Source organism: Macaca mulatta, chromosome 3, assembly GCF_049350105.2.
Source record: "Macaca mulatta isolate MMU2019108-1 chromosome 3, T2T-MMU8v2.0, whole genome shotgun sequence".
Classification (NCBI taxonomy): domain Eukaryota; kingdom Metazoa; phylum Chordata; class Mammalia; order Primates; family Cercopithecidae; genus Macaca; species Macaca mulatta.
Window position 1 is genome coordinate 177,912,134 of NC_133408.1, and position 72,089 is coordinate 177,984,222.

The window sequence follows — 72,089 nt, forward strand, 5'->3', positions numbered from 1 at the left end:
GAGAAGTGAGAAATTGGTCCTGGCCATATTATTGTTCCTCTAGTCCAGTTTAACTGGTGATAAGCTTAACTTGTGATAAAGATCCTAGATCCCTTTCCAGTCCTGCTGCATCCAAATCTCCCAGGAAGTCCTAGAAAACGTCTAGTCTCCCCTGAAGCTAGCCCTACTGCCAGAATTTGAGGAAAATGAACCAATAAATTTCCATTATAGTTTAAGAGAATTTAAGATAGATCTGTGTATTAGTTTGTTCTCACACTGCTGATAAAGACAACTGAGACTGGGTAATTTATAAAGAAAAAGAGATTTAATGGACTCACAGTTCCACATGACTGGGGAGGCCTCACAATCATGGCAAAAGGTGAAGGAGGAGCAAAGGCACGTCTTACATGGCAGGAGGCAAGAGAGCATGTGCAGGGGAACTGTTCTTCATAAATCCATCCGATCTTGTGAGACTTATTCACTATCACAAGAACAGCATGGGAAACACATGCCCCTATGATTCAGTTACCTCCCACCAAGTCCCTCCCATGATGTTGGGGATTATTGGAGCTACAATTCAAGATGAGATCTGGTTGGGGATGCAGCCAAACTATATCAGTCTCTTATTTGCCAACAAAACATCCTAACTGATAGAAGCCAGATAGATTTGCTTCTTTTTGTTTTTTTCAATATTTTGTTGTGAAGAAGTAAGCATAAGCTCTCAATAGGTTATGTTTTACAAGCCTCTGATGAAGTTCAAAGGACAACCATGCTTAGGATTTCCAGGACAACCTTGAAAAAAAAAACAGGTTGAGAAATAGGTGTGTTAATCTCCCTTCCCTCTGCTCCTCCCTCTGGCCTTCCTTTCTTTGATTGAATAGGCTCTAGGACACCTTTTTAAAAAGACTCTCTGTGGTGTTCAGAATCACTCCTACAATCGGATTCTCTCTCCACAATGGATCTCAGTGCTGCAAGTCACCGCATACCTCTAAGTGATGGAAACAGCATTCCCATCATCGGACTTGGTACCTACTCAGAGCCTAAATCAGTAAGCTTATCTTTTCTCTCTTTGTTTGCTTGTTTGTTTCTTTTAACATTTGCCTATAGCATGATCTGCAATTTATTTTAAGCAGATCTCATTGACTTACTTTTTGTAGTAATGGAAGCAACCTCAATTTGTAATAATGAAAGGACTACTATTTACTGAATAGGTATTGAGCCAAAGGTTAAATTAAATCAATTCATGATTAAAAATTAGTTTGGATTAGAGAAGGAGAACTTTCTGCTTCCTTTACTGAAATTTAGCTAAATGCTGATTACTAGAGTGAACTGAGTCACATGAAATTTGTGTGTTTATGACTTGTGTTTTTTTTAATATTAGATAATTTTTAGTTCAGTCTAACAAACACCTAGTGAATACTTGCCATGCACTAAGCATTAGGTGATAGAAGTGTCATATTGAGAAAAACAATGTCTGTGTTATTCAGGGATTAAAAATCAAATAGATGGGGCAGATTCTTTACAACTAATTGTAGAATGACAAAGATAAGGATCAATGCTATTCTAGAACTCTTTGTAAACAGTCTCTGAAAGCGTATGTATTAGTCAATTCTCATGCTGCTATTAAAGACATACCCTAGAGACTGGGTAATTTATAAAGGAAAGAGGTTTAATTGACTCAGAGTTCAGCATGGCTGGGGATACCTCAAGAAACTTACAATCTTGGCAGAAGGGGAAGAAAACATGTCCTTCTTCATAAGATGGAAGCAAGGAGAAGTGCTGAACCAAAGGGGAAAAGCCCCTTGTAAAACCATCAAATGTCATGAGAACTTACTATCCTGAGAACAGCATGGAAGTAACCTCCTCCATGATTCAATTACCTCTCACTGGGTCCCTCCCATAACATGTGGGGATAATGGGAACTATAATTCAAGATGAGATTTGGGTGGGGACACAGCCAAACCATATCAGCATAGAAATGGAAATAATTAAATTTGACCATGAAGATTGAAACAGGCTTCCTTTAAAACAGTAAAGTTTCAGCTTGTGAGAATATCTTTTCCTTGTTGCAGTTCAACATTTAATGCTGATTACGAGAATAAACAGTGACATGTGTAGAAATGCTACCGAAATTTGAGTGGTCATGTATGAATGAACTATTTGAAGTTGAGCATGAATGTACCAGACAGAGAAGCACACCTAAAGCAGGACATTTTTGGCAATAAGAAGTATAGAGATATTTTATTTAGACAGAGAAGGATATATGATATATCCAGGGAATGCCAAGCCCATAGTGCCTGGCACAGGGAATTAATGGTGATGGTAACTGAATCTGAAAATGCAGATTAAGACAGGGATTACCAAGGACCTTGAACACCATGCCAAGGAGTTGAAACTCTGTTGGATTACCAAGGACCTTGAACACCATGCTAAGGAGTTGGAATTTTGTTGGATTACCAAGGACCTTGAACACCATGGTAAGGAGTTGGAACTTTGTTTGTTCGTTTGTTTGTCTGAGGCAGGGTCTTACTCTGTCACCGAGGCTGGAGTGCAATGATGCAATCTTGGCTCACTGCAACCTCTGCCTCCCAGACTCAAGCAATCATCCTGACTCAACCTCCTAAGTAGCCGGGACCACAGGCAGGCGCCACCATGCCCAGCTAATTTTTGTATTTTTTGTAGAGAAGGGGTTTCATCATATTGCCCAGGCTGGTGTTGAACTCCTGGGTTCCAGCAATCCACCCGCCTCAGCTTCCCAAAGTGCTAGAATTACAGGCATGAGCCACTATGCTCAGCTAGGAGTTGAAACTTCATTCTATAGTAATGACACATCATCTAAAGTTTAGAAGCAAAGAGAGAGCATCACTAGATCTGTGTTTTTGAAAGATAAAACTCAGGTTGTAGCATAGAGAATGGAAGGCAGACGAGGAGAAATAAACTACCCATAGCAAGAGTAGTTAAAACTTGGATCACAATCCCACATTCCACTTCAACTGCCCACCTCCCTTGTTTTTGGTAATGCAATTGAAAATTACTCTTGGAACAACTATATGAGTTTGATCCTTGGCCCCTTTCTCTTCTTTCTTTGTACAATGTCTCTTTATGATCTCATTCATAATCTTGGCTCCAACCACATATATGCAGAGATTCTCAAAACTATATTCTCTATCATTTGTTATATCTCCCCCATGTAAGTCCCTTACAGGAGATAACTATTGTTCAAAGATGAAAGAAATGATGAGCAAGTCTAATTATGGGGTACAAGCTACAGAGAAGGCATGGCCCAGAAAGTTAGATGGGGGAATATTCCTTCCTGAGTGGCTCTGGTTGAGACTGCTGTAGTTGCAGCAAGTTTTCAGAATCTGAACGAGCCATGGGGCGAAGGAGAAGTGCAGTCCAAGCTCTTGGTGAGTACCCAGGAGAAGCCTAAAACACCCACTATATTTTTGCCCCTGAGTGGAGGGAGGTGGGGGTGCAGGGCTCAGAACCCATTTCTCAGGAATGTGCCATCCTTTAAACATTCCTTTTATTTTATTTATTTTATTTTTATTAGAGGCAAGTTTTTGCCATGTTGCCCAGGCTGGTCTCGAACTCCTGGGCTTAAGTGATCTGCCTGCCTCAGCCTCCCAAAGTGGTGGGATTATAGGCATGAGCTATGACACCCAGCCCTAAACATTCCTTACTTTCTCCCCAATGCCCATCTAATTCCCCTCTTCTGATCCCCCAGGGAGCTTTGTTTCACCTGAGGAAAGAAAAGCCTTACTCTTACACCAAGTAATTTTTTCTGATCTGGTTTTAAGCTGAAGACAGGGTGAAGGTCTCATAAGCTCTACCTAAGGGGACCAGGGGCCAGGCAGAAAGCATAAATGAATGGTTTCAGAGAGTTAAGCCTATTTATCCATTTTGTCCTACTTCCCTGTTTTGATACTAGACATGAGTGCAAGCAATGCTTTATTTTCCTCTTTATTTCTACAAGAAAAAAGAAAAAACACAAGCAACTAACACTCGGGGGACTATTATTGAGGACACAGCAGAGATCACACTACAAGAGGGTGGCAACTTGTCCTCCAGTACAGACAATCATCATGAATAATAATCCAGTTGTTGGCCAGTCTTGTAACACTTTTTGGAGAACACTGTAAAGTAATTATTAATTTGTAAGCAACAGCAACTCATTCAGATTTTGGATGACATATGGATGGCATGCTGTCTTGTCCAACTTGTGTCTAATCACAAATGTGCCAATTATATCTTACAATGGATTGCCATTGACCCACCCAAACTTATGTTGTAGTGGATTTTATATAACCCAGCTCATAATGGGCAGCTCTGGCCACACAGTCACATCACGGCCCATGGCCAGATATACTATCTCTACAGGGCTCAGCAGCAATGTCATCAATGTAGATGGCATGACTTGCTCCAGAACCCTACAGGCTTACCTTGTAATTCTCCAACTGAGGCTTGCCATAAATTCCATGCCACATGTAAACAATAGGGCCTGCTGGGTCATATGGCCCAAGTGGCAGGGATGCTTGTGGTAAAGTCTAGACTTCTGCTGAGCCCTTCCCCATTCTGGGCCTACTGAAACCTGGTGTATTCATGTCACTCAATAAATGGGTAGGGATAGTGCTGCAAGTATGGAATATGCCGTCTGTGGAGCCTGAGGGCGCCTTCTGGGTAGTGTGCTTCCTTCTTAATGCTTTTCCTAGTATACAGCCATACCTATGACTTTATCTTGAAAGAACTTCCATCAGCCTTCCAGTAATCCATTTTTTTGTTTAATTCTTAATAGAAACGAGATATTTCTATGTTGCCCAGGATGGTCTGAAACTCCTGGACTCAAGCGACTCTCCCACCTTGGCCTTCAAAATTGCTGGGATTATAGGCATGAGCCACCATGCCCAGCCCAATAATCCATGCAGACTGCTTTGGTTTCTGTAAATTATGCAATACACTTGTTGGCTGCCTATCTAACTTGCCTTTAGGGTAGGGTTGCCAGGTTTAGCAAGTAAAAATATAAGATGTCCAGGTAAATTTGAACTTCAGATGAACAATGAGTCATTTTAAAATATAAGTATGTTCCATCCCATTTAATATTTGGAATGTGCATATACAAAAAAGTCTTGCCCATTTGAATTTCAAATTTAACTGAGCATCCTGTGTGTTGCCTGAAAACTCTAGGGATTTCATGTCTAATTAACCATCTCTGCAAAGCATCTCTGCAGGTCATTTGATAACAGTGCCCACTTCACTTCTGAAGTTAGTACTACCATGTAGCCTCTATTATTTTAAAATTCCATCATTCCTAGCTTTAAAAACAAGGACAGGATCTCACTATGTTGCCCAGGCTGGTCTTGAACTCCTGGGCTCAAGCAATCCTCCTGTCTTGGTCTCCTGAAGTGCTGAAGTTAGAGGTCTGGGCCACCACACCCGGGCCCTAATTTTTTTTATTAAACCTAGTTTTTCAGCATCTCACACAGTCTACCTTGTCTACAGAGGACAGCTGTAATTGAGCTCAACAACTCTGGTATTTTTGTCGCTAAAGCATTGCTATCTCTCTGGTAAAAGGAGTGTTATCTGGACCCTGCTGCAAAACATAGGTCATCCGTGGGTTTCCGGCCTTACGTAGTATACCCACTATAGTGGGCTCCCTTCTCTGAGCTTCCTGAGCCCTCTCTTGACCATCTGCCATGGTATTTCTGGAATGTCTACTTCATGTATGTGGATCTCACTTTTTCCAAGATTTCAAGAGTTACGCTGGCAGTGTGTTACCACTGTTTCCTGAGGTGTTAAGTGAGGTATCAGAGGATAGTGTTTCCATATCAATAAACCCTCCTTTATCCAACTTGAAATTCCACCTTCCTCTTGATGCTGCACCCCCAGATCCACTCTCACACCTGCTCTCCACCTGCATTGCACGTGGTGTCTCGGTGTGTAGTTCCCTCAGTGTATCACCCTCTGCCTTTATTCAGCCAGGAGATCTCATAAGGGATAATATCCAAAATATAAAAGGAACTCCTACCTTTTTTTTTTTTAGACAGACTTTTGCTCTTGTTGCCTAGGCTGGAGTGCAATGGTGCGATCGATCTCGGCTCACCAAAACCTCCACTTCCCGGGTTCAAGCCATTCTCCTGCCTCAGCCTCCTGAGTAGCTGGGACTACAGGTGTGCACCACCACACCCAGCTAATTTTTATATTTTTAGTAGAAACGGGGTTTCTCCCTGTTGATCAGGCTGGTCTCTAACTCCCAACCTCAGGTGATTCACCCCCCTCAGCCTCCCAAAGTGCTGGGATTACAGGCATGAGCCACCATGCCCGGCAAGAACTCCTACCTTTTATATTTAGAAGGATATATTCTAACGTGACTCCATGGCTGTGAAATTAGTCTCCCTACCAAGTGATATTCACTGGAAACCCCCTCTTGGAACAACTAATTATTGGTCTGGTGACTAGGAGGCAATATGCAGGTAGATCCTGCCTGGAGCACATGTTCCAAGGCAGCAGCTTCTGTGTCATTTTCAAAAGACATGGGGAATGCTGGACATTAACATGGAGAAGCAGTGCTGGATCATTTCTGCTGATTTACCTTCTTCCTTCTACCTAATTTCTTCTTGCCATGTCCAATATGCTACTGATGCATCCATTTAATTTTAGATGTCTTACCAGATTTTTGTTTGTTTGTTTTGTTTATAGAATTGCTGTGTTTGGTTCTTTCCTAAATCTTCTAGGGTACTTTTCATAGTTTCCTGTCCTCTACAGAGATTTTCACATTTATTTCTTTGTTTTTAAATTTAATTATTTTTTTAATAGAGATGAGGGTCTTCTGTCACCCAGGCTGGACCGCAGTGGTGCAGTCGTAGCTCACTGAATATCTCAACTCCTGGGCTCAAGCAATCCTCCTGCCTCTGCCTCTCGAGTAGCTAGGAGTACAGACAGGTGTACGTCACCATGCCTGGATAATTTTTTAATTTTTGCTTTTATTTGATTTTATTATTTTATTGTAAGACAGGGTTTTACTATGTTGCCCAGGCCAGTCTCAAACCCCTAGCATCAAGCAACCCTCCTGCATCAGCCTCCCAAAGTGCTGAGATTATAGGCATGAGCCACCATGCCCAGCCTCAAGTTTATTTCTTTAATCAAAACAATCATAGTTATTTTAACTTTTGACTAATAATTCCGATTTTTTTTGTGGTATTACTCTGTGACTGAATTATTTCACTTAGTATAACGTCCCCCAGGTTCATCCATGTTGTTGCGTATTGCAGAATTTCCTTCTTTTTTGAGGCTGAATAATATTACACTGTTTATGTACCACATTTTCTTTACCTGCTCATCTGTCAGTGACCATTTTGGTTGTTTCCATATCTTACCTATTGTGAACAATGCTACAGTGAACATGGAAGTGCAAATATTTCCTCAAGATAGTGATTTTATTTCCTTTGGATATATACCCTGAAGTAGGATTGCTGGATCATATAGTAGTTCTATTTTTAATTTTTTTTCTTGACCAACATGGTCTAATATATCTTTAATTTTTTTAGGAAACTCCATACTGTTTTCCATAGTAGCGGCACCATTTTAAATTTCCACCAATAGTGAACAAGAGTTGTAATTTCTTTACATCCTCACCAATAATTGTTATCTTTCAGTTTTTTGATAATAGTCATCCTAATGGGTGTGAGGTGTTATTTAATTGTAGTTTTGATTTGCATTTCCCAGATGGATAGCGATGTTGAGTATCTTCTCATATACCTATTAGCCATTTGTATGTCTTCTCTGGAGCAATGTCTACTCAACTCCTTTGCCAACTTTTTAATCAGGTTAGTTTTTTCTTTGGGATGTTTTTGTTTGTTTTTTGTTTTTGTTTTTTTGCTATTGAGTTGTAGAAGTTCCTTTTAATTATATCTGGGATATTAACACCTTGTGAAGTATATGGTCTGCAAATATTTTCTCGTATTCCATAGGTTGCTTTTTAACTCTGTTGAGTGTTTCCTTTTCTGTGCAGAGGCTTTTTAGCTTGATGTAGTCCCAACAACCTATTTTTGCTTTTGTTTCTTGTGCTTTTGGTGTCATATCCAAGAAATCATCACCTACTCCAACGTCATGATGCTTTTTCCCTTATGTTTTCTTCTAGGAATTTTACAGTTTCTGGTCTTAAAAATCTTTAATCCATTTTGAGTTGACTTTTTGTGTATGGTGTAAGATACAGGTGCAATTTCATTCTAATGATAGTTCCAATATTAGGATCTATGGTTCTGTTTAGGCTCTCAGTTGTTTCTGCCAGTCTTCCTTTATGGAACTTTATTTTCTGGGGTACCTGAATTCTTCAACTGTGTGCAGGTTAATACTACTTTAAAAAAAGTATTTGTGAGCGTGCATCAAGGGTGAAAAACAAGTATTTTCTTTCAGACAGCATTTGTGTGTGTTTGCTCCAGGTGCCCTGGAGGCACTGCTACCCAGTGACCACATTAAACTGGTCAGCAGACTCTGGTTACATAGGTTATGAAATCTCCCAGGGACTGGAGGTGGCCATAGCCTTTCATGGAGTTTTTTACTTAACTTTTTCATCTCCTGCACTTCTCATTTCTGCATTCAGACTTTCCCATAAAATTTAGTTTGAATTAATAAATGCCTACTGTCTTTTCAGCACTTTTAAAAAGTTTTAATCTAGTTTTGTTTCTTTGGTTTTTTTTTTTTTTCTTTTTTTGAGACAGGGTCTTGCTCTGTCACCCAGGCTGAAGCGCATTTGCATGATTATGGCTCCCTGCAAATTCTGCCTCTCAGGCTCAAGCGAGTCACCAGACCCGGCTAATTTCTGTAGTTTTTATAGAGATGGGGTTTTGCCATGTTGCCCAGGCTGTTCTCAAACTCCTGGGCCCAAGCGATCCTCCCACCTCAGCCTCCCGAAGTGCTGGGATTACAGGCGTATGCCACCACGCCGGCCTAATCTAGCATTTTTAATTTTCTTAAGTAGAAGGAGATGCTGTCAGTCATTTTAGGAAACCGGATTTTTTTTGTTTTACTGTTCAGTGGGATTGTCCTTCATTGTGGAATCAAATTTTTATATTTTAGATTCTCCTATCATATCATTTATGTGGTATCCTATTTGATCTTTCTGATTTTTTTTCAAAACTGGTTTTCCTAAAAAATGTGTCAGAATTTATGTAGAATTTCTTTGTGCCACATTTAAGAATTACAAAGTGTGGGCCAGGTGCAGTGGCTCATGCCTGTAATTCCAGCACTTTGGGAGGCCGAGGCTGGCAGATCACAAGGTCAAGAGATTGAGACCATCCTGGTCAACATGGTGAAACCCCGTCTCTACTAAAAGTACAAAAATTAGCTGGGCGTGGTGGCGCGTGCCTGGAGTCCCAGCTACTCAGGAGGTTGAGGCAGGAGAATCGCTTGAACCCGGGAGGTGGAGGTTGCAGTGAGTCGAGATCACACCACTGCACTGCAGCCTGGCGACAGAGCGAGACTCCGTCTAACAACAACAACAACAACAACAAAGAATTAGAAAGTGTGGTCCTCATGTCCACAGTCCCAACTAGTTCCTCCATATTGATTAGAATTAAGTATAAAATAGTAATACATCTCACTGCTGCTTCTGCCTTCTGAGGGACAATATTTTTCAGCAAGTATATAAATATAAACATATAAAGAAATAAGTCAATAGTAAATATCCAGCTTTTAGAAGAGACTCCGCTGTGATAGCTGAATAATTGCAAGATTTTCACTACTATAACTTGTTTCTGTGCCATAACCCTTGTTAAATGAGTCATCATCCAAATATGCAGCACCATGGTGGACTACACTCCTGCCTTAACCTTGCCTTTACCTCTTTCTTTCCTTCTTTCTTTCCTTCCTTCCTTCCCTCCCTCCCTCCCTCCCTCCTTCTCTCCTTCCCTCCTTCTCTCCTTCCCTCCTTCCCTCCTTCCTTCCTTCCTTCCTTCCTTCCTTTCTTCCTACCTTCCTTCTTTCTTTTTGAGACAGAGTCTCGCTCTGTCACCCAGGGTGGAGTGTAGTGGCATGATCTCGGCTCACTGCAACCTGTGTCTCCCAGGTTCAAGAGATGCTCCTGCCTCAGCCTCCCAAGTAGCTGGGATTACAGGCGCCCACTACCACGCCTGGCTAATTTTTGTACTTTTTAGTAGAAGCGGGGTTTCACCATGTTCGCCAGGCTGGTCTTGAACTCCTGACCTCAGTTGATCTGCCCGCCTTGACCTCTCAAAGTGCTGGGATTACAGGTGTGAGCCACAATCCCTGGCCATACTTTCTTTATCCTAAATGCTCTCCTCTGTACTTCATTTTTTGGGTTAATCTTTGAAAATACAAGCGCCTACTTTAATATGTATTTGTCTGGGGCACCCTTCATTGTGTACTTTAGCTCTTCATTTAAATGATCAGTTCCAGCCCACAAAATCTCAGTGATGTTTCTGAGATTCTATTTACCATCTAGTATTAAGCTTCATGTATTAATAATATATATGTAGAGGGAGGCCAAGGCAGGAGGATCGCTTGAGCCCAAGAGTTTGAGACCAGCATGGGCAACATGGCAAAACCCCATCTCTACAAAAATGTTAGCCAGGCATGGTGGCACATGCCTGTAGTCCCACTTACTCGGGAGGCTGAGGTGGAAGAATCACTTGAGCCCAGGAGGCTGAGGCTGCAGTGAGCCATAATTGTGCCACTGTACTCCAGCCTGGGTGACAGAGACCCTGTCTCTAATAATAATAATAATAATAATAATGTAGATACTTGAGAATGAAAGTAGATGTTTATTTTCTTCCCTGTAAATTTCTGGACACCATGCCTCACTTCCCCTTCCCACTGTACTTTGGTTGTCACACTTGTCATTCATAACATCTCATTTTACAGGCTTTTTCTGGCCTTTTGACTCAATTACTCTCCAAGTCCTATTAATCATGTTGTTAATTAACCAAATATTTCTAATATTCCTGGAATGTGTGTCTCCTCCTCCCAGCTATTTGATATTTGTGACTATGAATCTTATAATATCATCTATGTAGCCAGTTTGTTAATTTTTCGTATCCTCTTATCTTCTCTATAGTGACGACTTTCAGCTGAAGCGGTGGGGGGCAAAAATACAATATATGCTCCCAAAGCCTTCTGTTTCCTGCCCAGGACTATAAAGTCACTAGAAATACATTTCAGATTTATTCTCTTGCTCAGCCTACAACAAATCAATAGCTGTGGACCAGAGTTCACATGCCTGATGTGATTTGTCCAGCATTTGGTTAGAACACTAAAGAAAGCACAAGTAGTTGACCAACATTTATTGAGCAAGATCAGAACAATCAACCTTCAATACCAAGTCAGCGCAAATCAGAAAATAGAACTAACCCTCTCACACAACACACTCTCTAAAAGATGCTTTGAAAATTATATTTGATGAGACTAGATGTTTGTCTTCAGGGAAATCTCATTGCTGTTTCTCATTAAAAAAATGTAACAAAAATGAAACACACTCGTATTTAAATGCCATCAAAACCGAGGCATAGGGATTTCTGTGGAATCTGAAAAATGGTGTCTTGCTCTATTTTGTGTGCTGTAACAGAATGCTTGAGACTGGGTAACTGATAAAGAACAGAAGTTTATTCTCTTACAGTTCTGGAGGCTGGAAAGTCCAAGATCAAGATGCCAGCAGGTTAGGGCCCAGTCTGTCTGCCTCCAAGGGTGCACCTTGAATGCTGCATTCTCTGGAGGGGAGAGACACCATTACTCACATGACAGAAGAGTGAGAACCCACTCCCACAAGCCCTTTTTAGGGTGGCATTAATCCCAAACTCCTCCCATTAGGCCCCACCTCTCAACGCCGTTTTTTACATTGAAGATTCAGTTTCAACATGAGTTTTGGAGGGGACAAAAATAATCAAACCATAGCAAATGAAAAACCAGTGTTCAGGGGACAGGATATGCTCATTCTTAACTTTAATGTGAGTTAATAAAATGAACAAAGATGTAGCAACCAAATTTTATTAAAATATATCCTAAAACATAAAATGTTCCTCAACAATATTTTTCCTCAGTTTTATTGAGACATAACTGACATATAATAAACTGTCCATATTTAAAGTATACAATTTGATGAGTCTGACGTATATTCATCTGCGAGGCCATCACCACAATCAAAATAATGAACATAGCTATCAACTCTATAAGCTTCCTCATGCCACTTTGTGATCCCTCCTCCCACCCACACTTCCCCGACTCCCGACCCCAGACAATCACTGATCTATGTCTGTCGCCACAGACTGTGATTCCATTTATATAAAATGCTAGAAGAGAAAAACTGAAGTATTTATTCTTTTTGGGCTGGCTTCTTTCACTCAGTATAATTATTTTGAGATTCATCCATACTATGTGTTGTCATCAATGCTACATTTCTTTTTTTTTTTTTTTTGAGACAGGGTCTCTGTTGCCCAGGCTGGAGTGCAGTGGCATGATCATGGCTCACCACAGCCTTGAACTCTCAGGCTCAAGCAATCCCCCTACCTTACCCTCCCAAGTAACTGGGACCAAAGGCGCATGCCACCACACCCAGCTAATTACTTTAATTTTTGTATAGATGGAGTCTCCCTATGTTGCCCAGGCTGGTCTCAAACTCCTGGCCTCAAGCAATCCTCCTGTCTCAGCCTCCCAAAGTCCTGGGATTACAGGTGTGAACCACCACACCAGGCCTACTTCATTCCTTTTTATTACTGAGGAGTATTCCATTCTGTGGATACATCTCAATTTGTTTACCCAACCTTTGATTTATAATTTAGCCTTCTTCAATCAGCTCGTGCCCTCCGATAAAAAAAGCTTCCATGAATTCTCATGTCACAAGAAATATTGATCAAATCACATTTTGTTTGTTTGTTTGTTTGAGATGGAGTCTTGCTCTGTCGCCCAGGCTGGAGTGCAGTGGCACAATCTTGGCTCACTGCAAGCTCCACCTCCCAGGCTCATGTAATTCTCCTGCCTCAGCCTCCTGAGTAGCTGGGACTACAGGCACCAGCCACCACGCCTGGCTAATTTTTTGTATTTTTAGTAGAGACAGGGCTTCAACGTGTTAGCCAAGATGGTCTCAATCTCCTGACCTCGTGATCCTCCCGCCTCAGCCTCCCAAAGTGCTGGGATTAAAGGTGTGAGCCACCGCACCTGGCCCAAATCACATTTTTGATGCCACAAAGCTGAGGGCAGACCTGGGACAGATAGTGTCTCCCACTGAGGAAGGGGAGGCCCCTGGGAGGTCAGTTTCTCCTGCTGCTGAACACCATCTTCCAATCACAACAGCAAGGAATTGGGAATGTGTCATTCTAGCTGTAAAGGAACGTACATGCAAAGTGTCCTGATTAATGATGATTAAAGGAAAGACCATTTCTCTTTTCCCCAAACCCAACCTCTTTGTCACTTCAGACCCCTAAGGGAGCCTGTGCAACATCGGTGAAGGTTGCTATTGACACAGGGTACCGACATATTGATGGCGCCTACATCTACCAAAATGAACACGAAGTTGGGGAGGCCATCAGGGAGAAGATAGCAGAAGGAAAGGTGCGGAGGGAAGATATTTTCTACTGTGGAAAGGTGAGATCTTGCCTTCAGCCTCCAATGGGGACGGTGAGAAGGTTTCAAGTGTTCATTTTATTATTCATCTTCTGTGTGTGTGTGTGTGTGTGTGTGTGTGTGTGTGTGTAATTGCATTCATGAGTACGCAGTACTTAATAACAGTTTGGGTTGTTTCTTTGTTTAAAAGATAAGTGTTAAAATGAACCAAAATCATGTAAAATAGGATTTTCGACATTCTTGTATCATATTAATGAATTATTTATTAATTTGGGAGAAGTAAGCAGAGTAGCATTTGGGGGAGAGAAAGAGGGTTTTAAAAAAGTATTTGGCTGGGTGCAGTGTCTCACACCTCTAATCCTCACTTTGGGAGGCTGAGGCAGGTGTTTTGCTTGAGCTCAGGAGTTCAAGACCAACCTGGGTAATATGGCAAAACCCTGTCTCAACAAAAAAAAAAAAATACAAAAATTAGCCAGGCATGGTAGCTTGCACCTGTAGTCCCAGCTTTTTGGGAGGTTGAAGCAGGAGGATGGCTTGAGCCACGGAGGTCAAGGCCGCAATGAGTCATGTTCATATCACTGCACTCCAACCTGAGTGACAGAGCAAGACCCTATCTCAGAAAAAAAAAAAAGAATTTGAGCAAATGTAATTAACTCAGAAATGGCATTTAGATTTTTTTTTTTTTTTTTTTTTTTTGAGACGGAGTCTCGCTCTGCCGCCCAGGCTGGAGTGCGGTGGTGCGATCTCGGCTCACTGCAAGCTCCGCCTCCCAGGTTCACGCCATTCTCCTGCCTCAGCCTCCCGAGTAGCTGGGACTACAGGTGCCCGCCACCGCGCCCGGCTAATTTTTTTGTATTTTTAGTAGAGACGGGGTTTCACCGTGTTCGCCAGGATGGTCTCGATTCCTGACCTCGTGATCCGCCTGCCTCGGCCTCCCAAAGTGCTGGGATTACAGGCGTGAGCCAAAACAAAAACAAGCTCATAAGGTCACCAATCCAAAAGCCAGCTATATGGGCTTCCTGGGCAGGCACATTATACAAGCCTTTCGCTTAATGACTCATATTGTAAGAGTCATTTCTCACTATGATGGGGCTAAAGTTAGCATACAAGGAAAAGGTGGTCAAAACATGCTTTAAATTGTCCTTTAACTTTAATCCTTTAAATTGTCCAAAAAGTACAGTTGTGAATGGAAAGCAATATTCGTACATATACAATGTCAATATGGGCTGTATGTAATAAAGCATACGTGGGCGAAATATTGGTGTTTACTTAAGTAAACAGAAATAGCATGTGCAGCTGAGTTCATGTAATTGCCTCATCAGGATTGTCTTCGCTGCAGTTCAGCAGCACCTGAGAGGCAATGTGGGGGTGATTGAGTGCCCAGACTGGTACAAGATTGCCCAGGTCAGAGGCCCAGATCTGTCACTATTGGCTGAGTTGCCTAGCATTTCTGGACCTGAGTTTTTTTTCCTCTGTAAAATGGGGATAATAATGCCAACTATTTCATAAAGTTGTTATGAGTTCACATTTACAAAGCAGTCACACCGAACCTGGTACAAAGCTAATACTATGTATGTTTGTTGAATAAAAGTAAATTAAAATATCATCAGCCTACGCCCAGGAATGAAAAAAGTAAATTAAAATATCAAACAGAATTTCCACTTAGAAGGGATTACAATAGTAACACCAAAGGGACCCAGAGTAGCCATCAAAACACACGTGACACATTTTTCCACTACTCTCTTCATGTTACATTTTCTCTGTGTTTTTAAGGCGAGAAAAAAAATCATTGTCCAACAGAGGAAAAAAATTAGATTTTACCAATTTTGCTTGCCCTTTCTGGTGACCAAAAAAAGTATGATTCAGGCCAGGTGCAGTGGCTCATGCCTATAATCCCAGCACTTTGGAAGGCAGAGGAGGAAGCATCACTTGAGGTCAGAAGTTTGAGACCAGACTGGCCAACATGGGGAAACCCCATCTACTAAAAATACAAAAATTAGCCAGGTGTGGTGGCAGGTGCCTGTAATCCCAGCTACTTGGGAGGCTGAGGCAGGAGAATCGCTTGAACCCGGGAGGCAGAGGTTGCAGTGAGCCAAGATCAAGCCACTGCGCTCCAGCCTCAGTGACACAGCAAGACGCCGTCTCAAAAAAACAAAAGAAACAAAAAAGAAAAGTATGATTCTAAACTTATATGCCCCCAAAAACTCTGTGAGCAAAACTGATAATCCAAAAGATGTACTAATTTGTCCTGTGGGTATGAGCAACCTTGGCACCGTATGTCTCAGACACCTAAGGGTACACATGCTCCAGTAGGATCAACCAAACCTTGATCCTTCATTATGTAATAATGCCTTAGTGAAAGAGTAACTTAATTGCTCTGGGGTCTAACTAGGGCCCAACAAGAACAAAAGATCAGTGAAAGCAAATGTAAATCTGTGCAGTAATTTAAACTTTCACCAGGCTTTCACACCACCTGTCACAATGCGAAGGACCCGGTGAAGCCACACACATAACCATATTCCTTGCTCATTTTATCAGAGTGGCATGACAATAAAGTATCAGGCTAGGTCAGGACATCTAGAACATTGCGTAACCCTAGTTATACAATGAGGAAAAATGCAAGCACTAAGGATCAGTTAGGAAATTCGCCCGGAAATGGGAAAGACTGCCATCAAATTAGGTACTCTGTGGTCAGGAGGATCTGTAAGTCTCTTGTAGTAGAATTGCATAAAATTATGTCTGGAGATGTGAGGGCGATCTGGCTGCAACATCTGTCACCCCATTGGTCACCAGGGCTAATTCAGCCGGTCTGGCTGTCTGGGCAATTGTACCTCTTGAAGCTGCACTCTTAGCGGAAGAGGACGGCTTTCCCTGATGAAGGAGGAGGATTTCTAGGTCAAGGGTATGTGAGTAGCTGCACTCCCCTGCTAGAACCTCCAAACAAGCTCTCAAGCTAGGCTCTGAGTGTCAAGAGTTTTATCAGCTCATCCTATACTCAGATGACACTGCATCACAAACATGTTTTTGTGAAATGAAATGTGTGAATAAAATGTGTACAAGGGGCCAGGCACGGTGGTTGATACCTATAATCCTGGCAATTTGGGAGGCTGAAGTGGGCAGATGGCTTGAGCCCAGGAGATAAAGATCGGCCTGGGCAACATAGTGAGACCCCTATCTCAAAAAAAAAAAATGTGTACGAGTGCTTTACAAAGAAAAAGGGGCTGCATTATTGTAAAAATCGTGTGAACATTAGTTAATGATCCCTCTTTGATTCTTTCAGCTATGGGCTACAAATCACGTCCCAGAGATGGTCCGCCCAACCCTGGAGAGGACACTCAGGGTCCTCCAGCTAGACTACGTGGATCTTTACATCATTGAAGTACCCATGGCCTTTAAGGTGAGTTCAGATGCCTAAGTCAGGTCTCTGCACCCTGGCGACCATCAGCCAATAGCTATGTGCATGAAGCTAGCTTATTACTTAGCACCACTGAATATTGTGGTGTTTTGTTACCATAGATCAGAGAGTACTGACCTAGCCTGACAAATACCCAAGAAGATTATGTTAGCAGACTCAGGCTTGGTTTCCAAGTTTCTTGATTTTTTAATTCAATGCAATTTCTATTATACCATGTTTTTACAACTATAGTTTAAGCTCTCTGCATCAAACCAACATGTAGTCCCCTCACCGTAGCCCAGCCTTGAGACGCACATCCTTCTTCCCACTCACACAGTCATAATCTCAGCCCTCATCCTCACTTTGTTCATGTTGATTCTTGTTCAAATGTCAGATTTCTAACCTAAGTCTTAAAAATTTGGAAAGACCCAGTGTACATGTATGTGTTGCTTAGCGATGGGATACATTCTGAGAAATGTGTCATGAGGCAACTTTGTTGTTCTGCAAACATCACATAGAGTGTACTTATACAAACCTAGGTGGTAAAGTTTTACTTACCATGGTAGATGGCATTACTTTTGTAATAACATGAATAAAGCGCAAACACGTTGTGCCTAGATGGTATAGCCTATGGCAGACTTAGGCTAGATAGCCCAGCTGATTGCTCCTAGGTTACAAACCTGCACGGCATGTTACTATTCTGATTCTGAATACTGTAGACAATGTTAAAACAATGGCAAATATTTGTGTATATAAATATAACATAGAAAAGGTACAGTAAAAATATGGCATAAAAGATAAGATACACCTATACCTGGCACTTACCAGGAATGGAGCTTGCAGGATAAAAATTGGGTGAGTGAGTAAGTAGTGAGTAAATGTGAAGGCCTAGGTCATTACTGTACATGACTGGAGACTATATAAACACCGCACACTTAGGGTACACAATTAATCAAATAATAGTTTTTCTTCAACAATAAATTAACATTAGCTTATTGTAACTGTTTTTACCTTATAAATGTTCTAATTTTTTCAACTTTTTGATTCTTTGTAATAATACTTAATAATAACACTAATACTGATTACTTTTTTTTTTTTGAGACGGAGTCTCGCTCCGTTGCCAGGCTGGAGTGCAGTGGCGCGATCTCGGCTCACTGCAACCTCCGCCTCCCGGGTTCAAGTGATTCTCCTGCCTCAGCCCCCGGAGTAGCTGGGACTACAAGCAAGCGCCATCATGCCAGGCTAATTTTTGTATTTTTAGTAGAGACGGGGTTTCACCATGTTGGCCAGGATGGTCTCGATCTCCTGACCTCGTGATCCACCCACCTCAGCCTCCCAAAGTGCTGCGATTAATTACTTTTTTAATAACATGAATAAAACACAAACATGTTGTACAGCTGTATAAAAATATTCTTTCTTTGTATTCTTATTGTATAAGCTCTTGTCTATTAAAAATTTTTTTTAACTTTTTTGTTAAAAACTAAGACACAAGCACACACATTAGTCTAGGCCTACACAGAGTCAGCATCATCAATATCACTGTCTTTCACCTCCACATCTTGTCCCACTGGAGGTTCTTCCAGAGCAGTAACACACATGGAGCTGCCACCTCCTGTGACAACAGTATCTTCTTCTGGAATCCCTCCTGAAAGACCTGCCTGGGGCATTTTTACAGTTAACATTTTTTAAAAGGAGAAGGAGAACATGCTAAAATTATCATAAAGTGTAGTAGAACAAATATATAAGTTGTACCCATAGTAAAAACAGAAATTGTTTATTATCATTATCAAGTATGATATACTGTACATGATGATGTGTGCTCTACTTTTATATACCTGGCAGCACAGTTGGTTTGTTTACTCCAGCAACACCACAAACGTGATGTCACTAGGTGATAGGAGTTTTAAATTCTATTATAATCTTATGGGCCACCAACATACATGCAGTCCGTCATTGACCAAAATGTCATTATGCAGCACATGACTCTATCTAAAAGTGAGAAAATAAAATTTACTTCTCCGTGACTAACTAATGACATTTAAATCTTTTTGGAGACAATAGATAATTTTTATTCTTACTTTTGATGGGTTCAAGGGCACAGAGGTAAAATTTTAACAGTGAGAAATGACACAATATAGTGACATTACCTCCCAACTGAACCTATAATTGGGAAATTGATATTTGAAGCTAAAATAGGACATGTTTTTTGGTGTTTATTTGTTTGTTTGCTTAAGGTAGGGTCAGCTGAGCATGGTGGCTCACACCTGTAGTCCCAGTACTTTGGGAGGCTAAGGCTGACAGATCACTTGAGTCCAGGAGTTTGAGACAAACCTGGGCAACATGGCAAAACCCCATCTCTACAAAAAATACAAAAATCAGCCAAGCTTGGTGGCACGTGCCTGTGGTCTCAGCTACTTGGGAGACTAAGGTGGGAGGATCGCTTGAGCTGGGGAGGTGGAGGGTGCAGTGAGCCGAGATGGCACCACTACACTCCAGCCTGGGTGACAGAGCAAGACCCTGTTTCGGACGGACGGACGGAAGGAAGGAAGGAAGGAAGGAAGGAAAGGAAGAAAGAGAGAGAGAAAGAGAAAGAAAGAGAGAAAGAGAAAGAAAGAAAGAAAAAGAAAGAAAGAAAGAAAGAGAAAGAAAGAAAGAAAAAGAAAGAAAGAAAGAAAGAAAGAAAGAAAGAAAGAAAGAAAGAAAGAAAGAAGGAAGGAAAGAGAAAGAAAGAAAGAAAGAAAGAAAGAAAGAAAGAAAGAAAGAAAGAAAGAAAGAAGGAAAGAAAGAAAGAAAGAAAGAAAGAAGGAAGGAAGGAAAGAGAGAGAAAGAAAGAAAGAAAGAAAGAAAGAAAGAAAGAAAGAAAGAGAGAGAGAGAGAAAGAGAGAGAGATATAAGGTCTTGCTCTGTCACCCAGGCTGGACTACAGTGGTGTGTTGCTCACTGTAGCCTTGAGCTCCTAGGCTCAAGCAATCCTCCTGCCTCAGCCTCCCAAGTAGCTGAGATGATAGGTGTATGTCACCACACTCACCTAATTTTTCAATTTTTCTTTTTTAGAGACAGGGTCTCGCTATGGTGACCATGCTGGTCTGGAACTCCTGGCCTCAAGCCATCCTCCCACCTCAGCCTCCTAAAGTGCTGGGATTACAGGCATGAGCCACCATATTTGACTTCACATGCTTTTTTGAATCTTAAGCTTTTTAAAACAGAAAACCTTTCCTGCTAAAATATTTTTAGCACTTTATTATTTTTTAAGTGTCAAGCAGACAGAATTTTAGCCAACAAAATGTTTAAAATTATGACATGTTTAAAAGATAAATGAACAAGAATGAGACTCAATAGCATAGATTTTTAGAGGGTTGGGTTATTCTTCTAATAATACCTGACTGTGAGGAAGAGGAATGAAGGAAACAGACAAAGAGGCTTATCAGGATGAAACGATGAGTAAAATAGGCACAATGGAAGGTCAAGGGAAACACCTAAAGATATCTAACGTGGGTTCAGGTTTGATAACCACTTGACTAGAATCTGGGAAAGTAAAAATCATGTAACAGAATTCATGATGGAGGCATAAGGCCATTCAGAAGGTAAGTAAAATTACGAAACACAAGGCAAGAAATATGGAGCAGAAATGGGGGTTATAAGTGTTGAGAAAGTCAAAGTGATTAGAAATCAGAGACAGAATGGACAATTAACATGAGTAATAATGTGGCATCAAGGAGAAAAGGGACTGTTCCCTGCTCTCAGGGAGACGGGGGGAAGTTGAGAAGACATTGTCTTTCCCTAAAGCAGACAATGGGGAAAATGTTTTCACTAAAGGAAAGTTGAGTTTCACAAAGGTGACGTGCTAGAAGAAAAAATTTAAGAAAAAAAAATTTTTTTGAGATGGAGTCTTGCTCTTGTTGCCCAGACTAGAGTGCAGTGGCATGATCTCGGCTTACTGCCACCTCTGCCTCCTGGGTTCAAGCGATTCTCTTGCCTCAGCCTGCTGAGTAGCTGGGATTCCAGGCACCCACCACCAAGCCCAGCTAATTTTTGTATTTTTAGTAGAGAAAGGGTTTTGCCGTGTTGGCCAGGCTGGTCTTGAACTCCTGACCTCAGTTGATCAGCCTGTCTCAGCCTCCCAAAGTGCTGGGATTACAGGTGTAAGCCACTGTGCCTGGCCAAATTAGGGACAAATTTAAGAGCATAATTATTTTGTCAATTCCTTGATTCCCTTCTCAGTCTGTTTTGTGCTGCTATAAAAGCATGCCTGAGGCCAGGTGCAGTGGCTCACACCTGTATTCCCAGCACTTTGGGAGGCTGAGGCAGGTTGGATCACTTGAGCCTAGGAGTTCGAGACCAGCCTGGACAACATGGTGAAACCCCGAATCTACAAAAAAATATACAAAAGAATTAGCTAGGCTTGGTGGTGCACACCTGTAGTCCCAGCTGCTCAGGAGGTTGAGATGGGAAGATCACCTGAGCCTGGGGACATCAAGGCTGCAGTGAGCCATAATCATGCCACCGCACTCCAGCCTGGGCAGCAGAGTAAGACCTTGTCTCAAAAACAAACAAACAAAAAACAACAACAGAAAAAGAATGCTATGATTCAGAAACATTTCCTTTAAAAGAAAAAGAAAAAAAGAATGCCTGACACTGGGTAGTAGATAATAAACAGAAATGTATTGGCTCAGAGTTCTAGAGGCTGGAGAGTCCAAGACCAGCACCTCACTAGGGCCTTCTTGCTATGTCATCACATGCTGGAATGAGGCAGGGCAGAGAGCACAAGAGGGCACCCCTCCTCATCTGAGCCCTTTTTACAATGTCATTAATCCATGACTGAACAACTCCCATTAGGTCCCACCTCCCAACACAGTTGCACTGGGGATTAAATTTCCAACACATGAATTCGGGAGGACACATTTAAACCACAGCGATTCCCAATAAGAAAATCCCGATTACCAAAGTCAACAAAGACTTTCATCCTGCCAAACCCAATAGACATTTTGTCCTCCTATTATTTGATCTCTTTCAATACAGTTGACTACCAACTCCTTCTGTAAACATTTTCTTCTCATGGTGCTCATGACATCTCATGACCTTCCCATGGTCTTTGGCAGCTTCTTCTCTGCCAGCTTCCAAATGTTGTTATGCCCAGTCCTCTACCCTCAATATTCTTGTCTTACTAGCTACACTCTCTCTATAGGTGACTTAATCCAACCTTGTGGATTTGATACCATTTTACATGCTAATGACTCCCAAATTTTATCTGTAGCCATGACCTCTCTCTGAGCTGCTGACTTCTCTGTTCAACTGCCTGCCTCAATATCCATTTGAATGTTTAATGACCATTTCAAAGTCAAAATATCCAAAATGATATTCCAGATTGCTAGCCCCAACCTCAGGAAATGGTTACCACCACCCACCCAAGGCGTCTGGGAATCATCTTTGATTCCTCCCTATCCCTCATTTCCACCACCCTACCTCATTTCCAAGTCAACATTAAGGCATGGTGGCTCTACTACTTGTTCATATGCTAATCTGTTCCCTTCTTTTCCTCTCTACTGCAGTTGCCCCAGTCCCAGGCACCATCAGCTCTCCGCTATTGCATATAGCACCTTAGGCTGAGTTCCCCAGGAGCAGACCCTGAGATGAAGAGAATGCATACAAGAGTGATTTATTTTGAAGTACAACCAGGGAAAACTGATAAGCGAGTGGGGAAATGTGGCTGAAAAATAAGAGGTTAAGCAGATGTGAGGTAGAAAGCAGAGTCCTACAGAGAGCAACTTAGGCTAAATGTCACAGAAAGCTCTGGACACAAAGTTGTTCACATCTCAGAACTACACAGTCATGGGGCAAAGAAACAAATATTGATACTTGCAACTTTAGGTCAAAGGCTGCCCCAGCGAGGGGAGCAGGGTGTAAATTCCTGGGCACATCTAATTGAGTAGATACACAAGTCCCAGTAGCCTGAGGTCTGTCCTCTAACAGATGCAGGTGTCAGCTGTACAGAGTGAAAGGACAGTGCACACAAGACAGGTACTGGCATCCGAGGGGGCATGGGCAGGTGTTTTAATCCAGCTGGGCCACCATGACAAAATACTTTAGACTGGGTGATTTAGAAACAATAGACATTTATTGCTCACAATTATGAAAACTGGGAAGTCTAAATTCTATTATTTTAATTCCCAGGTATAAATAAAATGAATTACATTTATTCTTTTTTTTTTTTTTTCCAGCCAGGAGATGAAGTATACCCTAGAGATGAGAATGGCAAATGGTTATATCACAAGTCAAATCTGTGTGCCACTTGGGAGGTAAGTTCAAATGTGCTTCTTATTTTAAAAGACTATATTTTTAACACTGTGATCTGATTATTCCTGTCATATTTATGGAGAAAGATGCACCCTTTTCTTCCAATGAAAAGTAACAGTCAGAACAGGCATTCCTAACCGTAAGTACAGGTATATGAAATCTCCACTGCTGAGTACTAAATAATTCTTACTTTTGTTTTGCTGGAATGCCAAAGAAAAGAGAGCGGTGTGGAAGGAAAAACAATGTAAACAAAATATGTTCTAATATAAAAGTAATTAAAATATGTGAATAAGATAAATTCACAAAATAAAAAAAATAAATCTTAAGTTGTTAATATGATGCCTAAAAGAAACAAACTTAAAATGATACATAAAAAACTGAAAAACAGGCCAGTCGCAGTGGCTCATGCTTGTAATTCCAGCACTTTGGAAGGCCAAGGTGGGCGAATCATCTGTGGTCAGGAGTTCGAAACCAGCCTGGCCAACATGGTGAAACTCTGTGTCTAATAAAAATGCAAAAATTAGCCAGGCGTGGTGATGGGCGCCTATAATCCCGGCTATTTAGGAGGCTGAGGCAGGAGAATTGCTTGAACCTGGGAGGCAGAGGTTGCAGTGAGCCGAGATCATGCCACTGCACTCCAGCCTGGGTGACAGACAAGATGCCGTCTCAAAAAAAACCTGAAAAGCAATTGTGTTTTTTATTTCTGAGCAAGCTGCTGGCTCTTTTCCCAAGATCACAAGAGTAGAGAACTATAGGAAAATAATATATAAACCCTTACGGATGCATGGCGGGGAGGGATATTTTGAACTTGTTTGCTTAGAGGTGGTGTGGCAGCTCTGACCTAGAGTAGAAGTCAACCCAACAAGCAGGAAGAAGATAGTACAGGAGAGGAAGGGTTGGTCCTTTTGCACTTCCTTCACCCCTGCCATAGCCTGGGAACAAATATTTCCACACAGTTGGAAACTCAGGGCTCAGTCAGGTATTTTCAGGAATCACAGTAGAGCAGCCTTGAAATTCTGAACTTGTGAAAAGTTGAAGAAAAACATAAGTTACCCACTGACTTCTGGCAGTTTTTTTCCCACTGATACAATTCTAAACTCCAAAAGCTTGGAAATTACACTCTGGTAAGTACCTCTTTCTATATACTTGCCTCTGAGGCGAGAGCTGAAGGTCTGAGCTGCGGAGTTGTTTAGAGGGGTGAGGAGGAATATTTATTTCCCAGTGCCTGGGGCTCCGTCCGAAAGAACACACAGTCACTCCTGACCTCATGGGAGCGAATCAGGTTTGGATAGTTGGACGTTTTGAACATTCTCTTCTAAGGGACTACCTAACAGGACAGCCAGTATCTCCATGAAAAAATGATTTTACAGCCCAAAGTAACAAGGCATTTTTTTCACAAGAAGACAATACATCTCAATTACTGATCCCAACATAAACAGAACAGAGAACCAGGAACCTTTAAATTAACCAATTAATATATTAGAGAGCATAAGAAAAGATATTAGCAATATGAAATATGAACAAACAACATTTTAAAAAACAAGCGAAAATAATAATTAAAAAATAAAAAGAGTGCAATAGGTTGGGATAATAGAAGAAAATCGTCAAAGTGAGATATCAGAATGAGGAAATCTCTCAATATGAAGAAGAAAAGGACAAGAATTTTTTTAAATATGAAAGAAAAGCTAAGAAATTCAAAGAATAAAATTAGAAATTCCAATATCCACACAATTGGAGTCTAAGAAAAAAGAAAGAAGAAAAAACAAAAGGAAACAAGAAAGTGGGCATAGTGGCTCATGTCTGTAATCCCAATGCTTTGGGAGGCCAAGGCTGGAGGATCACTTGAGCCCAGGAGTTCAAGACCAGCCTGGGAAACATAGTGAGACACCATCTCTACAAAAAAGAAAAAAAAAAAAGTAGGGAGTAGTAATTACAGAAAAAAAAAAAAAGATCTTAAAGGGATCATGGAGCACAAAAGAGGAAAGATGAGGAATATCTTTCTGAGAAAGAGAATAATTCACATTTATAGTCAGAGATTCTATTAAAATGGTATCATACTAAAATGAAAAGTATACAGAAAGAGCTATAGGATATAGGAGATTTCAACATTATCAACCTTCTTAACCTGGTTGACATTTATAGAACACTTCACCAAAATATAACAGAGTGTTATTTTTCTTTTTTTCTTTTTTTTTCTAGACGAGTTTCGCAATGTCGCCCACGCTGGAGTGTAATGGCGTGATCTCGGCTCATTGCAACCTCTGCCTCTTGGGTTCAAACAATTCTGCCTCAGCCTCCTGAGTAACTGGGATTACAGGCTCACGCTACCATGCCCAGCTAATTTTTGTATTTTTAGTAGAGACGGGGTTTCACCATGTTGGTCAGGCTGGTCTCGAACTCCTGACCTCATGATCCATGCGTCTTGGCCTTTCAAAGTACTGGGATTACAGATGTGAGCCACTGCGCCTGGCAACATAGGCCATATTTTGAGACATAACGTAAATCTCAGTAATTCTAAAATAAAAGTATTTTAATTATGTAAGGTATGCTGTCTGATCAAACAGGAGGCACACATGTAAATAATCCATAAGACCTAAAAAAATTAAAATCTTTATCTAGATGTAATTTATATATTAGCAACACACGATTGGAAATTATTTTTAAAAACAATACTAAACATTAAATATTTAGAGATAAATCTTTAAAAATCTGTGCAAGAGCTAAACAGTAAAAACAACAACTTATAACTGAAAGAAATCAAAGATGATCCAAAATTCAATGGAGATTTACCATGTTCCTTGATCAGAATATTAAGATGTTAATTCACCCCAAATTCATCTGTAGATTCAATGTAACCCCAGTCAAAATCTCAATAGAAATAGAAAACCTACTTCTAAAATTTATATGGGGCCCGGAGCAGTGGCTTATGCCTGTATATCTCAGCACTTTGGGAGGCGAAGGCAGGTGGATCACATGAGGCCAGGAGTTCAAGACCAGCCTGGGCAACATGGCAAAACCCTGTCTCTACTAAAAACACAAAAATTAGCTGGGCATGGTGGTGCCCATCTATAATCCCAGCTACTTGGAAGGCTGAGGCATGAGAATCGTTTCAACCTGAGAGGCGGAGGTTGCAGTGAGCCGAGATCTCACCACTGCACTCCAGCCTGGGTGACAGAGTGAGAGTCTGTCTCAAAAAAATAAATAAAATAAAATTTATATGGAAGTACAAATAATCTATAATAACCACAACAACTTTTTGAAAAAGAGCAATAGCCAAGCACAGTGGCTCATACCTGTAATCCCAGCACTTTGAGAGGCTGAGCAGGGAGGATCACTTGAGCCTACGAGTTCAAGACCAGTATGGGTAACAGTGAGACCCCATCTCCACAAAAACATAAAACAATTAGCCGGGCATGGGGGTGGCATGTGCTTGCGGTCCCAGCTACTCAGGAGGCTAAGGTCGGAGGATCACTTGACCTGGTGGTTGAGGCTCCAGTGAGCTATACCACTGCAATCCAGCCTCAGTGACAGAGCAAGACTCCATCTCACAAACAAAAGGCAATAAGTTTGGAGGGCTTATACTAATTTCAAGAATTATTATACAACTACTGTAATCATGACAGTGCCATATTAGCATAAAGAGGAACATATAGGTCAATAAAACCTAATGTTAAAATAGACTCATATACATATATGGTCAACATGGCCTGGGCAACATGGCAAAATCCTGTCTCTACTACAAACACAAAAATTAGCTGGACGTGGTGGTGCCCATCTATAATCCAAGCTACTTGGAAGGCTGAGGCATGAGAATCTGATTTTCAACAGAAATGCCAAGGCAGTTCAATGGGGGAGGGTAATCTTGTACTAAAAGTGGCCCATACCAGCTTGCAAGAACCTGTTGTGCAAACCTCTTCCTAACTCTACATTCAGTGATGTTGGATTGTTAGCTTGAATAACCTGGTGTGACTAGTCACATCACAGACATTGACAAATACTACAAACTGGGGAGCTTTTTTCTTCCTGGATAGCTGGTTGTTAAATATTTATCAGTATTACACTGGAGGTGTTCATGATCTTGATTGTGATGATAATTTTACTGGTGTATGCATACATTAAAATCCTCAAAATGTACACTTCAAAATGTGTAGTTTATTATACATCAGTTATAACCCACCAAACTATAAGGCAAAATGATGCAGGATAAAAAGTTCCACATCTACACATGCTCAGAAATTTTGCCACATAAAGACCCACACTGGAAATCATTAGGTCTGAGTGATGTACTAAGTAAAAGGAATAAAAATCTAACAGATGCTCCAAAAAAATGCATAAAGCAAAAGTGATCAAATTAAACTTAAAGTATGTATTATCTGTGAACATATTTAAGATCAAATAACAAGAGGAAAATGAACCCATAAGATGCTACAATCAAAGTTTATATATATACTATTAGCATCACAGATGTTGAGGGTAGACATAAATTCTGCATAAACATGCTAAGTTATTGTCTTTATTAGAAAACTTCTTAAAAGTAATAAAGAGTTAAGATGAAACAGAATAAGTGGGATAAATTGAAATACATTAAGATGGTAGAAACAGTTCAAAAATATGTATGGTTGCAATAAATGTAGATAAAATAAACTCACCTAGACAGAGATTGACAATTTAAAAGGAGGCACCTAAGCAAAAAGACTTGTGAAAGTTAAAACTTTACAGTAAAACATACACACACACACACACACACACACACACACCAGTCAAATATCAGAAAAAGTTAGTATTACTATATTAATATCATATAACACAGACTTAAAAATTAAAAGCATTATTAGGGATAAAAAGAGTTGTACATAAAGATGAAAGATTGAATTTACCAAAAAGATATACTAATTTAAGCACATATGTACCAAATAAAGTATCTTCAGAATATATAAAACAAAAAATTGACAGAATACAGAAGGACATTGGCTCATGCCCGAAATCCCAGCACTTTGGGAGGCCAAGGTAGGAGGATTGCTTGAGGCCAGGAGTTTGAAATCAGCCTGGGCAATCTAGTGAGACCCCCTCATCCCCAAAAAATATTTTAAAAACAAAATTTAACCAGTGTGGTTGCACATGCTTGTAGTCCAGCTACTCAAGGGGCTAAGTAGGTAGGATCTCTTGAGCCCAGAAGTCAAGGCTGCAGTGAGCAAAGATCCCACCACAGCACTCCAGCCTGGGTGACAGAGCAAGATACTATTTCAAAAAAAATAAAATAAAATACAGAAGAACATTAATAAATCACCAGTATAGTAAGAGATTTTTGACATATTCCTTTCATTTTTTGACATATTCCTTCTGTTAATTTTGACATATTAATTTCAGTTACCGAGAAGCCAAGAAGAGCTAGGCCTAATTTTATATATAACATGTGTGTATGTATATTTGCATACATATATGTATGAGAGAGAGAGGAGTGTTACATCCAAAAATGGGAGAATATATCTATTTCACATATACCAGAATGTTTATAAAAATTGCCAGCCAGGCGCAGTGGCTTACGCCTATAATCCCAGCACTTTGGGAGACTGAGGCGGGTGGATCACCTGAGGTCAGGAGTTCGAGACCAGCCTGACCAACGTGGTGAAACCCCATCTCTCCTAAAAATACAAAATTAGCCGGGCGTGGTGGTGCATGCCTGTAATCCCAGCTACTCAGGAGGCTTGAATCCGGGAGGTGGAGGTTGCAGTGACCCGAGATCACGCCATTGCACTCTAGCCTGAGCAACAAAAGCGAAACTCCGTCTCAAAAAAAAAAAAAAAAAAAAAAAGGGCCCAGGTATTATGCCATAAAGAAAGTATCCAAAAATTTCAAGAAGTAGGATCATTTTTTAAAAATGTTTTTAATTGAGACAGGGTATCACTCTGTTGCTCAGGTTGGAGTGCAGTGACAGTTATAACTCCCTGCAGCCTCAATTTCCCCAGCTCAAGTGGATCCTTCCACTTCAGCCTCCTAAGTAACTGGGACTACAGGCATGCACCACCATGCCTACTTAATTCTTGATTTTTATTAGAGATAAAGTCTCACTCTGTTGACCAGGCTGGTCTTGAACTCCTGACCTCGAGTGATCCTCCTGCCTCAGCCTCCCAAAGTGCTGGGATTACAGGTGTGAGCCGTCGCAGCCTACCTGGGATCACTGAAGTGTGCTAAATACCTTGAGAAAATACAAGGGGAAAATATGGCATACACATATTTTCCAAACTCGATCATAGAATTCCTGCCTTTTCCCACCATCCTTCTTTTATTTTTTTTCGCAGGATGCTTATTAACATACCCAGGAACTTTCCTTTTTAAAGAATTCACAGTCACCCTTATAAACATTCATTCTTGCTTCTTGTGAGGCTTGTTTATTGACCTCTTGACATTTACTCTACAGGCTATGGAAGCTTGCAAAGATGCTGGCTTGGTGAAATCTCTGGGAGTGTCCAATTTTAACCGCAGGCAGCTGGAGCTCATCCTGAACAAGCCAGGACTCAAATACAAGCCAGTCAGCAACCAGGTACAGCCTAACAGCTTCCACTGGGGTGTGGGGAGTGGGGGCAGGATTTACATGACACGAAAAAGCCTCAGCTGGGAATCGGGAAGGCTCATGATTGCTCCACCTGAGTCTCATCATGGGCCCCTATGCAAGTCTTTAGACTTCTTTCTATTGGTGTCACTTTAAAAAAACGGACTTGGGGCTGGGCGCAGTGGCTCACACGTGTAATCTCAGCACTTTGGGAGGCCGAGACGAGCGATCATGAAATCGGGAGTTCAAGACCAGCCTGACCAACATGGTGAAACCCCGTCTCTACTAAAAATACAAAAATTAGCTAGGCATGGTGGCACATGCCTGTAATCCTAGCTACTCAGAGGCTGAGGCAGGAGAATTGCTTGAACCCGGGAGGCGGAGGTTGTAGCGAGCCGAGATCACACCACTGTACTCCAGCCTGGGCGACAGAGTGAGACTCTGTCTAACAACAACAACAAAAAAGAATCTAATAAAAATCAATGACAAAAACAATGAGAAAAAACACTAAGGTTCAACAGAAAAAGGACTAAAAGAAATGAACAGAAATTCACAAAAGACAAATTGCAAGACTGGTAAACATGAAAAATGTTAAACTCACTATTAATTAGAGAAACTTAAATTGTAGTGTGATTTTTCTATTGCACATCAAATTAGCAAAGTTTTTGTCTTATTAATATTTTTAAATATAATGTCCCAATGTAGGCAAGTGATTAAATGCTAGTGAGTGCAAATTGGTTTAGCTTTACTAAAAAAAACAATTTGTCAATATGTATCAAGGCCCTTAAAAAATGTTCACAGTCTTCTATTTCTAGTAATCTACCCTAATAAAAAATATCAGAATGCCTAGATAGACTGATATGTGTTTACTATAACATTGTTTATAATAGAAAAAAGTGGAAACAAAAAAAATTAAGGGAATGATTAAGTAAGTTACAAGATATTCATATTATGTGAAATCTTAACAAAAGATGTTCTCAAATCCATTTTAAGGAAGCAAAATGAACAAGATACGAAGGGACAGACTAGGACACAAAATGTATACAGCATGAAGGAGATTCTATTAATAAAATGGATTCTATTGAATAACTTTTTTTTACTATAAAATTGCATTCAACAACGTGGCCTTGATTGTGTGCTCTGCTCTCCAATGCAACCACATAGGTTGAGTGCCATCCGTATTTCACGCAGCCAAAACTCTTGAAATTTTGCCAACAACATGACATCGTCATTATTGCGTATAGCCCTTTGGGGACCAGTAGGAATCCAATCTGGTAAGTAAAACTTTAGGAAGTATTTCCTTTGATGTAGAGTGTGAGGCTCATGTGAACTACTGTACTTGATTGGAATGCCTTTTGGTTTGCCTATGCAACCCCTTCAAGTCATTATCTGTATATATAAATTAGAACTTTTCATACTTTCCTCACTGAGCTGTTGTGAAATTGATTACGTTATAGATATGAAATTGCCTATCAGTGCCCAATATATAGGAATGCTCAGTAAATGTTACTTTAATTATTATTTGACAAAGGAGTTTCTATGGCCATGTTTTGCAAATTTTGAATTTTTTGATCCTATATTCAATACTGATACTTTTACTATGATGTGTTCCATAAATGTAAGTAGAAATTTTTCTACTTTAAGGTGATTGCAAAAGTTGCGTCTCTATTTCTTCCACTTCAGTCTTCCTGCCTTTCCCTATATGCTGGCTGTCTCTGTAAGACTCATCAAAAAATATTATTTACCCTCTGAAGGAGGCAGCTCCATAAACTTGCTTTGCTTGATCTTCCCATACTAAGAGTACCTCTCCCTTCAATGCATACTCTGCACTCAGAGAAACTGGTTACAGGTGACCTGCAGTGTCCTGGTAGGTGACTGGGTGAATGGGAAGACAGAGGAGGAAGATGGCTTATTAACCTTTGGTTCTGATTACATAAACTAATTATGATGCATGTTTTGATATTTTTAAGGGTGAATGTTTCTTCTCCACCTTTGTTAAAGGATGCGCTTCTAAACTCATTGGGGAAAAGGTACAATAAGACAGCAGCTCAAATTGTTTTGCGTTTCAACATCCAGCGAGGGGTGGTTGTCATTCCTAAAAGCTTCAATCTTGAAAGGATCAAAGAAAATTTTCAGGTAAGAGAATTGCTTTTGGAAATGTGAAAAGATGGGTATGTTTGCTGTTTTTGCTTTTATAGAATATGTTCAGCTTAATAGGAAACTTGTAACACTCTCATATTGTATTTTATACCAGCTCCTTGACCCGTGTAGCCCATATCTAGGTTTAATTTTCACTGAATTTGAGACAATTGTTAGTACTTCAGAGATTGTTTTGCTACTTGTTCACTATCCAGATCCCTTATATTTTCTCTTTCCTTAATTTTTTTTTTTTTTTTTTTTTTTTTTTTAAGAGACAGGGTATTGCTATGTTGCCCAGGCTAGACTGGAACTCCTGTCTTCAAGCGAGCCTTCCACTTTGACCTCTCAAAGTTCTGGGATTACAGGCGTGAGCCACTGTACCCAGCCTCTTCTCTTATCTATTGACTCTTGACACTACCTACTCACTTCTCTACCAGCACAACAGAAATTGAGTGAATACAATTTGGAATTCATAATAGTCAACTTTCCACCTTCTTAATGGCTCTGGTAAAAGTTGAGGACAAATTCGAAAATTACTGACGAGGACCTTTTAGACTCTTGAATGCTAATTGCCTTTACTTCCCTCAATAAGTAATCTATGACTTACATTGTAACTTCCAGGTGAAGAAAGAACTAGACAAATGGGGTAATTCATTGATTCCACTACTACTAAAGACTAAACTGCTAGGTAAATACAACCATAGAAAAGTGCCATATAAAATTAATTAATTACCCATTAGTTAATTTACATTTCAAAAGTAAATTGCCTGTTTAGCCCTACTCATAATTAAAGATAAATAAAAAATAGGATACTAGTTGTCCCTTCATATCAGAAAATAATAAAAATACTTGGTAATATTTGGGGAAACAGGCGCTTTCACATACTATTGTTAGAAACATTGATTTGTATGAGATATGGAAGAGTAGGTTAAATTATTTCATGTCCATCAAAATTCAAATGCGCACGTTACATGATTTATTTATATATGGAATCTAAAAAAGTTAATCACATAAAAGTAGGGAGTAGAATAGTGGTTACCGGAGGCTGAGATTATTGAAGGGAGGGTGCTATGAAGAGATGTTGGTCAAAAAATGCATAATTACAGTGAGAAGGAATAAGTATCAAGAGATCTATTGTACAAAAAGGTGTCTATAGTTGATGATGATACAGTGTATTCTTGAAAAACATAAAGGGAGTACATCTTATGTGCTCTTACCACAAAAGTGATAACTATATGAGGTAATGCATTTGTTAATTAGCTAGATTTAGCCACTCCACAATTTATATGTATGTAGAAACATCATGTTGCATATGATAAAAACATACAATGTTATCTGTCAAATTAAATAAATCCAAATACACATATCCATTGACTCAGCAGTCTTATCCTATAGATGTATTTGCACATATATACATGGATGCACACACACACAGACAGATGTTTATTATAGAATTATTTGTAATATTTTAAAAACTCAAAACAATCTTCAACAGGATTTTATAAAACAAATTGTACATTGAAATATCATATAGCCATTTAAAAAAAAAAAGTACTGACATAGGAAGATATCCACAATATTAGACAATTACATCTTCAGAGCTTTTTTGCTACATGATAGAATGCAACTCAAACTTTAGCAAAGAAAAAAAAGATAATTTATTGGCTCGCATAACCAGAAAGTCCATGAGTAGATCAGAAATGGCCAGACACAGGTACTCAAATGATTTATAAAAAGATTTCGTTCTCTCTCTCTCGCTCCCTCTCTCTCTCCTTTCTCTCCACCCACATGGTGACACAGACAATTCCTAACAGCTCCAGGATAATCAATTACTCATACTCGGTGAAGAGTGAAGATGATCAGAAACAAAGGCTTCTATCAGGGTCTCTATCAATCCCTGATTAGCTCTTGTAGGTCACCCTCATATTACCCACTGTGGCCACAGAGTGGGATACCCTGATTTGCCCCCAGGGCTATATGCCTATTCCTGTGCTGAAGAAGTTAACAGCTCCACTAGAAAGGGGAAGGAAAGTTCATAAAAAGAAAAAAGGAGAAAAGATGCTAAATAGTTACATCAACTCCTGACAGTACTTTAACATTTGCCAAAATGCCTCATGCTAAAAAGTGGTTGACACTCTTTTCCACAGTCTTAGAAAGAGATCAACTGCATGACTAATGTGTTGGTTCACTGAAGATTAAAACACATTTTGATGGACTTTTCAAGGACTGAAAATTTTGCTGTTTAAAAATTACATGAGGGTGTTACAAGTGACCTTTGCAATGGAAGGCATTTGGACTTTATGGCATCTAGCAAATCGCAATTTTGTACCAGAGAAAATGCCACTCTCCTTGAAATTTTCATAGTAACTAATTATGTTATATTCCATATGTTTCCATAGCCTTGATAATAAAAGAATGGAACTCAGAGGTCACATATTCTAAAAAAATATAAAAGGGATACAGATTTAGAAGGAAAATGAGAATGAAAATCACAGCCAATTCTCACTTTTTAGGGAATAGACTCACCCAATAACCAAGAATTTTGCTGGGTATGAAAGCAAGAAGCAACAAAATAAAAAATTATGCTCTCTTAGAATGAAGGTAAAATAAACTGTTAGAATATTTTAAAAGAATGGCAAAGATCAATAAAACATAAAGAATAAACAGAAAAATAAATATTTTGATGATGAAAGAAAAGCAAAAGACAATAAAAATTATGTAATAAAAAGTTAAGACTGGGCACAGTGGTTCACACCCGTAATCCCAGCACTTTGGGAGGCCGAGGCAGGAAAATTGCTTGAGGCCAGGAGTTTGAGAGCAGCCTGGGCAACAAAGCGAGATCCCATTGCTTTAAAATAAAAAAAGTTAAGTTAAACCATCAGTTTAGGCCGGGCATGGTGGCTCACTCCTGTAATCCCAGCACTTGGGAGGCTGAGGCGGGTGGATCACCTGAGGTCTGGAGTTTGAGACCAGCCTGGCCAACATGGCAAAACCCTGTCTCTACTAAAAATACAAAAATTAGCCGGGTGTGGTTGTGGGTGCCTGTAACCCCAGCTACTCAGGAGGCTGAGGCAGGAGAATCACTTGAACTAGGCTGGCGGAGGTTGCAGTGAGCTGAGATCGCACCATAGCACTCCAGCCTGGCTGACAAGAGCGAAACTTTGTCTCAAAACAAACAAAAAAACTATGAGTTTAAAAACTAGATAAAATTAAAGGTAAAAATGAAGAAAACTAATATGGAGCCAGGATATTTTAAAAGTTAAAATTTAAAAAAAATATATGAAATCATACCAGGTGTGGTCCAGCTTTGTTGCCGTCATCCATTGGACGCCATTCTTTGAAGATGTTATCTCTGGGCTCACTTTCACTTTCTCCAACACTCTCCCTCTCATAATTCTTAGTGAATTCAACATCCACACCAGTCATTCTCCACCCTTACCTGACAGCTCTGTGACTTCCTCTCCCATAAGAATCTTGTCCTATATATTTCAGCTCCTAATTCCCATGGCTATCCCTTGGAAATTACAATGACAACTTCCTAATAAATCCTCCATAGCCTCAATTTCAAACATCCCCCTCTCTTTCCTACACTAGCAATTGTTTCTCTCTACTGTGTAACTCCCACCAACATTCGCATGTATAGTAACCTCCTATCATAAAAAATAAAATCCAATCTAGACTCACTTTCCTCCCCAAGTATTACCCACTTCTCTCTGTTTCAAACATCTTGAACGAGAAGTTGTTCTCACTGCTTCTCATTCCCTTCCCCCACTATCTCTTGAGTCCATTCAAACCAAACATTTACCCTGACCATCCCACTGGAACAGCCCTTGTCAAAGTTACCGGTGACCTCCACATTGCTAGATCCAGTAATTCTCAGTCCTTGTCCCACTTGGTCTTTCAGCCACATCTGATACAGTCAACAATCTCTCCTTCTTCAAACATTTACTGGAATGGAAAACTGTAGGAGAAGCAGTTTGAGAGGAACTATCAGGAGCTCAGTTTTGTAATATGAGATCCTCATTCACTTAGGATAATTTGTGCCATGGGAGAAAAAAAAAGACCACCACTGAAAATCAATCCACATACAACAAGAAAAAACATGACGTAGAAATAATGTAGAGAGGGTGAATTTGAAAGCTTCTATTAAGATCGAAACCAAAGTTTATGAAAGTAAGTTTACTTTTATTCTCAACACAATGTAGGTTACAATTGCATGTTTATTAACTCAGAAGAAACAGTGAATCAGTGTTGATCTTTTCAAAATATGCTTGACAAAATTACATAACACAACATGACATCCTCTATTTCACAGAAGTTTTGCAGAATGTTCATAAAGAGAATAATTCTCACAAAAATTTTGGAGGGCTTTATCTGAAGGAGATTTGTAACTCTTTAATTTTTTTTCAAGTCACACTCTTTTGACATATCTATCAAAGGAGATTTTTAACTGTGCAGGATTCTTCTTTGAAAAACATCATACCTATCATTAGAACAAATCTCCAAGTTCACTTTCTTTGATTTCATAAAATCCCGCATCTTTGCAAGATTTGCAACCTCACTTTGCCATTAGGGTATGCCATATATTTACTGGATAAGAGGCTGGCCCACCAAGACTTAAAGGACAGGACTAGTGTTTAGCAAAAAAGAAGTCTGGGTAAGGATTCGTTTTATAGGCGATTCATTCATTTTTATATTGTGCGAATTTTTCATTCCTTATATAATCTCATAAACACCAATAATTGGATAATAAATCATAAAAGAAAATGGTTCCCTGAAAAGAGTACTTGGAAATAATCCATGGAGGGAAAATTAACTAAATCATGTTCCATCTACACAATGAATACCGTGGCTAAAAGAATAAAGTCAGGTTGCATATTGTGATAGAACTATCACTGGGGTCACTAAGATATTATGTGAATAAAGGAAAGTTGCAGAATCATAAAGGTATGTTCTAATTACTGCATTTTCCTCTTAATGTGTGTAGTATTTGGGAGGAATATCTGGGAAGGGAAATAAGAATGGGGTGATGAGTGACAAGATTTTCATTATTTATTCCGTATAGGTCTATGTACTTCTACAGTGTTTCATTTCTTTGCAAAGAGCATATATTTATGTACTACTTATATAATTAAAATCTATTAATCATTAAATATATTAAAATAAAAGTTAAAGGATAGAAAGATAAAATAATAAAGAGAAGATAGGTTATACACAGATAACCCAAATGTTAAAAATAAAAGGAAGTGAAAATAAAATATATAAATGTTAATAAGGGACAATTATAAAACCAGAATACAAATAAAGCATAAAAGCTAAGAAAAATAAAACAATGAAAATATAATTAGAATAAAAAGGTAGAAGAGACATCAAAGATGTTGAGAGAAAGGATTTCAACATAGCTAATTAAAAGTTAAAAACAAAGCAAATTAAAAGTTTTTTTAAAAAGCAAATTTAGGCCGGGTGTAGTGAGGCTCATGCCTGTAATTGCAGCACTTTGGGAGGCCGAGGTGGGAGGATTGCTTGAATTCAGGCATTTGAGACCAGCCTGGGCAGCATGGTGAAACCCCATCTCTACAAAAAATGCAAAAATTAGCCAGGCGTGGTGAAACGTGTCTGTAGTCCCAGCTACTTGGGAAACTGAGGCATGAGAATAGCTTGAACCCAGGAGGCGGAGGTTGCAGTGAGCCAAGATGGTGCCACAGCACTCCAGCCTGGGTGACAGAGTGAGACCCTGTCTCAAAAAAAAAAAAAAAAAGCATATTTAGAGACTCAGAATTTTTTAAGTGTAAGACAGTAGTTCAGAATCAAAAGCCCAGCATTTCATACAGAAATAAGAGTTGTTCACATTTGAAATTTTAGGGGATTTCATTAACATTTGTGGTTTCAGAGCATTTGGAATTTCTTGTAAGATGTCCCCAGAAAGACTGTCTCAAAAACAAAGGGCAGATCAGAGTATCCAGCTCCACCTCAGTGGGTAGCCCCCCAACACCAGCCTGACTCCTCTTAGACATTTGCAAAGATATTCATACATCTTTCAGAGGCTCTCACTGGTGGTCCCACTTTCTGATCCCAAGCTTGACCTTCAAAAATATTCCATTATTTCCATTATTTCAGATCTTTGACTTTTCTCTCACTGAAGAAGAAATGAAGGACATTGAAGCCTTGAATAAAAATGTCCGCTTTGTGCCATTGCTCATGTAAGTTCTGGGGATCATTAATGGGTACTGGCCGGTGGTATTGAATGGTCATGTGTCAAGCAACAAGGCTTATATGAACCCTGACCTATGTCCATAGCACCAGGGCAAAGCATGGTGGGCCGCATATTCTGAATGTTAACATGCCTGAGGGAAATACATCCACTACAGGCCTTCCACAACCCTACACTCTCACTGAAAAGGAAGGTCCTGGCATCTGTGACATTCCGTGACTTAGGTGAAACCATGCAGACTAAGGAGCCTGAGGATAATTAATTTATCATGTACATATGCTAAAACAACAGCAGCACAAATGTTGAAACAACTTATTTATTTAATCCTAAAAATCAAAGTGATGCACCAATCAGGGCAAAATTATAAAAAAAAAAAAATTCTGAGAGGCATGATAATGTTGCAGAAAGAACACTAGATTGAAAAACAAGAACTTAGACTTTCAGATAAATACTTTCTTGCCGATAAGATTTTAGTTTCTAGCTCTACCTATTAGCTGACTTCCCACAAGCAAAACTCGGTATACTCGTTCAAAATGTCAAGTTCGGCCAACCAACTGAAGTAGCTCTTTATTCTCTAAATATTACAGGCCCTTTAAAAAAAATAGTTTGGGCCAGGTGTGGTGGCTCACGCCTGTAATCCCAACACTTTGGGGGGCCAAGGTGGGCGGATTGCCTGAGGTTGGGAGTTAGAGACCACCCTGGCCAACACGGAGAAACCCCGTCTCTGCTAAAAATACAAAAATTAGCTGGGTGTAGTGGCACATGCCTGTAATCCCAGCTACTCAGGAGGCTGAGGCAGGAGAATCACTTGAACTCAGGAGGCAGGGGTTGCAGTGAGCCGAGATCATGCCATTGCATTCCAGCCTGGGCAACAAGAGCAAAACTCCATCTCAAAAAGAAAAAAAAGAATAGTTTCTATATATGTGTGTATAGATATACACACACATATACACATATATTCATATACACACACATGCATTTTTTTCTTCTTAATCATTTTCTATTAATCTTTCAGTTCTTCAAATCACCTGAATAGTCATCTTCATCTTGAATCGTTAAGTGAGCATTCAGAAAATGCTAAGATGACTCATATGGTTTGGACACTTACTTTATTGATCCCACTGTTTTTCATGGGCCAGAAAGTACACTGGCTGGATTAATATTGAATTTCTGAATTAATAAAACAGCTTCCTAATGGAAATTTTTCAGGGGGAAAATTGTTTGACATCAAAAGGCACCACCACCCAGCCTCAAGAACAAAAGAGTAAACATAAACACATAAATAACACTTTCCCAGAACTAACAGTTATAGGTTAATTAATAGCTCTTGAAGATAAATGATTTCTATTGAATTGATATTATATCATTAAGTTTAGAAGAGAAGCCAGGTGCAGTGTCTCATACCTGTAATTCCAGCACTCTGGGAGGCTAAGATAGGAGAATCACTTGAGGCCCAGAGTTCAACACCAGCCTAGACAACATAGCAAGACCCCATCTCTACAAAAAATTTAAAAATAAGCCATCGTGGTGGCAAGCACCTGTAGTACTAGCTACTCAGGAGGCTGAGGTGGGAGGATCACTTGAACCCAAGACTTTGAGTGAGCTATGACTACACTCCATCCTGGTAGACAGAGTGACGCCCTGTCTCAAAAAAATACAAAAAACAAAAAAACAAAAACAGCATAATCCGTCAATGTACTAATTGTTTTACAGACGGTTGGTGACATTATTCATCTTGACATTTGTCATTATAGCAACTTGGGGGAAAAAAATAACTCTTACCAGGAAATAACTAGAAAAATCAGCAAGGTGAAACAAGAATTAGACCCCATTAATCACAAATACTGTATCATTTAGAGATACTGGACCATGATGTTTTTCAGCTTTTATCAAGTTGATTTTTAACATTTGAAAATCTTAATATTTTCCATTTTAATTTACAGTACCTACAGAAAACTAAATCAGGAACACATACATTCCAGACATTTCACAGACCATTTCATCATTGTTATCTAAGAGCTAAATTCACTGCCATCATCATTGTCATAATCATCAAGGAAACTTATTTTTCTACTCATCACGTTTCTAGATCTCAAACTCTCAACAGGCAGGAGGTCTGGTGAGAGGGGCAAGTAAAAATGCTAATGAGACTGGGTGTGGTGGCTCATACCTGTAGTCCCAGCACTTTGGGAGGCTGAGACAGAGGGACTGCTTCAGCCCAGGAGTTCAGCTTGGGCAACTGTGGTGGCACATACCTATAATCCCAGCTACTTGGGAGGCTGAGGCAGGAGGCTTGCTTGGGAGCCCAGAAGTTTGAGGTTGCAATGAGCTATGATGATGCCACTGCACTCCGACCTGAGTGACAGAGCGAGATTCCATCTGTAAAAAAAAAAGAAAAAGAAAAAAGTGCTCATCAGCAGAGGGTGACACTGGTAATAAGAGTTTTGAAGAGAAATGCCCACGTAGTGGATTGGAGGAGGCAGCCAGCGTCAAGGGAACAGAAAGGGGGAAGGAGTAGGGAAGAGGTGTGCACACCTGACATGCCTAAGACATGACTCACCTCTGGGGATTCTGTTCTGAGTAAAATGTTGATAAGGTGGCCACTAACCTTCCCTCAACATACTCACATTCAGGAGGCTGTCCAGAGCTTCAGGAAAAGGTGCTGGCTTGAGGGAAAACAAAAGAGGAGAGTAGGTAAGAAACAGTAAAGGAATGAATAGGAGAGAGGGGTAGTGTCAGTGAAATTCTCAAAGGATGCTAGTGAAACATACAGCTGTGCAATTTTTGAGTGAACTTTTTTCTGTGGGGGAATTGTTTTGGCAGGTGGCGCGATCATCCTGAATACCCGTTTCATGATGAATACTGACTGCAGGGAGTTCCTGAACAGATTTTTCACTCCCATGAGTGCCAAGACGGTGCGATGGGTAGTCCCCTGGATGTGAAAATGAAAAGGGTTTTACCATCCTGAGAAAAAATAATGATGGAAATGTGTTTGATGTTTGTGTAGTGTAAGTGACTTTGACTGAGTCATATTGAAGTAAAAATATTAAAATCTGTTGAAATAACTCTTAGGAAATTATCAACTAATTTTTTCAGATCAATATCTTCTACGTTCCAGACAGAAAAAAATTAGACTTCGGAAGAAACATCAAAGGCAACATATGACAAGAAGCTCATGAATCTGGGTAGTAGCGTTGGCAATCTGAGTTCTTTAAGGGTTAACAGGACAACAAAGTGCATGTGGCAGTGTGCTGGCAGTGGCCTTGAGGCTTTGGACCATTGGTTATAAAACAGACACAGCCAAGATAAGACCACACATGCATTATTAACAAGGAAGTGATTTGCTGCACCTTGAGTTGAGAGGGCTACATGTAGAAAAGTCTTAAAATAGAGCTAAATACCACAGTGGTCAACAAAGCCATCATGATGTTGTTGTTTGTTTCCATACAATGTATGTTTGTTTAGTTTTTATCCAACTTGAAGAATGAAAACTTAACTGGATCTCTCTTGCATCCTTAAAGGGCCTGAGTCTCAACATGGCTGCTGATCCATACTCACACATCTTACCATCGATCTTGCCTACATTGATTATAGAACCACTACTATGTGAAAAGGCTTGAAACAACCAACATACACAAATAAAACCCTGCCTTGTAAAATAGTTCTGAGATGCTATTTTAAAAGAGGGATTTAAAAAGGAAACTTTGGGAGATATATTGAAATAAGGTGCTTTATAACATTACTGTATTTAAGACTTTAACAGTGTTACTTGGATAGCTTATATGAATTTTGAGAAAGTAGCAAGTTCAAAAGAACTCTGGTAATTTTACTGTATGTACAATTTAAAGAGTGAATAAGATTATTAGAATTCAGCCATAGAAATATATCTGTTTTCAGTTCAACTACAGAAATATATTTTATTCATTCACATTAGGTCACTGTCATAGGATGAGAGAGTTCTTCAAAAATTATGTTTTCCCAAGATCAGTTGCTTATAGATAATGTTCAACGACCTCAAGACATATATTTCTGAGAAATTATCATTTTAAAAAATTTGGTCTATATTGATTGTTTTCACTGATTCCAATATTATTGCTTACAATGGTGACCTCTGGAAAATATTTTGTTCACAAGAAATAATAAAGTATAATGATTTGTTGCATCACATGAATCTCCATTCTGTTTCTAAGGTTGGGGCAGGGGAAGAATAATCTGAAGCCAAATTAAAAGGCCTTTGATTTGATTTAATTCCTGCTGTACATTTAGCATTGGAAAGAGAGGAAAGAAAAGGGGGTGCCACCAGGCATGGTGACTCATGCCTATAATCCCAGCAATTTGAGAGGCCAAGGCGGGTGGATGGCGTGAGCCCAGGAGTTCAAGACCAGCCTGGAACAACATGGTGAAACTCCATCTCTACCAAAAAAAAAAAAAATTAGCCAGGAATGGTGGTACACACCTGTGGTCCCAGCTACTCAGGAGGCTGATGTGGGAGGATCACTTGGGTTGGGGGGCAGAGGTTGCAGTGAGCCAAGATTGTGCCACTGTACTCGAGCCTGGGTGACAGAATGAGATTCTGTCTCAAAAAAAAGGAAAGGAAGGAAGGAAGGAAGGAGGGAAGGAAGGAAGGAAGGAAGGAAGGAAGGAAGGAAGGAAGGAAGGAAGGAAGGAAGGAAGGAAGGAAGGAAGGAAGGAGAAAAGGAAGGAAGGAAGGAAAAGAAGGAAGGAGAAAAGGAAGGAAGGAAGGAAAGAAGGAAGGAAGGAAAAGAAGGAAGGAAGGAAGGAGAGAAAAAAAAGGGGGTACCATTATGAAAGAGCATAAACTTGAGTCCTGGTCCCTGTTGTCAAAGCCCTTCAAAATACTTCAAGGGTATTAGTGTAGAGGTGAGAATGGAAACAACACCTATCAAAGCATTTTAAAGACAGGCATTGGAAAAGAGTCCCATCATTTATCAGCGAAAAGGTATTTCTAAAAATTGGAAGAGAGGAATCCTCTCTTAGTCATAACAGAGATGGAGGAAAAAAGATCTGGAGACAGAAAGTAGGAACCTCAGGAAAGAACAACAGCCTGATGGAAGCTTCTGCATGTTCCTTCTCCCTCCACTGTCACCCCTCTCAAGCTTCCCATCTGTTATGGGTTGAACTGTGTCCTCTCAAAATTCATACATTAAAGCCCAGCCCCCAGTACCTCAGAATGTGATCTTAAATAAAAATAGGGCCAGGTGTGGTGACTCATGCCTGTAATCTCAGCTATTTGAGAGGCTAAGGTGGAAGGATCACTTGAGGCCAGGAGTTTGAGACCACCCTGGTCAACAGAGGGAGACCTTATGTCTACAAACATTTAAAAATTAGCTGGATATGGTTGTGCACACATGGCTGGTTGTGCAGACACATAGCACCCAGCTACTTGGGTGGCTGAGGCAGGAGAACTGTGTGAGCCCAGGAGTTTGAGGCTGAAGTGAGCTGTGATCATGCCACCATACTCTAGCTTGGATAACAAAGCAAGACCTCATCTCTTAAAAATAAATAAAATAGGGTCATTGCATATGTAATTAATTAAGATGAGATCATACTGGGGTAGGGTGGAGTAAGGCAAACCCTAAACCAATAAGACTGTGTCCTCATAAAAAAGGAAATTTGGACACAGACAACACACAGGGTGAATGTCATGTGAAGATGAAAACAGAGATCACGGTGATGCTTCTACAAGGTAAGAAATGACAAAGATTGCCAACAACTACAAGAAACTAGGCAAAAGCCTTGGAACAGATTTCACTTCAGCCCTCAGAGGGAATCAACATTGCCAACACCTTGATCTCAGATGTCTAGGCTTCAGGACTGTGAAATACTACAGTTTTGTTCTTTAAGCCACCCAGTTTGTGGTACTTAGTTACAGCAGCTTTACAAACGAACACACCACCCCTCAGTAAAGATTTCCTGTCTCTCCAGTTAACATCAGCTGTAAAAATGTCCTTGCCAAATCAATGCTGTGCTGAGCCCAAGTATTGACAACCAATAATCTTGATCTTTTGGGGACTTTTGCAACCCCAAAGAGATGTTTGTTAACCCAAATCAATTTTTCTTATCAATGGCCTCTGATCAGCTATGTAGAAAGATCCATCAATAGTGATGCAACCTGCCTGAAAAAGTAGAGGAAACCCATGGCATGCCATGCCTACTGGTCCACAGAAACATAGCGGGCTGGAGCAGCAAAGACATCCTGCCCCAGTACACAGAATGTTTCTGGATCTGCAGTGTTTCTTGGTAAGATTGCTTCTTGGCCGGGTGCAATGGCTCATGCTTTTAATCCCAGCACTTTGGGAGGCCGAAGCTGGTGGATCATGTGAGGTCAGGAGTTCAAGACCAGCCTGACCAACATGATGAAACCCTCTCTCTACTAAGTATAAAAAAAAAATAAATTAGCCGAGCATGGTGGCACATCCCTGTAATCCCAGTTACTTGGGAGGCTGAGGCAGGAGAATCACTTGGACCTGGGAGTTTGCAGTGAGTCAAGATTGTGCCACTGCACTCCAGCCTGGGCAACACAGTGAAACTCCATCTCAAAAAAAAAAAAAAAGGAAGGTTTCTTGATCATTTTGTAGTTCATGAGCATGATGACTAAGTGTTCATGTGCATGTGTGAGATGTGCCACCCTCAAACCTTGTTATAACATCAGCACATTACCCATACAACATGAAAAAAATGTTTCTTATCCCTGACAGTTCTCCAGTTCTCCAAGAGGGCCTCCCTCAGGCACTGTCATTCCTTCCACAGTAATGACACAGCACCAGGAGAGGCCATCAGAGGGGCACAGGCAATGATCCCATGTCTTCAGCCTTCAACACTTTGAGGTGTGTGCATTCCAAGGTCACAGTCATAGGGACTGACAAAGATGAACAAACTCATATTTCCAAGACTTGGTATTTCTCAGAACTCTCAGAATGTCAGGCTTCTGCTGATAACTTCAATGTCTGCTTCTTGAATCAGAATCCTCCCTGAATCCGAATAGCAACCTTAATGTTTCTGTCTCTACACATGAAATCCCCAAATTCTCACTTTAGCTTCTTCCACCCTAGTCTCTGCCTCCCACTCATGAGAAACAGGACTAACAGGCTTACTCTCTCATCCAAGGGGCATTTTGGTAAAAGACTTTTCTGGTGGGTCATATCTCCTCTGGCAGGAGCTATCCCCCTGACTTCCCTGTTAGAATTCCTCAGGATCTCGGCTTGAGCTCAGGCTACCCTCCCTGGATGTACTAACTGCCTTGAGGCAAAATTCTCCATTTGCACGTCAAGTGCTTGCCTGATTCAGCTCAAAGCAGATCAGACTTTCTTAATAAGGCCACATTCTCTTCTCTCTTTGCCTTCTGCACACCAAGCTTGAACCAAAACTTGGTTCCTTTATGAAGGACTTCACTGAAGGCCACAGGAAGCATCGAGCACAATCTTCTAACCCAGCACCAAAGCCTGAGCCTTGGCAGACACATGGTCCAAGTTCCAAAATGTAAGTTACACTTTAAGTGAATCTGGTGAATGGGCTGGAGCCTTGGTCTGGTGGGGAGTGCGGGGGTTTGCTGGGGAGGAGAGGAAGGGACGGGGGTGTTGGGGGGAAGCCCTCCTATCCGTCTTTTTTTAACAGTTACTCCTCTTCCTTTTTCTCTCTGGTTTCTCATTACTCCAACCAGCAGAGACCAGCCCAGGATGAAGACTGGGCAGTAGCCTGGGAGGAACCGGGCTTTGGTAACCAAACGGGCCCCAGGCGGCCCGGGAAGTGTGGAGGTCCCAGCCTGACGGCAGGAAGCTCAAGCCGAGCGCTGCGGCAGCTCCATGGGGCCCTGGCGAAGGCAAAGGCACAGCGTGGCTGGCTGCGTATGTGAACAAGGTGCGCGGCGGGGCCACGGTCGTCGCGGAGCCTGAGCACATCAAGGAGCGCATCAGACTTCAAGGGCTGAAGTGCAAGGCAGCAGCTTTTGATTTCGGGGGCAACCAACTGGGACTCGATGGGTGGAAAAGAAGTGCCTAAACAGCAAGCTGCTTACCGCAGTCTCGGTCAGAATTTGTGGGGGCCCCATAGATGTGGGTGCCTGGCGGGGTCCTGGCGCCGACAGCACTCTCGGGTTTGTGTGCTCCGCACAGTATCCTCATCACCGCACAATGGAAGCTGCAGAGCTGGGGTCAAAATGAGAAGGGGCAGCTGGGACCTGCGACACCAAGAGAATGGAAGCCCCCAGACTCACTGAGGGTCTCTGCCAGGAAGTGAGTGTGTAGGCGGCCTGTGGGCGGAACTTCACCTTGGCCTTGCCAGAAACGGGCTCTGCGTTTGCGTTTGGGGAGAACACGATGGGGCAGCTGAGCCTCAGCACCCACACAGGAGCATCCCCGGCCCCGCACAGATCATGGACAACGGGCAGCCAATTACTAGAATGGCCAGTGGAAATGAATTCTGTATAATGGGCGGCAAAGGAGACCTCTGTTCCTTCGTGTGCCCTCAATATGGTCAGCTGGGACCCAGGCACAGTGATTAGTGTAAGGCTGCGAGCTGGTGCCGGTGCCACGATGAGTGGCCCACCTTCACTGAGAATGAAAGATGGGCAGATTCTGCCTGTACCAAAGGTGGTTTTGAGACCCCCAGAACAGGGCAGGGACCCCTCCCATTTTCCTTACATGCTGTGCTGACTGAAGCTACATTCAGCCTTGCGGCCACGCAACCACAAACGTTTCCTTTCACAAAAATAGACCAATCAAATCTGAGAGAGAGTACTCTGAGCACAAGCATCTTGGCTAACAGTGGGCACTTTGCAAAAGATTCTCCCCAATGCACTTGCCCAGTAATGTCCCAGCCTGTCCTAACCTGGCCTTTGCTTCATTTCAGTAGTAAAATTCACACCCCTGGGTGGAGATTCAAGATGCTAATGAGACATGCATCACATGAAGAAGCATGTCCAGAGACTGCCTAGGTACAACTGCCGCCAGACTACCCCAAACATACAATGATGTCACATGGAGGAGCTCCAAAGCAAATGAAACCCCAAACTAACCTGCTGCCAGGGAGCTAGCTGCAGGTCTCTTCCTGTTGCTGCCTCCCCTTCTGCTCAAGCTGAGAGCTCCAATAAACTGCCTTGCTCGAGTCCATCTCAGATTCTTGGTCTATTTCTATTTACTAAGGGTCAAGAACCCACCAGCCAGTAACAGTTGTGCAAGTCGCGGCCTGTGATGCTAACCACACATTGATTCTGGACTCCAACAAATGAGTCTTCTCCTGGGGCTTTGGTTGCTATGGTTGGCTGGGCCACTCAGAGCAGAAGGATGAGATGGTCTCCGCTTGGTAAAGTTGGAGTTTGACTTCCTTGGGTGTGGGGCATCCCAGATCCATGTTGGTTACACCTGCTCCTTTGCTGTCTGTGAAGTTGGTAGTCTCTTTTTCTGGGGAGCCCAATATCTCCCGTGAATCTTCCAAGTACCTGAAAGCAGTGCAGGACCTCTGTGGCTGCAGAATCAGGAGGCTGGCTTGTGGGAAGAGCAGCATCACTGTAGCCGCCGATGAGAGCACCATCAGCTGGGGGCTGTAACCAAACTTTAGGTAATTGGGATACAGGGAGCATGAGCCCAAGTCTTCCACTGCAGCCCAAGAGGTGAAGACGCTGGATGGCATCTTTTCAAAGAATGTCTCCAAAGGCTACTCACACTCCTTCGTGACAGTGCGAGATGAAATTGAGACCAGGAAAGAGAAGATCAAGAAACTGCTAGGGCCGGGTGTGGTGGCTCACCTGTAATCTCAACACTTTGGGAGACCGAGGCAGGCGGACCATCTGAGGTCAGGAGTTCGAGACCAGCCTGACTAACATGGTGAAATCCCATTTCTACTAAAAATACAAAAAAATAGCCAGGCATGGTGGCACATGCCTATAATCCCAGCTAATTGGGAGACTGAGGCAGGAGAATCTCTTGAACCCAGGAGATGGAGGTTGCAATGAGCCGAGATCATGCCATTGCACTCCAGTTTGGGAACAAGAGTGAAACTCGATCTCAAAAAAAAAAAAAAAAAAAGAAAGAAACTGCTAGAATACAATCCCTGAACCCTTTGATGTTCCTGGGGACTCCTGCAACTTCACACATCTCCCAGAAGCTATCATTCCCGTGCACTGGGAGGGGAGGTCAGACAAGCAATTTTAAAAAGCAAAAGTTAGCCAAAGGTGTATTTTTGTTAGACTCCCTGGGGTTCCATTTTTACAAGGGATCTAATGTTAATTATCCTTGTCTGCATACTTTTAAAAGTCTGTTTTTTTCTCTTCATGTTTAAAATATTTGCTCATATTTGGAAAAAATATGAGTTGTTATAAAATAATGGTAAAGACATCCGGACTCCCAGTGACGACCGTGTTTCCCATTACACTTCACCCAAATTAACTCAGTCGATTCTAACTTTCAGCAGTGTTCACTTGTTATGCCCCACTTCCATATAGCAATTTTTCCATCAGAATATTATTAGTTCCTAGTAACAGAAATGCAATTCAGACTAGTTTAAGCAGAAATAGTGAATTCAATTTATCACAGAACTGGAAACAAAGAAGTGCAGGGGCAAAGTGGCTGTAAGCAGCTAGAACTCGGACTCAAACTGTGTCTTTGCAACTTGTGGCTGTTTTTCCCCCACTTGGACTAGACATCTCCAGAGAGCAGGCATGATAGCTCTCAGAAACACTCTCCTTCAACCAGATTAGGAACCTAGAAGAGAGTGAGAGTCTTTGGGAATAGCTCTGTCAAGGAAGTAATCCTGGGAAGAACTCTGATTGGCCAGCATGCATCATGCTGGAACCAATGGTGATGGCCTGGTGCAGACTGAATAGAAAGGCCTGAGACATAAACTCATCCCTGTGCAGAGAAGAAGAAAGAGAGGGATAAGGGAGACAGCGGGAGGGGGAAGGAAAGGCAAGAGGGTAGGAGCGGGTGGAACGAGAGGAGCACTGAGGAGAAAGGAATCATAAAGAACTACAATCTTGCCTGAATCACCAGAAATAGGTTACCCCAAGAAGCAGACAAAATAAGAGATGTCTGCAACAGGGACTTTCAGGGCGGGGAGATAAATAAAATTTAAAAGCTGTTGGAACCCCCCAAAACATATTAAGCCGAGTGAGATGTGGCTATGATCTGAGTCACACACGCTTACAACTTCTGTTCTCAGATAGATTAACTCACTTTCTTATTTTTCTTGTTCTGCACAATGACTAGACAGAATTCAACTGCACCACAGATAAATGCCTCCTGCCTTCTTCATTAATGGCCCTGGTCATAGATTCACTTCCCCTTTGCTGACTCACTTTGCTTAGACCAGATGAAAAAAACACATGACTATTACACCCTCTGTAAAAAGTGTTAAATGTCCCCTTCCCAAAAGGAAACACTGCCTATAACCAATCAAATTGCTGTAACTATGCACCAACTTTGTATAAATAGTGTTGTAATCCCACTAAAATATCTGTCTCTGTCTATATAAATGAAATCTTAAATTCCCTACTTCAAAATGCTGACTCCATTCCTTTAGAGTCGGTGTTTTTGGGTGGTCCATCCTCACTCTTTGAGCTTGAATAAACTCTCTTTAAATTAGATTCTGAACCTTTTGATTATTTTAGATTGACAGGAGTTTTGGAGTACTAGGATTTAGCTTCCTGCTTCCCTCACTTCAGATTCCCACAAAAATGATAGAGTAGATATCTCTATCCACACTGAAAATTAAGAAGGTTGCTGTCTATCAGAGGGTGTAAATGAGAAGAAACTGTCAAAGTATAATTTTTTTTAAAATCAGGCCGGGCACAGTGGCTCACACCTGTAATCCCAGCACTGTGGAAGGCCAAGGCGGGTGGATCACCTGAGGTTAGGAGTTCAAGACCAGCCTAACCAACGAGGAGAAACCCCACTTCTACTAAAAATACAAAATTAACTGGGCGTGGTGGCACATGCCTATAATCCCAGCTACTCAGGAAGGCTGAGGCAGGAGAATCACTTGAATCCGGGAGGCGGAGGTTGTGGTGAGCCAAGATTGTGCCATTGCACTCCAGCCTGGGCAACAAGCACGAAGCTCCGTCTCAAAATAAATAAATAAATATTAAAAACATGATTCTTATGTAAATACAAAATGAGTACATACCAGTAATTTAATTATCTCATTAATGATGGAAACAGAAAAATGGTAAGAGAACTACCAAGAGAATTGGAGAAAGTAAAATATTTTCAGCAGCTGAAAGAAAGGATGCTTGGATCAAATTGCTCGTTTAGATCAGTTTAGCCTTCTGAAAAGCAATACAACTATATAACTTTTGAGTTTATCTTTTCTACTAGATTTAATAATTTACAACTCTACAATAAAAGATCCATTTGCATTGTTATTGGACAAAAATCATTTTCATCACTACCAGGTTTCTATTAGTTAACAACTACTCTTAAAAAATTGTAAATGACCCTATTAAATGATTCACTCAGCTGATCTGGGAAATCCAAACCCTGCACCTTCCAAAGAAAGGTCTGGCCATTAACCACTTATTGAGGATAACCTCTAAGCCCTTGGAATGTCATTCCTGAGAAGAATGTCTTTACTTTTCTGGGGCTTTGGGCCACACTAGACAGTTTATGCTAACAATGTGATTTATTAAGGAGGAGGGGAGGGAGGTGGCTACATGATGTCAGTTTGACTCCAAAGGGCTGGAGACTGAGTAACTAAGGTCAGCTATGTGGGCACTCCAAGCCTATATGACTGACCCCCAATAAAAACCCTAGATCTAGGGCCGGGTGCGGTGGCTCACGCCTGTAATCCCAGCACTTTGGGAGGCCGAGGCGGGTGGATCACAAGGTCAGAAGATCAAGACCATCCTGGCCAACATGGTGAAACTCTGTCTCTACTAAAAATACAAAAAATAAGCCGGGCGTGGTGGCAGGCGCCTGTAGTCCCAGCTACTTGGGAGGCTGAGGCAGAACAGCGTGAACCCAGGAGGCAGAGCTTGCAGTGAGCCGAGATCATGCCACTGCAGTCCAGCCTGGGCGACAGAGCAAGACTCCATCTCAAAATTAAAAAAAAAACAAACCTGGATCTCAAAGTTTAGATAAGTTTCCCTGGTTGACGATACTGCTTATGTGTTGTCACACATCACTGCTGGAAAAATTAAGCACTATCCATACAACTCCACTGAGAGAGAACAAGTAGAAATTTGTGCCTGGTCTCTCTCTTGGACTCTACCATATTCTCCTTTTACCTTGGATAATAAATCTAAATTATTTTTCTATAATAAACCATAACTATGCGTAGAACAGCTTTTCTGAGTTCTGTGGTTCCTTCTAGCAAATTATTGAACCTGAGGGTGATCTTAGGAACCTCATACCACAAATAATTAACAGCAAATCAAAAAAAGTTACAAAGTTTCCCCTGGGGGGAATCAGTCCTTGAGGAAGCCTGCTAGACAATCCCTACAACAACACTGAAAGTGGACACTGATTTTTCTATCCACTTTCAAATTTTAGATAGTTTTTCTTAATGTATCTTAGAGAAAATACAAAGTTTTGTACTTTAATGAGTTGCGGCAGGAATGCAATAATAGCTTTAATGTCATGATAGGCCCCTACCCACTCAAATTTGTGGTAACAAAGTACATTGAAAATATACATGAATCACCCTGATGCCCACAGAAAACAGATGACTGTGCACACTGAGCAATACTGAATTCACATCCCTTGATAAAGAATTTTGCCTTCATATTAAACTATTTGTAATTTATTTGTTGTTATGCATATATATGAGTATATATAAATACATACAATCACAGTAAAGTACATAAAGTACACTAATCTGATATGTACAGCTCAGTGATATTTTTTACATATATACACACCTGTATTATTCCATTCTTGCATTGCTATAAAGAAATACCTGAGATGGGGTAATTTGTAAAGAAAAGAGGTTTAATTGGCTCACAGTTCCACAGGCTGTACAGGAAGCATGATGCTGGCATCTGCTCAGCTTCTGGGGAGCCCTCAGGAAACTTATAATCATGGTGGGAGGTGAAGGAGACGCAGGCTCATCTTACATGGGCCAAGCAGGAGCAAGAGAGTGCAGTGGGGTTTGGGGAGGTGCCACACACTTCTAAACAAACAGATTTCTTTAGAACTCTTATCAAGAGAATAGCACCAAGGGGATGATGCTAAACCATTCATGAAGGATCCACCCCCATGCCCCAATCACCTCCCACCAGGCCCCACCTCCAACACTGGGGATTACAATTAGACATGAGATCTGGGGGGGGACACAGATCCAAACCATATCAACACCCATGCCACTGACATCCAGATCAAGAGATAAAATATCTCCAGCACTCCAGGAGGTTCTCACCTGCTTCTCAATTCATATCCTCCTTCCAGAGAAAACCAATATTATGACTTCTCTTATTTGTGACATTTATAACTTTCTTAGCAAATAAACTTCAGCTTTGTTTAGTTCCCAGGGATTGCAAAGTTGCATATCCTGAAGATTATTGGAAAATGACATGAGGGCTAGATTCTGTTATTTGTAGACTTCTTTATGCGAAAATAATTTGAGCTTAGTCATGCTTTTATACAAGTAATGTATTTTTGTTTTATTTTTCTCATATATATCAGAAGAAAAGGGCCAGACATTATGTGCATGCCTGTAATCCCAACACTTTGGGAGGCTGAGCCAGGAGAACCACTTGAGGCCAGGAGTTCAAGACCAGCACAACATTGTGAGATCTCACCTACACAAAAGAAGAAGAATCTGAGACTTTGTTTGGATGTTTTGTTTCTTTGCTGCCTTTTTTCTAAACACTTATTTACTAAAGATTTAGACACAAATTTTTTAATTACTATGTTTATTAAATAATAAACTAAGACCGGAAACTATAGACATACAATCCCCTAGGTACAGTTATGTAATCTTTTTGTTACTTAATTTAACCTTTATTTTATCACTAAACTTGGCTATATCTCAAATAATTGTTTAAATATTTTTCTTTTTTTTTCTTCAGTTGTTCTTATTGGAGATTTTCTCTGTTTCAGAAATCTCTGCCTAGAATTATTCATGTGTGGCTTAGAATCCATATGTGGCTGTTTTTCCTATTTTTTAGCTTTCTTCAGGTATAATTGACATATAAAAATTATATATGTTCAAGGTATATGTGATATTTTGATATACCTATACATTGTGAAATGATTTGCACAATTAAGCTAATTAACATATCCATCATCTCACATAGTTACTTTTCCTTTGATGTGTGTGTGTGTGTGTGGTGAGAATACTTAAGATCTATCTTAGCAAATTTCAAGTATACAGTACAGTATTATTAACCATAGTCACCATGCCATACATTAGGTCTCCAGAACTTATTCATCTTCTAACTGCAAGGTTGTATCCTTTGACCAACATCTCCTCATTTCTCTCCTACCTAACCCTGTTACTACTCTTCTATTCTTTGTTTCTATGGGTTCAACTACTTTAGATTCCACATGTAAGTATTCATCTTCTTATATCTGACATTTAATTAGCAAAATCTCCTCCGGATTCATCCATGTTGTTGCAAGAGGCAGGATTTCTTTCTTTGTTAAGGCTGAGTAATAGTTTGTTATAATATGTGTGTGTGCGTATACTTGATATATATATCAAGTATAAATGTATATTTGGTCTCTGTCCCTGGTTCCTGGCACACAGCTGCTAAAATCCTTGGAATCTACAAAGTGATATGTCTTTTTGTATGCTAATGAGATGGCTGATCACTGAGTACGCCTAGATAACCACAGGATAGTTGCCAGGGGTGCCAACCATGTGGTTGGAGGGTTGCAACTTTCAGCCCCACCCCCACCTCTAGGAAGGGGAGAGGGTTTGAAGGTTGATTTGGTCATCAAAGACCAATCATACCTACCTAATGAAGTATGTGTGTATTTTATATATATATATATATATATGTATGTATGTGTGTGTGTGTATATATATGTATGTATGTATGTATAATTTCCTTGTCCATTCACCCACTAACAGACATTTAGTTGTTTCTGTATCTTGGCTATTGTGAATAATGCTGCTGCAATGAACATGGGAGTCCAGATATCCACCTTTTCAAGATCCTAATTTCGGTTCTTTTGGATGCACCCAAAAGTGGGATTGCTGCATCATGTGGTAGTTTTATTTTTAATTTTTTGAGCACCCTTTATATTGTTTCCCATAGTGGCTGCACCATTTCACATTCCCACCAATAGTGTACAAGAGTTCCAGTTTCTCCACATTCTTGCCAATACTTGATATCTTTCATGGTTTTGATAATTGCCATTCATTGCTTTTTTCTGTTGAGTATTTGTATATCTTCCATGGAGAAATGTCTGTTCAGGTTATTTGCTCATTTTAAAATCAGGTTGTTTTTCTACTACTGAGTTGTAAGAGTTCCTTACATATTTTGGATATAAACTTCTTTTGGGTTTTCTGGTTTGTGCATATTATATTATGTCTCATTCTGTGGGCTGACTTTTCGTTTTGCTGATTGTTTCCTTTGCTTTGCAGAAACTTTACTTTGATATAATCCTGCCTGCTTATTTTTGCTTTTGTTGCTTGTGCTTTTGGCGTCATTGACAAGACCTCTGTCGTAGAGCTTTTCCTCTATATTTTCTTTTAGGAATTTTATAGTTTTAGGTCTTAACGTTTAAATCTTTAATTAAGTTTGAGTTGATATTTGTGCATGGTGTAAGATAAGAATCCAATTTCATTTTTTTGTTTGTTTTTGAATGTCAATATCCAATTTTCCCAACATCATTCACTGAAGAGACTATTCTCTCTGCATTGTATATTCTTGGCATCTTTGTTGAACATTACTTGATCATATACGTATTCATTTATTTGTTGGTTTCTTATTACATCCCATTGGTTTATGTGTTTGTTTTTATGCTAGTATCATATTGCTTTGGTTACTATCACTTTGTAATGAAATTTGAAATCAGAACACAAAGCCTCCAGTTTTGTTCTTCTTGATCAAGATTGCTTTATCTATTCAGGGTCCCTTGAGGTGCCATATAAATGTTATGATTTTTTTTCTATTTCCATGAAAAATGACATTGGCATTTTCATAGGAATTGCATTAAATCTATAGATTACTTTCAGTAATATAGACAAGTTTCCAATATTGATCCTTCAGATCCATAAACATGAAATATCTTTCTATTTATTTGTGTCTTCTTCAATTTTATTCATTAATTCATTAATGTTTCATAGTTTTCAGTGTACAGATATTTCACCTTTTTGGTTAAATTTATTCCTAATTATTTTATTCCTATTGATGCTATTATAAATGTGACTTTTAAAAAAATTTCTTGTTCAGATAATTTATTGCTAAAGTATAGAAACACAAGTGATTTTTATATGTAGATGCTGTGTCCTAAACTTTACTGAATTCATTTATTAATTCTAACACTTTTGGATAGAATCTTTAGGTTGTTCTATATATAAAATCATGTAATCAGCAAACAGAGACATTTTAACTTCTTTTCTGATTTGGATGACTTTTATTTCTTTATCTTGCCCAATTCCTTTGGCTAGGACTTCAGTACTATGTGGAAAAAAAAAAAGTGGTGAGAGTGAGTGTAATATTGTGATATAATAAAAAATATATATTAGGTCTCTGTCCCTGGTTCCTGGCACACAGCTGGTAAAATCCTTGAAATCTACAAAGCGATATGTCTTTTTGTATGCTAATGAGATGGCTGATCACTGAGTACTCCTCGATCACCTCAGGATAGTTGCCAGGGGTGCCAACCGTGTGATTGGAGGGTTGAAACTTTCAGCCCCACCCCCACCTCTAGGGAGGGGAGAGGGGTTGAAGGTTGATTTGGTCATCAAAGGCCAATCGTACCTACCTAATGAAGTCTCCATTAAAAACCTAAAGATGGCTGGGTGCAGTGGTTCATTCCTGTAATCCCAGCACTTTGGGAGGCTGAGGTGGGCAGATCATCTAAGGTCAGGAGTTTAAGACCAGCCTGGCCAACATGGTGAAACCCCATCTCTACTAAAAATACAAAAAGTAGCTGGGCATTGTGGTGCGCGCCTGTAGTCCTAGCTACTTGGGAGGCTGAGGCAGGAAACTCGCTTGAACCCAGGAGGCATAGGTTGCAGTGAGCTGAGATCACACCACTGCACTCCAGCCTGGGCAACAGAGAAGGAACTCTGTCTCAATTAAAAAAAAGAAAAGAAAAGAAAAAAAAAACCTAAAAAGACAGGTTTTGGAGAGCTTTCTGGTTGGTGAACACATTTACATACTGGAAGGGTAGTGTACCCCAACTCCATAGGGATGAAAGCTCCTATGCTCAGGACCCTTCCAGACTCCACCCTATGTATCTCTTCATCTGGCTGTTCATTTGTATTTTTTAAAACATCCTTTGTAATAAATAGGTAGATGTAAGTAAAGTATTTCCCTGAGTTTTGTGAGCCACTCTAGCAAATTAATAGATCCCAAGGAGGGGGTCTTGAGAACCCCAATTTAGAGCTGATCGGTCAGAAGCACAGGTCACAACCTGAGGCTTACCATTGACATCTGAAATGGGGGCAGTCTCAAGGGGCTGAGTCCTTAATCTGTGGGATCTGACTCTATCTCTAGGTAGATGGTATCAGAATTGAGTTAAGTTGTAGGACACGCAGTTGGTGTCTGCTGGAGGATGGCTTGGGAGTCTGGTGAAGAACCCCTACACATTTAGAATTAGAAGTGTTGTGCTGAGGGGTACGTGGGATTAGGAAAAACATTTGGTGTTTCCCATCTCTTAATAGTGGACATCCTTGTCTTCTTCCCAATCTTAGAGAAAAGGTTTTCATCTTTTCACCACTGCATATGATGTTAGCTGTGGGCTGGTAATATATGGCCTTTATTGTTCTGAGGAACATTCCTTTTATACCTAATTTGTTCAGAGTTTTAATCATTAAAAGATGTTGAATTTTGTCAAATGCTTTTTATGCATCAGGAGATGAGATGATTTTTGTCCTTCACTTTGTTAATACAATGTATAACATTTATTGATTTGCATATGTTGAGCCATCCTTGCATCCCAGGCATAAATCCAAGTTGATCATGGTGAATGATCCTTTTAATATGCAATTGAATTTGGTTTGTGAGTCTATTGTTGAAGATTTTTGCATCTATGTTCCTCAGGAATATTGGGCTGTAATTTTGTTGTTGTTGTTGTTTTGTAGTGTTTTTGCCGGGCTTTCATGTCAGGAAAATGTTGGCCTCACAAATTGAGTTGGAAAGTGTTCCTTCCTCTTTAATTTTTTGAGAAGTTTGAGAAGTACTAGTACTAATTCCTTAAATGTTGGTAGAATTCAGCAGTGAAGCCATCAGGTCTTAGGCTTTTTTTCTTTTTTCTTTCTTTCTTTTTTTTTTGATGGCAGAGTTTTATTAGTGGTTTAATTTTTTTTTTTTTTTTTTTTTTTTTTTTTTGGAGATGGTGTTTCACTCTTTCGCCCAGGCAGGAGTACAGTGGTGTGAGCTTGGCTCACTGCAACCTCTGCCTTCCAGTTTCAAGCAATTCTGCTGCCTCAGCCTCCCAAGTAGCTAGGATTACAGGCACCCACTACCACACCCGGCTAATTTTTGTATTTTTAGTAGAGATGGGGTTTCACCATGTTGGTCAGGCTGGTCTCGAACTCCTGACCTCGTGATTGGCCCACCTCAGCCTCCCAAAGTGCTGGGATTACAGGCGTGAGCCACCACATTGGCTTATTAGTGATTTAATATTTAATCTCCTTATCTGTCCAAATTTTCTGTTTCTTCATGATTCAGTCTTGTTAGGTTGTATATTTCTAGGAATTTATCTGTTTATTCTAGGTTATCCAACTTGTTGATAGATAATTATTCATAGTAGTCTCCTAAAATCTTTGTATTTCTTTCTTTTTTTTTTTGACAGAGTCTCACCCTGTTGCCCAGGCTGGAATGCAGTAGTGTGATCTCAGCTCACTGCACCCTCCGCCTCTTAGGTTCAGATTATTCTCATGCATTAGCCTCCTGAGTAGCTGGGACAATAGGCGCACACCACTATACCCAGATAATTTTTGTATTTTTAGCAGAGATGGGGTATCGCCATGTTGGAGAGGCTGATCTTGAACTCCTGACCTTAAGTGATCCACCCACCTCGGCTTGGGCCACTGTGCCCAGCCAATCCTTTGTATTTCTGTGTTACCTGCTGTAATGGCTCTTCTTTGGTTTCTAGTTTGATTTGAGTCATCTCTCTTCTGTTCTTAGTCTAGCTAAAGGTTTGTCAATTTTGTTTATGTCTTCAGAAAAGTTTTGTTGATCTTTTCTATTGTTTTCCCAGTCTCTTTTTTTTTTTTTTTCCCTGTTCTGATCTGTATTATTTCGTTTATTCTACTAACATTGGGCTTAGTTTGTTCTTCTTTTTTGAGTTCCTTAAGGAATAATGTTAGGTTACTTGTTTGAGATCCTTCTTCTTTTTTAATGTAGGTATTTATTGCTATAAACTTCCTTCTTGGAACTGTTTTTACTGCATTCCATACATTTGGTTATGTAAGGTTTCCATTTTTGTTTGTCTCAATATATTTTTTCAATTTCTCCTTCAATTTCTTGTTTGACCCATTGGTTGTTCAGGAGCATGATGTTTAATTTCCATATATCTGTGAGTTTCCAGTTTTCCTTCTGTTATTTATTTCTAGTTTCATACTATGGTTGTTGAAAAAGATAGTTGACATAGTTTCAATTTTTTTATTTTTATAAAATACACAAAAATATACATAAATAGATAAATATAATAGATTTTTACAATAAGTATACATAAATATATAAAAAAATACATAAATAGAGTCTTGATACATTGACCAGGCTGGTCTCAAATCATGTGATCCTCCCATCTCAGCCTCCCAAAACTCTAGAATTACAGACAGGAGCCACCACTCCTGACCACAGTGTTTCAATTTTTGAAATCTGTTAAGACTTGTTTTGTGGCCTAATATATGACCTTAGAGAATGTTTTATGTGTGCTTCAGAAGAATGTGTATCCTGCTGCTGCTGTTGGATGGAATGTTCTGTATGTGTCTGTTAGGTCCATTTAGTCTAAAGTATAGTTCAAGTCCAATGTTTCCTTATTGATTTTCTGTCCGGAAGATCTATCCATTGCTGAAAGTGCTATGTTGAAGTCTCCTACTATTATTGTCTTGCTGTCTAATTCTCCCTTCACATCTATTAATATTTTCTTTATGTGTTTATGTTCTCCAATGTTGGGTACAGAATAGTGTGTGTGTGTGTGTGTGTGTGTGTGTGTGTGTGTGTATTATATATTGTTCCATATTACATATTGTTCTATCATCTTGATGAATTGACCTCTTTATCACTATATAATGGCACTGTATGTCTCTTTTCACAGTTTTTGACTTAAAGTCTATTTGTCTGACATAAGTATGGCTACTCCTCTTCTCTTTTGGCTTCCTTTCGTATGGGATAACTTTTTACATCTCTTCACTTTCAGTTCATGTCTATTCTTGAAGCTGAAGTGAGTCTTTTGTAAGCAGCATATAGTTGAGTCTTTTTTCTATCCTTTCAGCCATTGCATGTCTTTTGATCAGTGAGTTTAATTTATTTAATGTAAAGTAATTACTGAAAGTAAGGACTGACTATTTCCATTTTGTTCATTGTTTTTTTGGCTGTTTGGTAGATCCTTTGTTTCTTCCTCTCTTGCTGTCTTTCTTTGTGATATGACGATTTTCTGTAATGATATCATTCTGTTTTGTATTGCTGTGAAGGGATACCCGAGGCTGAGTAATTTATAAAGAAAAAAGATTTCTTTGGCCACCATTCTGATGTTTGGAAAAGTTCAAGACTGGGCATCTGGTAAGGGCTTCCATTTATGGCAGGAGGTGAAGGGGAGCTGGAATATGCAGAGATCTCATGGCAAGCGAGGACCAGAGGGGGAGGAGCCAGGCTGTGTTTAACAATTAGCTCTCATTAGAACTAACAGAGTGAGAAGACAGTCACCCCCAATGCAGGGCATTAACTTATTCATGAGAGATCTGCCCCCATAATCCAAACATCTCACATTACACCCCACCTCAAACGTTGAAAATCAGATTTCAACATGAGTCCAAATACCACATGCTCTCATTTATAAGTGGGAGCTAAGCTATGGGCACACAAAGGTATACAGAATGGTATAATGGGCATTGAAGACTGAGAAGGAAGAGGGTGGGAGGGGGCTGAGGGATGAAAAACTACCTGTTGGGTACAATGTACACTACTCAGGTGACAGATGCACTAAAATCCTAGACTTCACCACTATCCAATTCACCCACGTAACCAAAAAACACTAGTACCCCTGAAGCTATTGAAATTTAAAACTTTTTTAAAAATTCAACATGAGGTTTAATGTAGACAAACCATATTTAAACTATAACTAGATATGCTTTTATTCCTTTCTCTTTATCTTTCGTGTATCTATGATCAGTATTTTCTTTGTGATTACCATGAGGCTTACATATAACACCTTATAGTTATAACATGCTATTTTAAGCTTATAGTAATTTAAATTTGATCCCCTCCCCAATATTTTATATATATATAATGACATTTAGATAAATTTGAAAAAAATAAATATAATATATATATATACATACACACAAAGTCTTACTCTGTTACCCAGGCTGGAGTGTAATGGCATGATCTTGACTCACTACAGTGTCCACCTCCTGGGTTCAAGCAGTTCTCCAACCTCAGCCTCCTAATTAGCTGGGATTACAGGTGCATGCAATCACGCCCTGGTCATTTTTGTATTTTTAGTAGAGATGGGGTGTCACCATGTTGGCCAGGCTGGTCTCAAACTCCTGGCCTCAAATGATCTGACTGCATTGGCCTCCCAGTGTGCTGGGATTACAGGTATGAACCACCACGTCTGGTCAAATTCTGTATTTTTGATGTCACAATTTGCATATTCGTCTATGCTAAGAACTGACTCAGATAAGTGGTGGCTTGAGATAAGCCTAGATAGGTAAATAGGACGTGACAGAACTTTAGTCTTGTTTTTCTTAGAAGGATACAGAAAGTCATTGAAGCAATGTAGACAAAGGAATAATACTAGAACAGCCAATACAACATCTTAAACTCATTTTGAGTTCTAACTCTAAGGAATACATTTTGCACAGTTTTATGTATATTAAATGCATTTTTCTTGGTGCAAAGTCATCAAAAGTACATACTAACAGAGCTTTCTTATATTACATAAACACCTGCCATTTACAATAAACAAGGGAAGTATTAAAATAAGAGACAGAATATGGATTTCTTCAATTTATGTAATCTGTATATAGATATCAAGACACTAATAATCAACCTTAATCATTCTAATAAATTCAAGATATGGAACACAGAGGTGCAGATACACACGCAATTTGCAACACTTTTCATCTTCTCAACTAAAATAATCCACATAAAATTTTGGTTATTTATTTATGTTAGAGAAGCAGTCTCACGATGTCATCCAGGCTGGAGTGCAGTGGCACGATTATAGCTCACTGCAGCCTTGAACTCCTGGGCTTATGCAATCCTCCTGCCTCAGCATCCCAAACAGCAGGACTTCAGTTACACACCACAATATCTGGCTAATTTTTTTTTGAGGGGGGCGGGAACGAAGTCTCGCTCTTATTGCCTTGGCTGGAGTGCAATGGCATGATCTCGGCTCACTGCAACCTCCGCCTCCTGGGTTCACACGATTCTCCTTTAACTCTCCTCCCAAATAGCTGACCTCCCAAATGGCTGGGATTGCAGGTACCTGCTACCATGCCCGGCTAATTTTTGTATTTTTTAGTAGAGACAGGGTTTCACCATATTGGCCAGGCTGGTCTTGAACTCCTGACCTCAGGCAATCTGCCCACCTCGGCCTCTGAAAGTGCTGGGATTATAGGTGTGAACCACTGTGCCCAGCCAATATCTGGCTAATTATAAAATTTTTTGTAAAGATAGAGTCTCACTTTATTGACCAGGGTGGTCTCAAACTCCTGGTCTCAAGGGATCCTCCTGTTTTGGCCTCTCAAAGTGCTGAGATTACAGGGATGAGCCACCATACCGGGAACATACCTATTTATCCATTTTAAAAATCCACATTATGTATGGCCATGTTTCACAGAGCCCTTTTGATCACATTACACAATAGGAAGGGTAAGTAATGTATCAGTTTTTCACTTGTAAAAATAGAGATTCTGTGTTTTTTTTTCAGCAACACTTACTTAAACAGAGTAGAAATGTAATACCTGGTTGTGGAATGCCTGAACAAATGAAAAATAAATACATATGCCTGTAATTTTTAAAATTTATTTTTAATTGACAAATAAAAATTGTATATATTTATAGTGTATGACATGATGTTTTGATACATCTTTCTTTTTTTTTTTTTTTTTTTCAAGACAGGATCTGGTTCTGTCGCCCAGTCTGGAGAGCAGTGGTGCGACCTCGGCTTACTGCAACCTTTGCTCCCTGAGCTTAAGCCATCTTCCTACCTCAGCCTCCGGAGGAGCTGGGACTACTGGCACCCACCACCACGCCCAGCTAATTTTTGTAGAGACAGTATTTCACCATATTTCCCAGGCTGGTCTCGAACTCTGGAGCTCAAGCAATCGGCCCACCTCGGCCTCCCAAAGTACTGGGATTACAGGCATGAGCCACTGCACCCAGCCTTGATACATCTTTTTATATTGTGAATCCATTAACAAGTTATTGTAGTTACAGTTTTTTTGTTTTGTTTATTTCTTATTTTTTTAGAGACAGGGTCTTGCTGTCATTCAGGCTGGACTGCAGTGGCTCAATCATAGCTCACTGTAACCTTGAACTCCTGGCCTCACGAGATCCTTCTGCCTCAGCCTCCCAAAGCTCTGGGATCACAGGGGGTGAGCCACCATGCTCAGCATTATAGTTATTTTTAATGGTTTTTTAATTTTAAACTTTGTGTTGAAGATATAAGTGACAGATGAGTGATATATGTATTTGTGGTTTTGCTCCTTTTCCTACTAACCAATTAGTTTTGTATCAAGTTAGTTTTGCTTCTTTTCTGGATTCATTTAGAGCAGATTTCCCAAAGGGAAAGAAAATGTATTGATCTGTTCTGCTGTTTTTTGTTTGTTTTCTGTCTTCTTTTACTGATATATTTTGTTGGTTTTTCTTAGCTTGTCGATAAATTTCTAACTTCTTAGGTTGTATACCTATTTCATTCTTTTATTGGTTTGTTTTTCTTTTCGTTTAGTGATATAAACATTGAATACAATAAATGTTTCTCTGAGTACTGTTTTGGTTAAGACCTTATAAATGTAACGTTTTCAATTTTGTTATTTTCTAGATATTCTGAAATTTGATTTTGGTTTTTTCTTTGATTAACAGTTGTTCACAAGAGTTCTTATTTATTTTAATTTCTGATGTAGAGCTTTATCTTCTATCTTGTACATTTTACTTTTAATCACGCTGAGCTCAGATAATATCAGCAATCAATGTTTTTAATATTTCATAAGATTGTAAAAAGTTTATTCTAAAGTACTGGGTTAGATATAATGGACATACAGTGATGTGTTATAGATTTTTGTCATCTAATATTGGAAAAGCTGTTTTGAGTGAGTGGTTTCATTCCTTTACCACAGTGAGTCTTTTTTTTTTTTTTTTTTTTTTTTTTGTGACAGAGTCTTGCTCCGTCACCCAGGCTGGAGTGCAGTGGCGTGATCTTAGCCCACTGCAACCTCCACCTCCCTGGTTCAAGTGATTCTCCTCCCTCAGTCTCCCGAGTGGCTGGGATTACAGGCATGCACCACCATGCCCGGCTAATTTTTGTATTTTTAGTAGAGATGGAGGTTCACCATGTTGGCCAGGCTGGTCTCAAACTCCTGAGCTCAGGTGATCTGCCTGCCTCAGCCTCCCAAAGTGCTGGGATTACAGGCGTGAGCCACTGTGCCTGGCCAGATTTTTAACTGTGGTTAATTTTGTCCCACGTTCCCTCAGGGGACATTAGGCAATGTCTACAGATATTTTTGGTTGTCACAACTAGGGTGGGGGACACAGAGGTGGCATTAGCATCTAATAGGTAAAGGACAGGGATACTATTAAACCTCCTACAATGCACAGGATAACTTCCCACAGAAAAGAATTATCTGGCCTCAAATGTCAACAGAACTGGGGCTGAGGAAGCCTGTTAACACAAGAGTCTTTCTTGATAGATGCTAAAGGGTACTGGTTCCTAATGCCATGCTTTCAGCTCATTGCATACAACTGAAAACTAATCCTTTTAGGTTCATTTCTACAGTGCTTAAAGTAAACAGCCCATCCATTATAATTCACCTATTTTTATGCATTTTTTCTGTTCTCAGATTATTAAAATGATAACAGATTTCATGCTTTCAATGTTTGCATTTGAAGCACATGGACAAATGAGTCTGAATGAAAATGAGTTCATGCAGGAAACAGAAATTACAAATTATAAATTATGCCTTCAGTATAAGCCAAGAGAAAATTGCTCTGATAAATAACAGACTGCTATTAAGATGGAAGCAATAAGACATCAGATTAAGCTGGTCATCTCTTTCCTTCCTGTTCCCAATTTTTAAAAATAACTATGTAGAAAGCCAGCTTAAAAGACCAAATTCATACCACCTTTAGAATAAAGAAAGCATACTATCAGTGAACTTAAAACTCTCAAAAACAGAAAGCACAAGAGATTTAGTTGGCAACAAAATAAGAGTGAACAGCAATCCAAAGCACTTGCAGTAAACAGCTTCTGCAAAGACAAGAGCAATTTTAGACATGTTCCAACCTTGGAGTCAATTAAAAATTTAAAAAGCAGAAGCTTTTAGGGAATCAGCAGATAATTCATTAAAGACCTGCACTTCAAAAAGTTACACCAATGACCTCACATTCCACCAGCGCTATTCCTTGCTATACACACAGAGTTCCAAGGGTCTACTAATAGCCACATTTGTTCTTCTGGTTGGAATCCACTTCTTTCTAATCAAAGTGAATACTGTACCTGAAAAGGGCAGGTAACACAATTATTGAGACTAGAAAGAGAAGCAAAAAACTGCCTGGGGTGACTTCAAAGAACCACACAAGCCAGGCTCAATGTCACATGCCTATAATCCCAGTGCTTTGGAAGGCCGAGGCAGGAGGATCACTTGAGCAGAGGAGTTTGAGGCTTCAGGGAGCTATGACTGTGCCACTGCACTTCCAGCCTGGGTGACAGAGTCAGACTCTGTCTCCAGTAAATAAATAAATAAATAAATAAATAAATAAGAATCACACAAAAGGCAGGAGGTAAAAAGGAAAGAGCGAAGCTGATTCTGGCATTTACTTCCAGGATAAAGCTGGGGATGGGGGAGAGATGCAACAATGGAAGGAGGAAACAGGAAGGCATATCAGTATTAAAAGGATCTCTTGGGTTATGTAAGGTCAGATACATTATGATTATGTTATGTATACATATTACCTACTAACATCTCCCTGAGGAAGGCAAAGAAGCCAATGACATGAACGGCCCAACAATTGTCCTGGGAACCCTAAAACTAGTTATGTCATCTTGCTAAGTCGACCTGCCTTCTGGGAAAGGAGGCTCTGAAAGGAAACGTTAAACACCAGAGTCAACTGTGGAAAGCTGAGAAACAACTGCAGCACATAGATGACACCAGCCAACTGCAAAGACGATTGCAACAGAGTTTTGCCTAAAATGGCCTTGGGCAACTAAGAGTCCAAAAGGCGGAACCAGAAAATGACAAGGCTCCAAATACACTGATCATCGCAGTGGCTCACGCCTGTAATCCCAGCACTCTGGCAGGTGGAGTTGCGGGGTGTGGGGGGCCACCTGAGGTCAGGAGTTCGAGACCAGCCTGGCCAACGTAGTGAAACCCTGTCTCTACTAAAAATCTAAAACTTAGCCAGATGTGGTGGTACAAGCCTGTAATCCTAGCTACTTGGGAGGCTGAGGCAGGAGAATCACTTGAACCTGGGAGGCAGAGGTTGCAGTGAGCCACAATCACACCAATGCACTCCAGCCTGGGCAACAGAGCAAGATTCCATTTCAAAAAAAAAATCACTGATCATAACCAAAAAATTATAGGAGCATTCTTCACAGATGTGTGGCATGAAAGGATGACCCTTATGCACAGGTGTCATCAGTCAAAACTGTACCTGATAATTAGCACCATCAATTTCCACCTCTATTTCTAGGCTTTTTGAACTGGAGACTGGTGTTAGACACCTTTGGAATGCCTCACACATATATCCTTTGGGGTAAGCGCCTGAAGACAGACTTTTACTACATAATGTAAAATAATGGCTCCTTGTTGGCTTGTGGTGACCTTGCATATATCCATAGACCACATAAGCCAAGCTTGAACTGCAGCTAATCTGAGCCTTGGCCAAACATCCTGTATCATTCTGAAACTTGAGCACACAGGAGGCTTTTGAGGAGATGCTTGGGGCCATTCTCACTCACTTTTCTATCTGCCAAGGAGGTTGTAATGAGGCAATTTCTCATCTCCTCCCAGTTTCTCATGAGGTTTGAGTTGTTCTGTTACCTAATGGGGTCACAGCTGCGGAGCTGTAACATTGCTAAGCAGTAGCATAGCAGTAGTTCCCCAGCAACAGAGCATACCATTATTCGCGTTGCAATCATCTGGGCCGTTTTCTTTCAGTGTTGCGCTACCCAAGGGCGTAAACATAGAGACTGTCTTTTACAAGAGACATGGAAACTGAAACAGAGATTATGCTGCTATATTTAGAAGGAAATAATAAAATTACTTAGATTTTAATAATGATTCCCCGAAGGGTCCTGGTGGTTCATAATTCTGTCTTTTTTCTTTTTTTTCTTTTTTTTTGGAGGAGTGTCACTCTACCTCCCAGGCTGGAGTGTAGTGGCGAGATTTCGGCTCCTCGCAACTCCGCCTCCCGGCGTTCAAGTGATGTCGTGCCTCAGCCTCCCAAGTAGCTGGAATTACAGACGCCCACCACCATGCCCAGCTAAGTTTTGTATTTTTAGTAGAGACGAGGTTTCGCCATGTTGGCCAGGCTGCTCTAGAACTCAGGTGATCCGCCCGCGTCAGTCTCCCAAAGTGCTGGGATTACAGGTGTGAGCGACCGCGCCGGCCATCTTTGTTTCTTTAATTCGGCGGCGCGCCGGCCATCTCTGTTTGTTTAATTCGGTGGCGCGCCCGCCATCTTTGTTTGTTTAATTCGGTGGTCCACAACCTTTCTGGCACCAGGGACTGGTTTCTTAGAAGACAATGTTTCCACAGACAGGGCGAAGCGGGGGCTGGTGGAGGGAGGCGTGGAGGATGGTTTCGGGATGATCCAAGCATATTACATTGATTGTGCACTTTATTTCTATTATTATTACATTGTACTCTATAAAGAAATAATTACACAACTCACCATAATGTAGAATCAGTGGGAGCCCTGAGCTTGTGTTCCTGCAACTAGACAGTTTCATCCGGGGGGTGATGGGAGACAGTGATAGATCCTCAGGCATTAGATTCTCATAAGAAGCCTGCAGCAGAGATCCGTTGAATGTGCAGTTCACAACAGGGTTGGTGCTCCTGTGAGAATCTAAGGCTATGGCTGATCTGCCAAGAGGCGGAGTTCAGGCGGTAATGGGAGCGATAGAGAACAGCTGTGAATACAGATGACGCTTCACTCCTGCGCAGCCCAGTTCCTAACCAATACCGGTCCCTGGCCCCAGGGCTGGGGACCCCTACTTTAACTGATCAATATTCCTCATAGAACCTGACATCTCTGCTTCCACGTTAGTCTCTGTTTCATCGCCACTGTAATCCCAGCTTGTACAAGAGTTGGTAAAATGTTCCATTTTATAGTTTTTTAAGCAAGCATATATACCTTATCTACCTCTACGAAATTTAATAAACCAGATTGTAAGATTTTTAAAAATTAATGAAGCAAGTTCTTATTCCAATTATCCAATAGACATGGTGTTAATATATCAAATGTTAATATAAATATGAAGAGGAACTCAAAGATTTCTAGAGTTTTTTTCTTTTTGTGCTTTAAAGGTATCTCTAAGAAAAAAAAAATCTCGGTAAGGTGGTAACAGAAAAAAAAAATTTTTTAAAAAGTTTAGCTGTGAGTTTAACCAATGGCCTACTAGGAAATGTGATAACAGCAACAATTTTTTTAATAGAGATGAGTTCTCACTATGTTGTCCAGGCTGGCCTCAAACTCCTGACCTCAAGAAATTATCCTGCCTCACGCTCCCAAAATGCTGGGATTATGGGCATGAGCCAAATGTCTTTAAACAACTTAAAAATTGTAATAACTAATATATAGTTATAATGGGAAGAGTTTTATATAATAATCCTAATTAAGAGGATTCCTTAGTAAATTAAACTGGTTTAATACTTTTAGCTTAGAAATAGCTGTCTTTTCTCAGATTTTACCAGTATAAAATTATTTACCATAATTTCTTATTTTGACAGGTCTTGGGTTTATTTCCTAATATAAAGGCTAATTAATTTGAGTTTTATGAATTTCCTCTACTGATCTTACTCATCAAATAAGCTAATTCAGATGAGATTATAAAATATTAAAATTATGTGTCAAACTAAGTTAAATTATAATACATAATTCTTTATAAAAGGGATTATTCAAGGCTTTAAATCATACAGATTTAATGTGTCAACATAGATTGTAATTTCCACGTCCTTAGTTTTAAGACCTTAAGCTGATGTTAAATTGAGTTAACTGTGAATTATCTTCATATACCTGAATTTTTTTTTCATACAGAGTCTTGCTGTTGCCCAGACTGGAGTGCAGCATCATGATCTCAGCTCACTGCAACCGCTGCCTCCTGGGTTCAAGCGATTCTCCTGCCTCAGCCTCCCGAGTAGCCGGGACTATAGATCTGCACCACCACACCCAGCTAATTTTTGTATTTTAGTAGAGACGGGTTTTTGCCATGTTGGCCAGGCTGGTCTTGAACTCCTGGCCTCAAGTGATCCATTCCCCCTTGGCCTCCCAAAATTCTGGGATTACAGGCATGAGCCACTGCGCCCAGCCCCTGGAAAATTTTTAAGTAAGATAAAGATATAAAACATTGGTCACTAAACATCATTTTAATTTATATTTGTCTCACATTTTTACAAAAATTACAGAATGGGCCAGGTGCAGTGTCTAATACTTCATAGGGCTCTTGAGAGGACTGAGACGACACGTGTAAGCCCTCAATATGTATTTGCTGTTGGCGTTTTGTTGTTGTTGTTTCTTTCAGACAGACTCACTTTGTCACCCAGGTTGGAGTACAGTGTCACTGTCTTGGCCCACTGCAACCTCCACTTCCCAGGTTCAAGTGATTCTCCTACCTCAGCCTTCCAAGTAGCTGGGACTACAGGTGTGTGCCCCTACTCCTGGTTAATTTTTGTATTTTTAGTAGAGACGGAGTTTTGCCATGTTGGCCAGGCTGGTCTCAAACTCGTGTCCTCAAGAGATCCTCCCACCTCTGTCTCTGAAAGTGCTGGGATTACAGGCATGAGTCACCACTCCCAGCCTTAATAATTATTTATTTTAAAAAATAATCTGACCAAATTGAAACAACCCCTTGCCAAAGACTAACAGGCTGATACACACAGATTTTATTTTCCTGTCTGGAAATATCTTAAATCATCAATAATAATGAAAGCTCACTTTACCAGCAGAAATTTTTTTAATGTATGCAAAGTATTCACATTAATTTGAAACATTTTGTCCACATTATTCTTAAAGCTCTAAGAAAAAGGTAAGCTAATGATATTTTAAAGTCAATACTGCCAGCCTCTAAAGGAGCTTACTTTTCCTTGCCTTAAAGTGTTACCACCAGCCTGAATGATAAGGAGATCTTTACCTTCTCTCTATACACCCTCCCTATATGAAATTATTACTAAAATTCCCTGAAGATTTGGCTTGAGACTTGTACTGACAGATTCTGTCTTGTACATTCTGACCTCATTGGTTATCATTTTATTTAACTCATATATACTTAATTATATATGAGAAGACTTCAATCTGGATGAACCTTAAAGACATTACAATAAGTGAAATAAACCAGTCCCAAAAAGGCAAACACTGTAGGATTCTACTGATTGGAGGTTCCTGGGGCAGTCAAATTCATAGAAACAGGAAGTAGAATGTTGGTTGTCAAGGACTGGAGGAAGGAAGGAATGAGAGTTATTGTTCAATGGGTATGATGTTTCAGTTGGGGAAGATAAAAATGTTCTAGAAATGAATGGTGATATGGTTGCACAACAATGTGAATGTACTTAGTGCCACTGAACTTATGCTGAAAAAAGGTTAAAACAATAAATTTCGGTCGGGTGTGGTGGCTCATGCCTGTAATCTCAGCACTTTAGGAGGCTGAGGCGGGCGGATTACAAGGTGAAGAGATCAAGACCATCCTGGCCAACATGGTGAAACTCTGTCTCTACTAAAAATACAAAAATTAGCTGGGCACGGTGGCGTGCACCTGTAGTCCCAGCTACTCAGGAGGCTGAGGCAGGAAAATAGCTTGAATCTGGGAGGTGGAGGTTGCGGTGAGCTGAGATCGCACCACTGCACTCCAGCCTGGCAACAGAGCAAGACTTCGTCTCAAAACAAAACAAAACAAACAAACAAAAAACAATAAATTTCATGTTATATATATTTTATAAGAAGAAGAGAAGAAGGAGGGAGAGGAAGGCGGGGAGGAGGAAGAGAAGAAGAACTTAAGATTCTACAACTTTGTATCTACCAAGAGGTTAGTCTGCAAGAAAAATAATAAAAAGAAAAAATTCTGTAACTTTGACATACAAACTTGCTGGAAATCTGACCCTGGAACCCACTTAAAAGCCCCAGAAACAGACCACTGCCAATGCAGACAACCTCCTGTGAATTCTGTGATTTAAGATCCTGTGACTCAAGATGACATCTCGTGTAGACAAAGTCCTGCCAAGGTCTTTGAATCGAGATTTATGATCAGGATAAGGGATTTACACTTCAACTCAGGTCTTACTATTTATTGCATCTTCTTTTTATTTTCCATTTTTCCTTTCATGCTAATCCTTCTGGTATCTGAACCACTATCCATTCCCAACTGTCAAATTTGTTTTCTGGACTTTTGAAGTATTTAAAATAAAGCCTGGTATCAAAGGTTATCAAAAGGGAGCTAAGAGACTGGATTTCACTGGTTTCTAACAAAGATTCTACTCTGGCGAGATGTTTCAAAACCAGAATGTATGACCCGTAATTTTCCTCAGATCAACCAAATAACAGTTCAAATAATCAAGACACACACACACACACACACACACACACACACACACACACACAGCAGCTTATTGAACTAAACTTGGGGAAACTACTCTCTTTGTTAAGCCATAAGTTCCCAATGTTTCTCATAATATTTGCTCCCTCCTCCATTGCCTAAGAGCTAACATGTTGCTACACACACCATTGACAATTGATAAAATTGACAATTGATAAAACTGTGTCAAGGCTGTGTCAAGAAGAGACTAGGCTGTGTGCAGTGGCTCACATCTGTAATCTCAGCACTTTGGGAGGCCAAGGCGGGCAGATCACTTGAGGTCAGGAGTTTGAGACCAGCCTGGCTAACATGGTGAAACCCCGTCTCTACTAAGAATACAAAAATTAGCCGGGCATGCTGGTGGGTGCCTGTAGTCCCAGTTACTCAGGAGGCTGAGGCAGGAGAATCACTTGAACTTGGGAGATGTTGCTTGCCATGAGCCAAGATAATGCCACTGCACTCCAGCCTGGGAGACAGAGCAAGACTCTGTCTCCAAAAAAAAAGAAAAGAAAAAGAAAAAAAAAGGAAGAGACTGACCCCTCATGGCCAAACCTATTCTACTTGGAGTTTGTTTGACCAAAATGGAAGACTTGAGAAATTCCTATGAGGAAAGTGGCACAGCCCTGGCTCAGCTGAGGGAGAGGTGCT

At 40.3% G+C, this 72,089-nt stretch overlaps 1 protein-coding gene, 1 non-coding gene and 1 pseudogene across 3 annotated transcripts; all 3 read left to right on the plus strand.

Annotated features, from left to right (window-relative positions):
- The first annotated feature begins 608 nt into the window (after positions 1-608).
- Positions 609-42,301, plus strand: AKR1D1 (aldo-keto reductase family 1 member D1). Its single transcript, XM_015134995.3, has 9 exons — positions 609-1,027; positions 13,402-13,569; positions 16,829-16,945; positions 23,161-23,238; positions 29,655-29,777; positions 30,951-31,060; positions 31,757-31,922; positions 38,043-38,125; positions 40,960-42,301. Exons 1-9 carry the CDS (start codon positions 935-937, stop codon positions 41,000-41,002), a joined length of 981 nt encoding a protein of 326 aa, XP_014990481.1. The 5' UTR covers positions 609-934; the 3' UTR covers positions 41,003-42,301.
- A 2,003-nt stretch (positions 42,302-44,304) lies between these two features.
- LOC100431031 (protein RCC2 pseudogene) lies at positions 44,305-47,905 on the plus strand (annotated as a pseudogene). Its single transcript, XR_001443866.3, has 3 exons — positions 44,305-44,397; positions 45,892-46,748; positions 47,315-47,905. The product of XR_001443866.3 is annotated as a protein RCC2 pseudogene (transcript).
- On the plus strand, positions 44,724-44,827 carry LOC114677261 (small nucleolar RNA U13). Its single transcript, XR_003728548.1, has one exon. It is a non-coding gene; the product is annotated as a small nucleolar RNA U13 (small nucleolar RNA).
- Positions 47,906-72,089: the final 24,184 nt, after the last annotated feature.

What these genes read in the sequence shown, in the direction of transcription:
- AKR1D1 (XM_015134995.3), top strand. Translation starts at nt 935, where the DNA reads ATGGATCTCAGTGCTGCAAGTCACCGCATACCTCTAAGTGATGGAAAC. An exon ending in ATCTGTGTGCCACTTGGGAG is followed by an intron (nt 23,239 to 29,654) that starts GTAAGTTCAAAT and finishes TTTACTCTACAG; the next exon opens with GCTATGGAAGCTTGCAAAGA. An exon ending in ACAAGCCAGTCAGCAACCAG is followed by an intron (nt 29,778 to 30,950) that starts GTACAGCCTAAC and finishes GCAACCACATAG; the next exon opens with GTTGAGTGCCATCCGTATTT.